At 34.3% G+C, this 70,379-nt stretch overlaps 8 protein-coding genes and 4 long non-coding RNA genes across 18 annotated transcripts in view; 7 read left to right on the top strand and 5 right to left on the bottom strand.

Moving 5' to 3' along the window:
* Positions 1-5,427, top strand: part of LOC133698243 (uncharacterized) — a 6,926-nt gene extending 1,499 nt beyond the window's left edge. For 2 of the 3 annotated variants that reach the window (XR_009843042.1, XR_009843044.1), the window contains 4 exons: positions 517-641; positions 1,015-1,124; positions 1,252-1,324; positions 4,872-5,427. This is a non-coding gene — a long non-coding RNA (uncharacterized LOC133698243). Of the gene's footprint in view, positions 1-206; positions 396-516; positions 642-1,014; positions 1,125-1,251; positions 1,325-4,871 lie in introns of those variants that run through there. The other variant, XR_009843043.1, reaches the window with a different exon arrangement.
* Positions 5,428-11,295: 5,868 nt separating this feature from the next.
* Positions 11,296-13,894, bottom strand: LOC133699190 (5'-adenylylsulfate reductase 3, chloroplastic-like). The gene is made up of 4 exons (XM_062122345.1): positions 13,718-13,894; positions 13,453-13,602; positions 13,220-13,349; positions 11,296-12,669 (listed from the first exon to the last, which is right to left on the bottom strand). The coding sequence occupies exons 1-4, from the start codon at positions 13,788-13,790 to the stop codon at positions 11,625-11,627; spliced, it is 1,398 nt and encodes a 465-aa protein (XP_061978329.1). The 5' UTR covers positions 13,791-13,894; the 3' UTR covers positions 11,296-11,624.
* A 7,649-nt stretch (positions 13,895-21,543) lies between these two features.
* Positions 21,544-22,946, top strand: LOC133698438 (uncharacterized). The gene is made up of 2 exons (XR_009843139.1): positions 21,544-22,023; positions 22,361-22,946. It is a non-coding gene; the product is annotated as an uncharacterized LOC133698438 (long non-coding RNA).
* On the bottom strand, positions 22,445-25,979 carry LOC133698439 (uncharacterized). Its single transcript, XR_009843140.1, has 3 exons — positions 25,667-25,979; positions 23,199-23,242; positions 22,445-23,062 (listed from the first exon to the last, which is right to left on the bottom strand). It is a non-coding gene; the product is annotated as an uncharacterized LOC133698439 (long non-coding RNA).
* Positions 25,980-31,785: 5,806 nt separating this feature from the next.
* Positions 31,786-33,503, top strand: LOC133698689 (AAA-ATPase ASD, mitochondrial-like). Its single transcript, XM_062121710.1, has one exon. The coding sequence runs from the start codon at positions 31,832-31,834 to the stop codon at positions 33,287-33,289; it is 1,458 nt and encodes a 485-aa protein (XP_061977694.1). The 5' UTR covers positions 31,786-31,831; the 3' UTR covers positions 33,290-33,503.
* Positions 33,504-34,493: 990 nt separating this feature from the next.
* On the top strand, positions 34,494-36,007 carry LOC133698718 (transcription termination factor MTERF8, chloroplastic-like). 2 transcript variants are annotated; one of them, XM_062121751.1, is made up of 2 exons: positions 34,494-34,673; positions 34,971-36,007. In XM_062121751.1, the coding sequence occupies exon 2, from the start codon at positions 35,171-35,173 to the stop codon at positions 35,909-35,911; it is 741 nt and encodes a 246-aa protein (XP_061977735.1). In that variant the 5' UTR covers positions 34,494-34,673; positions 34,971-35,170; the 3' UTR covers positions 35,912-36,007. The 2 variants fall into 2 exon arrangements, with proteins under 2 accessions (XP_061977735.1, XP_061977733.1); XM_062121749.1 differs by having other exon boundaries at positions 34,494-36,007.
* A 3,080-nt stretch (positions 36,008-39,087) lies between these two features.
* Positions 39,088-40,581, top strand: LOC133699066 (transcription termination factor MTERF8, chloroplastic-like). Its single transcript, XM_062122197.1, has one exon. The coding sequence runs from the start codon at positions 39,313-39,315 to the stop codon at positions 40,486-40,488; it is 1,176 nt and encodes a 391-aa protein (XP_061978181.1). The 5' UTR covers positions 39,088-39,312; the 3' UTR covers positions 40,489-40,581.
* An 882-nt stretch (positions 40,582-41,463) lies between these two features.
* LOC133699298 (uncharacterized) lies at positions 41,464-43,666 on the top strand. Its single transcript, XR_009843271.1, has 2 exons — positions 41,464-41,618; positions 43,393-43,666. It is a non-coding gene; the product is annotated as an uncharacterized LOC133699298 (long non-coding RNA).
* On the top strand, positions 41,530-42,876 carry LOC133699295 (transcription termination factor MTERF8, chloroplastic-like). The gene has a single exon (XM_062122500.1). It carries the CDS (start codon positions 41,675-41,677, stop codon positions 42,848-42,850), a length of 1,176 nt encoding a protein of 391 aa, XP_061978484.1. The 5' UTR covers positions 41,530-41,674; the 3' UTR covers positions 42,851-42,876.
* LOC133699296 (lactoylglutathione lyase GLX1-like) lies at positions 43,636-47,183 on the bottom strand. 3 transcript variants are annotated; one of them, XM_062122501.1, is made up of 9 exons: positions 47,046-47,183; positions 46,807-46,937; positions 46,400-46,524; positions 45,954-46,018; positions 45,663-45,875; positions 45,160-45,207; positions 44,944-45,051; positions 44,705-44,857; positions 43,636-43,870 (listed from the first exon to the last, which is right to left on the bottom strand). In XM_062122501.1, the coding sequence occupies exons 2-9, from the start codon at positions 46,926-46,928 to the stop codon at positions 43,820-43,822; spliced, it is 885 nt and encodes a 294-aa protein (XP_061978485.1). In that variant the 5' UTR covers positions 46,929-46,937; positions 47,046-47,183; the 3' UTR covers positions 43,636-43,819. The 3 variants fall into 3 exon arrangements, with proteins under 3 accessions (XP_061978485.1, XP_061978487.1, XP_061978486.1); XM_062122503.1 differs by having other exon boundaries at positions 46,807-46,930; positions 47,046-47,146; XM_062122502.1 differs by lacking the exon at positions 47,046-47,183 and having other exon boundaries at positions 46,807-47,039.
* A 4,567-nt stretch (positions 47,184-51,750) lies between these two features.
* Positions 51,751-54,380, bottom strand: LOC133699768 (pentatricopeptide repeat-containing protein At3g53700, chloroplastic). The gene has a single exon (XM_062123210.1). It carries the CDS (start codon positions 54,289-54,291, stop codon positions 52,018-52,020), a length of 2,274 nt encoding a protein of 757 aa, XP_061979194.1. The 5' UTR covers positions 54,292-54,380; the 3' UTR covers positions 51,751-52,017.
* A 608-nt stretch (positions 54,381-54,988) lies between these two features.
* On the bottom strand, positions 54,989-60,755 carry LOC133698542 (arogenate dehydratase/prephenate dehydratase 1, chloroplastic-like). 2 transcript variants are annotated; one of them, XM_062121495.1, is made up of 11 exons: positions 60,044-60,752; positions 58,857-58,924; positions 58,686-58,778; positions 58,390-58,590; positions 57,437-57,517; positions 57,249-57,344; positions 56,362-56,439; positions 56,169-56,258; positions 56,022-56,089; positions 55,626-55,707; positions 54,989-55,395 (listed from the first exon to the last, which is right to left on the bottom strand). In XM_062121495.1, the coding sequence occupies exons 1-11, from the start codon at positions 60,321-60,323 to the stop codon at positions 55,339-55,341; spliced, it is 1,194 nt and encodes a 397-aa protein (XP_061977479.1). In that variant the 5' UTR covers positions 60,324-60,752; the 3' UTR covers positions 54,989-55,338. The 2 variants fall into 2 exon arrangements, with proteins under 2 accessions (XP_061977479.1, XP_061977480.1); XM_062121496.1 differs by lacking the exon at positions 57,437-57,517 and having other exon boundaries at positions 60,044-60,755.
* Positions 60,756-70,379: the final 9,624 nt, after the last annotated feature.

Genomic DNA, 70,379 nt, shown 5'->3' with positions numbered 1-70,379 from the left:
TAAAACGTTATTAATTTTATTTTAAAATATTTTTAAAATTTAAAACTAAACAGGACCTAAGGGTTAGGCCTATCCCCTCCATAAAGCGCGGGTTTGAAAAAGTGTGGTCGGCTTTTTGTGTTCTTCTACAGTGAAATCAACGTAGGCCCATCTACTAACATTTTTCGTTGTTGGCTTCCAATTGATAGATTTAGAAAACGGTACCAGTTTTCTCTTCTCTCAGCAAAGGCTGTTTAATATTTTCTCTCTCTAAAGAGATACGAAGAAATAAGAAAGAAAAAGAAGAGATGCTTTTTTAGACAGCTATTTCTGTTTTAAATCTATTGTTTATTAGATGTTCTGTTCAAATCTTCTCTATTTCCCAGGTTTAAAGTTATGGTGGTTATTTGATTTATGTAATTATCCTTTTGATTTTTTTTATTTGGTTTTCTGGTTTGGTAGATCTGTAACAGATCGGTTCTCTCTATTTTCCCGTCGCTGTGTGGTTATCTTTGTTTGTTGTTTTATACATGGCAGGAACTCCCACCTACAAAAGAGGACTTGAACGTGCTAGAATGAAGAAAAAAGAAGAAGAGCTGCTATGTATCAGTTTATTTTATGTGCTGTTAAGAAAACTCTCTACTTTCAAGGTCGAAGTTATGGTATGCACGGCTATTCGGTTTATTTAATTTGTTTATAGGATTTTGGTTATCTTGTTTGCTTGAATCTGTAATCTGCCATGCCAGTGTCAAAGGTCTAGGTCCCTTTGTGACACCAGTTATTGAATAGTTCTGTTTTTGTTCTAGAGAGGCATTGGAAATTCAACTTTGGCTCGTTTCTCCAAAAAAAATACAGCCCTTTCGGGTGTCTGTTCAGATAATTTGTTAGATATATGTGGATTGTGATCTCCAATCTCCTTAATGTCTTTCAGCTTTTGAATTGGCACATGCATAAATTTCATAAATTTGACGAAGATAAAAGTTTTGACTAATGGAGTCTCTTTGTTCTCTTGAATTTTTTGGGATGCTGGAGAAGACAATTGATGATGGCTAAAGATACTATGAGGGTGGAAACTCTGTGCTATAATGTGTCCTTGTGCCAGGAAATCACCTTTCCCTATCCATTGCCAGATCTAAAGATGCAAGGTAATCGGTGGATTTTGTTTTTCCAAATTCATTTATCTGGTGAAAATTGCAAACTTAAAATCCTTTATCTGTTTATTGTTCTTTTCAAATTCATTTCTATTCATATCTTTTTTGTTCTTTTATGCAGAATTTATTTGAAAAAAAAAAGTAGCAGGTTAAAATGAGATTCTCATCACAAATTATGATCTCTCCTTTATCAGGTAAAACCTTGATTTTTTTTTTGTGTGCTTTGATATAAATCATTATGTCCTCAAATTCACTTTATTTAAATTGATTTATCAAATTTGTGTTCTAATTTAATGATGAAATTTATCATTATGTGCTCTAATTTTTAATACAAGAATGCATAGTAGTTAAGACACCTTACGGTTGAAAAAAGAATAGCATGCTAAAGCCAACTCTAATTAATGGACTGTTGGTGCTTCCTTAAACCTTGTGTTTTTTTTTTTGTTTGCAAAAGGGCCAATGTTATGGCATAGAGGGAGTAGAATTTTCAAATGTTAAGGTTTGCTTTTTTAAGCTCAAGTGGCTGGAAAGGAACATGCTTTTAACATGTTAAAGTGATCTGACACCATCATATCCTTTGTGCCAATCTGATTTATCATGAGATTACTAATCTGCAACTTATGTTAGGAACCCTGAATTTTGAAAACAAATACCCCTCATCTTTGTTTTCTTTCATTTTTTTGTAAGCTCTTTCTTTTTAGCCCGTTTGTTTTTGCATTTCAAAAATGCTTTTAAAAAAATTTGAATTTTTAAAATTTTTTTCTTTGCTTCAAATTAATTTTGTTTTTGGTGTTTTCAGATTGTTTTGATGTACTGTTGTTAAAAATGATTTTTTTTTTTAAAGAACATTTTGATACATTCCAAAATAAAAAGCACTTTAAAAAACAACCGATACCACAATATCAAATGGGTTCATCTATAGTTTCATCAATTTTGTTGTGGTCTAAATTTTAGTGAAGCTCGAATTGCAATTGAGATCAAAGGCACGACTATGACTATATCTATTCTTCTATGCAAGAAAAGAGGAAGTTAATAATATCTATGACAAGATATTATTTCTCCCCTTTGTATCATTTCTTGATACCCTATTTTGTAAGACAATACCACCTTTTTCTTGGTTTATCGAATTCATCTATTATTATATTTTGATATTCAATTTCAAGTATACTTACATTTTCTTAATGACTTGATAGACAATACTCTCCATATTATCTTTGGAATTCGAACCTGAATTCTATTTACGATTCATTATTTCTATCCCATAGGCCTTTAATTTCTTATTTTAGCATATTAGAGCATATTAGCATATCGGTTTACACCTAGCTATTCTTATTATTTTATAATTTTCTTATTCATAGACGAGTTCTGCATGTTTTCACATCTAGGATTTACATATACAACATATATTACTGTCAAGAGGAGATTTCTTATTATTTAGATATTTTGATTCAAAAAAGTTAAGGATTAGAAACCTGAAAAACAAGGATTGGGTTGCGCCATACATATGAAGGAGTATAAAATAATGATGTATTTGGTGAATCAAATACCATGGTCTAATAATGAAATTCTGATTAGTTGATAGATAGTTTTCTCACTCATAGTCCTCAACAAATCTTCAATAATTGTTCTTCTGTCCAGTAAGCCTTTTCCAAATTATTTCAACTTTATTAAACACTCCTTTTATGTGTTTTGTTTCTCACTTTCTTTCCACTAAACAATAATTCCTTGGTAGAAATTGTATGATAGCATGGCAATGCAATTAAGGTATCATCTGAAATCCGGATTAGAAGTTTGGTCTGCCTCTCTTAATCTTGAATTTTTTTATTTTTTGTCATATTTTTTACTGTCTATTCTTAAATTTCAATATTCATACTTCTTTATTCATTACCTACTATTATATGAATAACATTTAAATTTTAGCATAGCTAAATGAGTGGTGCACAGAAGCCCAACACAAGTCATTACAAAGTCAAGCACTCAATTGATTTAGAGAAATACCATAGCAGATTAAAACCCTAAACAATCTCTGATTTATAAAATAAGAAAAAAAAAACATAAAAAAGCTTGCTCACAAAACTCCAGCTGCTAAGAGATCTTGTGAGACAACCTCATTGCTGCATCTCAAGAACCTTACAAGTAAGTTTTTTGCTTTTGAATTTCTATTTTGAGTCCTGAAGCTCAATTGCTAAGTGAATTTGTTTGTTATTCATGGGTTCATGTCTGTAGTCTTTTCTGGTTAGGAATTGTTGAGATTTCTTGTATAGATACATGTGACAATGGTAGATCTTAGTCTCTGTCCCATAAATGAAGCTATGGTTTAAGAAATTGGGGGTTTTGTGGTTTAGAGCTCAAAAGAATCTAGAGTTAAGTTCAGTAGCTGAATTATCCAGAGATAGGAGAGCAGAGAAGGATTAATACAATCAAGTATTTGATGGAATGTGTAAGGTAGGTGAAGTGTTTGAAGAAAAGACTGAGAGAAGGAAAGATGAGACATAGAAAAGAAGCATTATTAAAGATATAGAATAATTACAAAGAATTCAGAAAGAAATCATAATGAATATAAAGAAGAAGCATTTTATCTTTGCTTCCTATTTACACTAACACAAGTTTACCCACGTGAACTGTTTACCCCGGATTATAACTGCTACCCAAACAAACTACGAACCCTCTTAACAAGCACATTATATTATAGTTACAAGAACTGCAATAACACATGTATCACTCCGATGCAACCCCTTCCTGCCTTGCTATGGATCCTTGCTCAATGTTATCCTCCATTCCTGACTCGACACCTGTCATATGAATCTTAGCATCTCCTGCAACCATTTCCTTCCCTGTCATTTATCCTAGTCCAGTGTTATCCTTAGTTCTTGATTCAGCACCTGTCATATAAATCTTAGCATCTCCTGCAACCATTTCCTTCCTTGTCATTGATTCTGGTTCAGTGTTATCCTCCATTCCTGACTCAGCACCTGTCATATGAACCTTAGCATCTCCTCCTTGGAGCTGGAAATTCTTGTGACAAAACACTGCATATCTGGTGGCTGTCTTCTTAGAATTACAAGGCACGTTTGCAATGTGTCTGGGCCCCTCTTTCAACATCATGATTCATAATATCTGCAAAGTTATGTTCAAGGATGAAATATTCACTAGCATCCAAATAGGTTGCAATTTGGTCCAGAATTCTTCGCCTGACTTACAAACGTTAAAAATTATATCCTTAAACAACCCATTACCTAGAGGCGCTTTCACAAACCCATCTCTTCTCTGCGTGTGTTGTGATCAATGAGTTTTGGCAAGCCACAGCTCCTCTCTTCAACCCTTGCTGCTGGTACATAGATCTCTAGTAAGATTATTTTGATCTTTTACTTGAAACATTAATGCCCAAGTTTTACGTTTGGGTAGATGCGAATGTGAGTTTGACAGTACAATGGCATGGTAGATGCTTCATGTATGCTCTGCAACTACATCAAGTTGCAGTGGCATATGGGATAAAACCAGAATAAGTGGCTTTCATTCTTTGAATCGACTAAGTTGGTTTATGGTCTTTTGTTTGGCATGGATCATGTGGCATGCATGGTGAAGGGTTCCAACCCCGCCCCTCCCTTCCCTTCCCCCTCAAAACAAACACTGCAAGTAGTTGCAGCATTTGTTTTCATGCTGATCACTCTTTTAGTTTAACTTTATACATTTATTAATTGTTTCTGTGGTCTAAAGCAGTTTTTGTTTTTAATTTGATAGGGGAATGGACAGACATGGTTGGTTTTTCTCGGCTATTGGAGCACTGGCTGCCATTATCCAATTGAAATCTGAATCTCTCTCCCCGTCTAGTACACACGATGCTATCATAACCATGTCCGTTGTTGCTGTGCTCGTCCATATTGTAAGTAGTGCATGGGAAGTTAAACTTGCAGCTGGTCACTTCCAATCAATTGCTGCTGGCGCCAGTCTTCTGGCTGGAGCTCTCGCCATTGCTCTGCTACTCATAATCCCTGTCCCAAGAATTTGGTGGTTACTTCTTTCCGCGTGGGTGGTGTTATTTATATGGGTAGCATATACTTTACGCGAGGAATTGTTACAATTGCGTGAATCCCTTTGCAATGCAGTTCGCCAGGCCAAGGAGCCAAATGCTGAATCCAGTGAGTTGCCAGTGTAACCTTACATATCAAAGACTGATTGGGGACCCTATCAAAATATTATGTTGCAAATACTATTATCCATGCATCATTGAAAATGATGATGTTAAATTCCAAAAAGCCTATTTTAAGGATGAAGAAGCACCTGAGTTCCTTCACAACTACAGCGTCAACATTGAAAATGATGTTCTTGTTACTATTTCTGATCTTCACCGTCCCAACCAGAGTTAATAAACTATCGGTCTGCAGGGAAAAAAAATATGTTTTAGCGATTTGCTGGTTGATCCATGATCTAGAAGACCTGATACGACCTGTTAAAGTCTAATAGAGATTTGTTTTTTTTTTTTAATATGTTTTTTTTTAGCTATATATATATATATATTTCTTATAAATAAAATATTTTTCTAGTATTTAAAAAAAATTATTTTTTTTAATATGAGATAAATATTTTTTTTGGTTTAAATACTTTAATTTAAAAAAATAAAATATAATCTTTGTAATGTAGGATAATTTTTTTAAAATAATATTTGAAATTTTATTATTTATAATATGTATAGTTTATATTTATATGAATTTTTTTTATATGAAATATTGAAAATTTAAATATTTTTCTTAATTTTTTTTTAATTAATACTTATATCAACCCATGTTCGGTCAACTCTAGAGTTGGTAACTATACTCTCATCTATGTCCAGCTACCTTAAAAAAAATATATAGTTTATTATAAGGTTTGTTGTTTAAAATGTAGTTTATTATATGTTAAAATAAATAATGTAGTTTATTATATGTTGTTGACTTCCCCTTCCATTATTTATCCATTTTTAATGGATGGTAATTTCTTCTTCTGCCTTAATTAATCAATATTTATCAACATATTTGGAATAATTTATTTAATAGGAAAATCAGGTTAAAAAAGCTAGCATATTTTTTTAACTAAGAGGGCAACACGTAAAAAGGTCCCGCGTTTCCCCTTTATATTTTTGTTTTTCATTTTTTTTAATATTTTGATTGAAACGCATTAGAAAAAAAATACTTTGCCATTTTATTTAAGTTATTATTGAATTGTGTCATTGCTATTAAATAATTTTATGAGTTTTTGCTAACAATTATATAACTGATAATATTTATTTTATGAGATTTTTTTATATATTTCTATCGTGAATTGATAAGAATGTTAATTTGTTTTTTAAAAAATATGTACCTAATATGCCAAAAAATAAATATCATGAATATTTAAAGAAAATAAAGTTTTTTCTTAAAACCTGAATAAATTTATAGCATGATTTTATTATATTTATTAAAAAAACATTTCCTCGTTCAAATATTTAAACACTATTTTGATTTCTTTAAAACCTGTTGTTATTTTTATTTAAAGATAGTGTTTAAATTTAAAAATGATGTTTTTGTTAAAACAATAAAGAAATGTATTATTAAAAAAGTATATTTCTCCTCAATAATTTTATGTATTTAGGGGCATGACATAAGTCATCAGTTAGGCTTGTTAAACCGTTTTAATTCAAGTTAAACTAGAAATCACCGATTAAATACTCTTTTTATAAATAATATGACATCAATGTTGTCTGTAGTCTCTTTCTGGTGTAGAATTATTAAGATTTCTTGTATAGATACATGTGAAAAGTGTAAGAACTTGGTTTCTGTCCCATAAATGAAGTCATGGTTTAAGAAACTGGGGGCTTTAGGGAGAAGAGCTCAAAAGAATCAAGAGTTAATTAATCAGTGATGAATTCATGGGTATTTGGGTAATATTTAGAATAAGAAGATATAGATGATGGGATTTCTGGTACAGGGATAGGGATGAAGTTTCTTAGTTGAACTGTGCAGAGATAGGAGAGGAGAGAAGGAATTAGGGCAATCAACCAGAGCCATTCTTATCGTTCTTTACATTTTTTAAGCGGTGAGTGTGATAAATTGTCGGTAAACAATTCTATAGGTATCCCTCTCAAATTCTTTCGGATGGGAAGCTTCCCTGGATAGACAATTTGCAATACAATATGGAAATCAAGTTTTTGATAGGGATGCAGCCCCTTCCTGCCTTGCTATGGATCCTTTTCCAATGTTATCCTCCATTCCTGACTTGGCACCTGTCATATGAATCTTAGAATCTCCTGCAACCCCGTCCTTGTCACTGATCCTAGGCCAGTGTTTCCTCTGTTCCTGACTCAGTACCTGTCATTTGCATCTTAGCATCTCCCTCCCCCTCCTTTACTGGAACTGGCAATGCTTCTGACAAAACACTATATATCTGGCTACTGGCTACTGGCTTCTGGCTTCTTAGAATAAGAAGGCACTTCTGCAATGTGTCTAGGCTCAACAACATAATGCATAATATCTGCAGATCAACAACATAACGCATAATATCTGAAGATTTATGTTTCTAGGCACTTCTGTTTGGAATGTAAGGGAAAATTGATTTCAATTCTTCAATTTAGCCAATGCTCGTGTTTGGGAACAACTTTTGCTTGTAGAATTCGTTGGTAGCAAAACTATGCAGAAATCAGGTCTTGAAATGGCATCCAAATGGCTGCAATTTGGTCAAGAATTCTCTGTTTCAAACGTTAAGAATTTTATCCTTAAACAATCCGTTACCTATAGGCTCTTTCACAAACCCATCTCTTTTCTGCTTCTTGTGTCGTGATCAATGGGTTTCAGCAAGCCACAGCTCCTTGCCTCAACCTTGCTGCTGGTAGATGGATCTCTAGTATGATTTTTTGATCTTTTGATTGAAACAATAATGCCCTGGTTTTACATTTGCGATGGTAGATGTGCATATGAGTTTGCCAGTACTATAACATGGTAGATGCTTCATGCATGCTCTGCAACTGCATGAAGTTTAAAACCAGAATAAGCGGCTTTCATTTTTTCAATCAACTAAGTCGGTTTATGGGCTTTTGTTTGGCATGGATCATGTGGCATGTATGGTTGAGGGCAGCCCCGCCCCTCCCTTCTCTTTCCCTGCCCTTCCCCTTCAAAATAAACACTGCAAGTAGTTCGGCATTTGTTTTCATGCTGATCACTCTTTTAGTAATTCAACTTCCTAGATTTATTGCTTGTTTCTGGAGTCTAAAGCAGTTTCATTCTCTAACTTCATTAGGGAATGGACAGGCATGCGAGTTTCTTCTCTCTCGTTGGAGTGCTGTTTAACTCCTATCCAATTTAGATATGGAACTCTCTCTCCATTTAGTACAGACAATCCTATCATAACCGTGCTCTTTGTTGCCGTGCTCATCCATGTTGTAGGGAGTGCATGCGAAGCAAAACTTGAAGCTGCTCACTTCAAATCAATTGCTGCCCGCTCCAGTTTTCTGGCCAGAATTCTCGCCCTTGTTCTACTAATCACAATCCTTTACCCGAAGATTGGGTGCCTGCTTTTTTTCTCATGGGTCTTGTTGTTTCTATGGGTAGCATATACTTTGGGTGAGGAATTGTTACAACTGTATGAATCGCTATACAATGCAGCTGTGCAAGTACTCGGGGGTCTTTACAATGCAGTTCTGCAAGCATATGCGAGTTTATACACTGCATTTATCGAAGCAGATGCAGGTCATGGCATGACAGATGCGGAGCCAAAAGGGTCTCCTGTATAACCTGACCCAGCCATTGATTCTCATCTACGTATATGTTCATGTATTGTTGCTTGGTGTAATAAAAATTCCAAACTGGTATCCATGTATAGTTGCTTGGTGTGTAATTGAAATTTCAAAGACTATTTTGACCAAGCGTGATCGCAACTTGGTTTTAACATTAATTATCGTTAATATATTCTTTGAATACTTGCTTGAAGGGAAAAAAAAATGCCTCCGTCATGAATGAAGAAGTTCCTGAGTTCCTTCACAACCACAGCTTCTGCATCGAAAATGGTGGTTCTTGTTACCCTTCTTCATCATCTCGCCCGTCTCTTGCCACCTTCGACAATAAAAACGGTGTAGTTCATCATGTGTTGTTGGCTTTCCATTATTTATCAATTTTGATTGGATGGTTATATCTTTTCCCGCCTTAATTAATCATACAATATTTGGAGTAATTTACTTTACCAAGTTAAAATAAATTATTTTAAATAAATCAAATTTTATCATTACATAAAACATTGAAATTGCTTCTTGCCTTGATAAAAGTTTTAAAAGTGTTAATTTAATTAATATCATAAAATATAATTTATAGTTTTTTTTAAACAGCAATTAAAAAAGAGTAAAAAATCGATGAGTGATCAGCACGATCTTAAAGCAAGGAGGAAGACTGTTTTTGAATAATGAAATCCAAAGTGGACAAAAAGGTGAGACAATTTGGCTGGGGAAGGAGTAAAAGCAACAAATAAAAAAAGAAAAAGAAAAAGAAAACTGTGAGTGGATCTAGCACGATAAGAAGGAAGAAGACTAATTTAAACAATCAAAACCAATATGAAGACTATGGTTCGCCAGTGGCTGTTGGTGACGGCGCTGGAGATGGAGGCTTCGGGTTGCTGTCAAGTCTGATCTATGGTATTTTTGGACGGGTTGTGTTGGTGGTTGGTCGGTTTTGTGTTGTCGGCATGGAGGGAAGAGGATGTTGAGTGACTGTTATAGGAGAGAGACCACCGTTGGTGGTGTGAGAGGCGGGATGTCCGCCGCGTGCTCTGAGTGGGGGGAGCTGAAATTCACTTCAAGAAATAATTGATAATTAAAATTAAAATGAAAACAAAAAACCTAAAAGGTATCATTGTTTCCTTTGAACGGGTTAAACTGGTTGGTTTCGTCTAGGTTGATCTAAGAAGTTAGGGATTCAATATTTTTACAACGACATGATTTTTATTTATTTATTTTAAATAAAATTAGGGATTAAATCAATGCACTTAAGGCATAGTTTGTTTCTCGGTGGGAAGATGTTTTTAAGAATTTTTTATTTTTTTTATCAATTTCTAAGATAAGTTAATTTTTTTATATTTTTAAATTATTTTAATAACTGATATTAAAAATATATTTTTTAAAAAATATTATTCCAACATATTTTTAAATATAACATTTAAAACCTCTGACGCCATCTCCAGCCACATATTTGAGCGAACAGAAACTTGGATCGAGAGCAAGTTGATGAATATTTCGACTGCATTCGAGAGTTCATTTTTGCGTCACATTTTGTGCAAAATCAAATTCGAGAGATCAGGCAACAAAATATCTCCATTCTGTGATGGTTGTGGCTAATCACTCATTTTCTGTCACGAGCATCTTCGTCCAAGATTCAACATTACCATACCTCGACAACGTTCGGTTTTCAGACATTAAAGCAAAAGCAGCAAATCTCTGAAAACCCACCATTACTTCTCCAAAAACACTCACCATCACCGAAAATAAATATCCCATGGCTTTAAAAATGCAATTAGGTCATTGAGATTCGGATTTCATGACAAAATATCCGTTAATAGGAAATTTACTGTAACCATCACCGCAAGGATTAGGGGTTAGTTAACTTGAGAATCCTCTAGAATGGGGGGTGTAAGCAAGTTATGTGTTCTTAGCTCTGCTAGAAATCGCACCTGTGCTCTCTTAATCGTGACCTCTTAGAAACTATCGAGGGACCATCACCACTTGAATTACAAGCTCATTAGTTCTAATTTTGTGCTTAATTTTCATTGAAATTAATCATCAAACATCGAATTTGGCCATTTTAACTGTTTTTAACGTGTGCTCCTTGAGCTAATAATTTATACTTCATGAACATTTCCAAAAGAATGGAAGAGAGAGCGACCAACTTTGTCATAAATCTATAAACTCAAGAATCCAAATCACCACAACACAAAGACCTCTATCGCTGAAAAACCACTAGGGTGTAAGCAAGTTAATGTGTTCTTAGACTCTAAAAAATTCATCTGGTCTGTATAGGATAAAACTGCATAAAACTGTCTAAGAAACCCCCCAAAGGAGAATAAAAAAAAAATACGTCTGAGCTAATTCGAAGTCCTTACGCTCGTGAATCCAATCCCTTTAAAGTGAAACATTAAACCAAATGATGATGTTCAAAAATACAATGATCCAATGTGATTCAAGTCTTGACTCATGGTGAGAGATCAGGACATTCATTGATAAATGCAAACAACAATGGTACTCATTATCATTGCACTAATTTATTGGCGGCTTTCTACCTAAACAATTTTTACTACAAAAAACAACCATCAAAATTCTGGCTCGAGAAATACAAATTATAAGGAGAAGATGATTAAGAGAAGACACTATACCAACACTATACAAATAGACCAAAGATACATTTGTGTGCGCCAGTGCTGGGAGCAAACAATTAAGAAATGCTGAAAATTGAGGCTCCGTGCCTCAACCATTCCCACTCACCACTGAAACTGAAGTCGAGGGTTTTACCGGAGAGCATTCACAAAAGTCATCAATGAATCCACGTCCCTTTTCTCAGAGGGGTACTTGATTGGGCGAGATGAGTGTTTAGGGAAGAAAAGGATCGTTGGAAAACTTCCTAGCTGTAATTCTTGCTTTGAGAATTCCTTCTGATCGCCATCTGCCCTGAATTTTCCCACCTTTACTCCACTCCCTGCTAGCTTATCGGCCAATTCAACATAGGATGCTTCCATACCTTGGCAAAATTGGCACCATGGGGCGTAGAGCACCACAAGCCATGGTTCCTTTCGGTTCTCTAATTTTAATAAGTTCTCGATTCCGGGCCTGCTCAAATTGACCAAATTCTCGGAGTTGAAAATATCAGCAACAGTGGCGGCCCCATTTGCATGGGCAGCCCCGTTTCCATTGCCATTAAGTTGGGCTGCATCACCCTGTTTCAGATTTCCTTTATGAAGACCACATTCCTTAGCTGTGGCATCCTCCCACCACCACCTTCCTTCTCTCTCATGTTGGCCAGGAAGAACTGGCCTTGTGCAAGGCTCGCAGCCAATAGAGATGTATCCCTTTGAATGCAATGAGTTCACAGGCACATCCATGGTTCGAAGGAACTTCCATACATCTTGTCCCTCAACATTTGCCATTGGATTCCATTTGATCAGGCTTCCAGCCCCACCATCCAATCCCTCAAAAACCGGGTCCACCTGAACAACTGGAATTTCAGACCTCGTCCCTGGAGATTGATCCTTCCTTTGGCCAGTGATCCAGGCCCGAAGCCCCTTCAGAGCCCGCCTCAAGGGTCTCACCTTCCTGACACGGCAGCACTCCTGATGCCCATCCTCGTAGAAGGAGAATAAACCCTTGTTCCTTACTAATGCTTGAACTTCAACAGCATCTGGAAACATGTACTCAATTCGAATGCCATAGTGCTTCTCAACTTGGTCAAAGAAATGGTATGTTTCTGGGTTCAATCTCCCTGTGTCCAGGCTGAACACCCTGAACGGTCGCCCAGTCAACTTTGCATACTCAATCAAAGCAACATCTTCGGCACCACTGCATTACAATAAAAACTAGTTAACAACAAGGAAGTATTTCAAAACTTCATTCTTGACAACAAAGTCAAGATCTAATTAAGCACTTAGCAACCATTAAATTTCAAAGCAAAATCCAGAGGACATTTACAGATTCACGAGTTTGCATTATCTCAAATATGTTTTTAAGTGTATAGTCAATGGATCTATAATTGATAATCAAAACAATGCACACTGACAGAGACATACTAAACATCAGCTCAAATTACTGATTAGTTTACATAACTTCTGTTGATGAACCCTCCAAGACAAATCAACCTCTTTCACATCAGAGTTAAATAATAGCAACTAAAATATGTGGTTTCAATCTAATGGAAAATTTGAAAATTTACCCCCTCAGGTGAACCAATAAGACAATAACAAAGATCCACCACACAAAAGGAATATTCTACTGCAATAATTGTACATCCACAATTATCATATTCAACAAGTTGTAATTTTAAAAATCAAAACCAAACAAATCCAACATTTATATAATTCTACAAACATTAAATTTTCACAAAATTAGGTACCTGAAAGCAATAGCAATGTCATCCCCAAATTTCTCAAGTGCCTTATCCATAATTTCCAAAGGAGAACCATTTGCAAGCTCCTTAGCTAACTTCTCATAATCTTCCTCCACCTCTACTTTCTCTGCAATCTCTGCAAATCCCATAAAAAAACACAAAACCCCATTAGTCACACCCTCAAAACAACATCAACAGGTCAGCTTTCGAGCACCCAGATAAAAAAAACAAAAACCCACCTGGAGCAGCGATAGTTGCAGCGAGAGGAACAACAGAACCATTCCTTTTAGGCTCAGCATTTAAAGGCTTTACAGCACAGCGTCTTTGTGAAGAAACATTAACAAATTTTGTCGGCCGATCTAAGAGCTTAAAAGAACCAAACTGGGGTGCTGAAAACATCAAAAAAAGAAACAAATCAAACTCATTTCTTAAAATCAACAAAAAACAAAACCCCATAAAAAAATTTCACAAAAAAAGCTAAAAAAAGGTAAAAACTTCCACTACCTTTAAGTTCTTGACTAGAACGTGAAAACCCAGAAGCAGAAATCGAAGAAGAAGAACTAACACTCAATGCCATAGAGAAATTTATCGAAAAAGATCAAGTCTTTCTGAATTACAAGTGAAAATTTCTAAGCTTTACTTCTCTTTCCGTGAGGAGTCTGTAGGACAGATGTGTTAGAGCCGAGGGGCATTAAATAATGACCGAAGAAATTGCGAGTTCTAAGGTTCATTGAACCTGGACGTGATTTGGGTTATGTTTGGATTCTGACATGGCAAGTTTTGATTGGGTCGACGTTTGTCTTTGTTGCTCATTGCTTATGTCATGCGGTGGGCTTCAAAAGAGACGTGGTAAGAAAGGAGGTTGTTATAAAATTTCATGGTGATTTCCTTCTCTCTATTTTATCGTAGCAAAAATAGATTTATGATAACTACAAATGGATTTCCAATCTATTTACTGATTAAATTAATTTATGTTTTAATGTTCAAAACTTGTTAGTTTATCACTAATTTAACAAGATTTTAGTTTTATCACATCTATTTTTTAAGAATTTGAAACTATATTATATTTTAAAAAATGATTAAAAGAGTTAAAAATTTACAGATTATTTTAAGAATATTGAAGCATGACAACTCGTGCATCGAAATTGATGGTTCATATTAGTAAGAACATATAAGAATAGGGACAATTAAACCTGCTGCAGGATGTTGGAATTAGGGGGTAAGTTTGTATAATTTTTTTATTTGGAGGAGCCATTTCATAGAACTTAATTGAAATTATAAGCAACACGAGAAGGGATTTCAATTTTGTCTCCTTAAATTTGGGAGCCAAGGCCACCCCTTAAACTCATCTTGAATGTTCTTGTTTATATATAAGTGTATAGTTCTATGTTTGTACATTGTTTAATGCTTTTTTCCTTATCGAAGAGGTAAAATTAATGCTAATCTAAAACACTGATTTTCTTGTCAATGTTTCTGATATATGTATGTTGTGGTGTTAGATTATAGTAAAGGAAGCTAGTAGGAGACTAACATGTTAAGCAAGAGAAAGGGTGAGGATATATAAGGTAACAGAAATTTGAAGTTTTGGGATTGATTCTTTATGATTATATAGATTGGGGATTATTTTGTTGCTGCCCTCATTTTTTTTTTTGGCATGGAATGAATTGGTGGGGTCCATGGGATAGTTTGCAGGGTTGAAATTGAGTGATGGGGACGGGTAATGTGAAAGGGGAGGAGGGGGGGGGGGGGGGGGGGGTGTGGGAAGTGGTGGCTTGGACGATTGAAGAGTCGTAGGCCTCTCTTCAGAATCGGTGTCTTGTGGAGTTGTTTTTGTGTAGCAATATATATAACAGATAATTGAGTATTATGTGTGACACCCGAAGATTTGAAACTATTAATGTGTGAACACGAAGATTTAACTTTTGCTTCTTCTTCTTCTTTTTTATGTTATTGACGGACGATAGTTTGCTTGTATTAAAGAAAATGATGGGAATACAGGATCTAGGGAATAATACTATTTAATGATACCTTGCTAAGATGGTAAATACATTGCAGAGATTATTGATATATACTGTGATTTAAACTATATATATATTTGACGTGTCAAGATGTATAAGTAGATTTCAAAACAATTTTTTTTTTTGTTTCGAACCCAATTTAAGGGCTAAAAAACCATCAAAAATCAAAAAATAAAAGATTCACAATGAGCCTGAGTTTATTTTGAATTTTTGTCGAGCTCAGCATGACAATTCTAGCCTAACCCTCAAAGCTTGAGTTTTTAGACCCCATACGAGTATCTCAAGATTTTTATTGACTTAATATATTTTATTTTTAATATTATTTCCTTTATATCTATGTATAATTTTTTTTTATATTCTACCATATTTCTATCTTATTAATATATTTAAGTGAAATATAACTCATAACTAACAATATTAATTTATAAGGATAAAATTACTCTCTAGCTTTTCTGTTCAAGTAAAAGGATAAGATTCATGGACCCAAGTCTAAGTCCATTTTAGGTTTTTATCAGGCTTAACATGGCGACCCAAGCCCAACCCTCTAAGCTTGATTTTTTAGATCCCAGGTAGATATCTCAAGAATTTTATAGACCCAATATATTTTATTTTGAATCCTACTTTCCTTACATCTATACAAAAATCTTTTATGTTTTACTACATCTCCATCTTATTAATACATTCGAGTGGAATAAAATTTATGACTAACAATATTAATTTATAAGGATGAAATTACTCTTCAGCCTCTTCATTCAAGTAAAAAGACAAGATTTATAGGTTATAAATACCTCAAGAATCATCTAAGTAAAATGTTTATAATCTTTTCATTCTCTACATGTTTTTATATCATCTCTCTCTAAAATATCATTATTCTTTTTTTATATAAATATACTTACTTTAGCATCTGAGAATCCTCATATTTATCAAAGAAAACCTTTTACAGGTATTTGGCTTCTCACATCAAGCTACCACCCATCCTAGTTAAGGAAAATATATCAGATTGCAAGAACTAAATGAATAACCTATTATTCAACCATATAAACTTTGTTTTTAAGCATCTTAGAATTTTGAAACTCATAAGTTTGTTTTTGCTTCTGACCCTCTTTTATGAACAAAGTGTTTGCTTAGTAATATGATATATGTTGCAATTGAAAATATAATATAATAATATTATTTTAGATTTTTTTCTAGTTTTCAACATGAATACATCAAAATTATCATAAAATACTTAAAAAGTATTAATTTAATATTTTTTTCAAGTATAAAATAGTTTAAAAATTAATTTCATAAACAAGTTGAAAAACAAAAACAAATATTCCCATCAAGCAGGCTGAGAAGCAAAATCTGGATTTAATTGAAATGTGTTTGGTGGTGTGGCTATCTGTGTAATACATACCTTGGGCTTTGAAATAATGATGTCAAAGTGGCCAGATTTTGTTTTCCTAGAGGAAATATTTTGCCAAAATATAACCCTATCATGGCTCTCTTTGTTAGTTTTAATCCCTTCAATTCACTCTCCTAATCATAATTAATGACAGCAATTAAGCTTCAATAGTGGCATCCTTTTCCATTTCTAGACTCTTCACCCATTCATTACAGTGCCCTAATTACACTATGGAACGTTTTTTTCATGCAAAAACCAGTGGATACCTTCCATTTTACCTTGAAGGGTCAAATCAACCTATTGAAGCCACCGTCGATCCACTAACATGTGATTGTGCAAGAAGAAAATGAGAGCAAGAAGGAAGAAAGAAATTCCAAGATATATACGTACAATATGGTGGGTAGGTCCATTTTATTGTAGCTAGCGATGGACCATTCAAGGGACCTTTTTTATTTATAATTAATATTAACCACACAAAAGATAACACAATTGCCAAATCGTGGTCACCACAGCCACAATTATGATTATTTACAAGTTTTTTATAGCATTTCTCGAGGATGCTTGTGACTTTCCAGCTTGTATGTATTTGGCAAATTGTACAAGGAAATCTGTCCATTACGCTATTTGCTAGAGGATAGTTTGCCATCAATTTCTTTGATAATTCAATCACATTTCTCTCAAATAATTAAACAAATAAATATTGCCATGAGTTTAAATTGTGAATCCAAACATCAAAGAAATTTATTCTAATACCAAAAACATGTCTTAAAAATAGTTTGAGGAAAAAAATTTAATCTGGTTGATATATAAATTAATTTTAAAATATCCTTTTCATACAAAATTATTAAGATATATAATTCGTTTTTTGACACTAAGAAAGTAAATGTATATTTCGTATGAATATAAAGCATGGAATTTCTTGCATCTAGGAATCATCGAAACAAAATTTTAAAATTGAAATTTTGAAGTCAAACATTAAAGAAACTCACTCTAATACAAATAATATGTCTTAAAAATGGTTTGAAAGAAAGATTTAATCCGATTAATTAACATATAAATTAATCTTAAATTAAATAATACATATATATATTTCGTATGTTGACACTAAGAAAGTCAATATACATTTCGTATGAATACATTGCATGGAACAAATTTTCTTGCATTTAGGAATCATCCTTGGTCTAAAGATGAAACACAAGATTTTACAATTGAAACTCGATTTTAAACCTTGCCGATTGGACTCTTTCAAGGGACACAATCAATACTATTAACGAGGGGCGGATGTAATTAGGAAAGAGATTCGTCCTAATTGAAAGACTATACATAAATAGGACCACAGTCAATGATGAACAACGTAAGCTATGATGACCAAGTGCAAAGAGCATTTGCATTTAATTTGCCGTCTCAGATTTGGGGTTTTAATGGAAAAGTAATCCTTGTTGTTGATAGGATACAAATAAAATAGATTAATTAAGGATTAGATAATTAAGCCTCTGGACCCTTTAGCATAATACATTCAACATTTTGTATGATGCCTTTGAATTTTCTAGTCCAACTTGAGGTTTTCCACATTTCTTAAATTTGTCGATTATGCAAAGCAGCCGCCTTGTGGAAGTGGGGTGTGCTGGACCTGCTGACGGGCATGAGACTGCACTTTCCCTGCTCCTTCCACTGGCATTTCAATGGTGTATTTAACAGCTTAGATCAGTTAGAGAAGTAGTCTTGAAGAAGTTTTTCCGGTGAAGATTTCCTTCATCAGTAGTAGCATACACCAAATACAGCCTAGGAAAAAGTAGTTAAGGTTTAGCCAGCTAAGAACATTCTTGCTATGGCAGACTGGCAGTGGTGTAGTTTTGTAGATTGCACAGAAAAATGCAGGCAGATTTAGTGACTGTAAACTTCAGAAAGAATGTGAGTTAAACCTTAATGGATCGCCACCACGATAGCCCCATTACTTAGTGGAAACCCTATGGTCGTAGAGTGTACTTGTTGCCATCAGATTTTTTCTCGAGCAAGGTATCCTTCTGTCAAGATAAAACCTTATCCACCAAGCTCCATTCCCAAGTAGGATAATCTTTGATTGCCGCAATAGCCAAAGCCTTAACATTGCCATGACATGCCGATAGCACCGATAGCATCATCCGCAGAAAGCCCTGACACACCCCCAATCAATAAACAGTTGAAAACCACACAAAATTTTGTGGAATTTATAGGAGCAATCAATGAATGTGGATAGGTCAGGATTGAAGGGATCGTAAGCAAAAATATGCTCTCCGTTGTAGCAAAACAACTTCCCATTGTAGGCAACAATAGAGTATGCCATCTATACCTTGAACCTCCAAGAACTGGTCTATACCATTGTTGAGTTTCTGACCAATATGTTCTCAAAACTATTTGCAGAGATTCTACTCTATCAAATTGGACTACCCTAGACCGATAACTGGAATTGATAGTGCATTCTCCCTTGTCATCTTGGGAATAATAAGGTTCAGAAACAGATCCCACATCTGGACTATATTGTCTTCATCAGGTTCAAGCAAAGGGAGAGCAACCCATTGCGCAAGAAATGGATTACACATATAATAACAACACTGAGGTATTCCAAATTCAGTCCAATAACTGATGAAAATGGAAATGGGTTTTGCTTGTACTGATGATTGAGATGGTGGGTTGTAAAGCGACAAGCAAAAGGAGTGGAAATTAGAGAGGACCAATTCTTGCAGGCAGATTTGGAGGTGGTTGGTTAACCTTTGAAGAATCTCTTCAATTAAGAGGTCATTCAGAGGGCAATTGGATGGATATGATGAAGGGGTCTGCCTCTTATTTCTCTGGTACACAAGAGACTGGTCTGTGCTTGGCTTCTCAAAATCACCAGGCGTAGCTGAACTCTCCTTCAGTACTCTTTGCGTTTGCATTTAGAGATGAGGCAAAACACTCTCTACTGGTTACTATTATAAGTACACGTCAGTTAGTTTTTGTATTTTAAAAATATTTTTAAAAACTTTTTAATTTTTTAATTTTAAATTAATTTTTTTTATTTTTAGATTATTTTACTATGATAATATTAAAAATAATTTTTTTAATTAAATATTTTTTATTTTAATATATTTTTAAATAACAAATATTAAAAAAAAACTACTGTTACAAACCCAAATACCCCGTAATCATAAACAAAGAAGCATAGCTGTTGGATTTTAAATTTAATAAAAAATACATAAATCAAAGTGAAAGCCGGTTGACTTTTGTGAAGGTGCAGGTTTTATACGGAAGGATTTGGAATGAAGTTATTGAGGCATAGGGATGTACACTACAGTCTACATCATTTAGAAGTTTTATTGATGTAATTTTTTTGGTCAGCGTGAGATTAATACTATTTTGCTGAAACTTTTACAGACTAATTCACGAAAAAAATATATCTATTGATATACCGTTTGTCAATAATTTTAATATTTGTCGCTAATTTTATCAATAAAAAAACTAATAGTTTTACAAACAAAAAATACACGCTAAAAAAAATTCTCACTAGAAATATACTTGCAAAAATATTATGTTGGTATATTTCCATAAGTAATAGTGGCATATAAAGTAATTTTTTTTAAATTCTCTAGAATATACCAACAGATGGATTCCATCTGCATAACTATCGATAAATCACCTATAGAATATTGTTGTCCGTGATGGTGGTATAGGTAGTAAATTTTTCCTAACTCTCTGGAAAATACTGACGGATAGATTTTGTTTGTAAATCCATCCGTGGTAATTAAAAAATATTTTAAAAAATAAAATTGTATAGAATAATTAATATAAAGTTGTATGGATAAAAAAATAAAATAATTAATTAAATAAAATTATATAAAATTGAAATATGTCAAAATAAAATTGAATAATATATTAAAATTTCATATTAATAAAATTCAAATATTCATTACAATTTTATTTGTACAAATAAAAATTAAACTAGAATAATGATGACACTGGAGAAGAAGGAGGAAGAGAAAGCTGATCGTTCTAGGAATCGTACAACTAAAAAGAAAACTCACATGTACCACTCGTCTGTAATCTCATGTCTATAACTATTTAGTGGAGTCATTTATAATCTATCAACAATCGCTGAACCGTGTATTATTGCAAGACCACAACCTCATGAAATTGGATGTTTAATACTGATTAAAAGCTCCTAATAGTTGCAAGACCACAACCTCATGAAATTGGATGTTTAATACTGATTAAAAGCTACTAATAGTTGAGATATTACTGGTCGTTCGCAAGTTGAAAATGTTGAAAATTGAGCTGAAAAGTGAGGAGAAGCTTTGAAGAACGTGTAATCCCTAAATATACTCTCAATAAAAAGGACTGTTCCTAGAGATTATGTCCACAGCTTATGATAATACCTTCAACAGCAAATGAAACTATTATGCATGCGAAGCTCTCGAAATTGAATCCTTCTTTACAAACCCTAACTCAACATCAAGATGTCATTTCATAATTTTTACTCTCGGCAATTTCTAGTCATTTCATGATTTTTACACATTCGCTTATTGTTTTTGTTAACAAATTGTTCTTAAAAAAAAGAGAGAAAAAGGAAGAGAATGAAAGATTAATCAAATAAAATTTCTTTAGTGATTAAAGTGTAATTTGAAAAAAATATAAGGATTGATTCAGTCTAAAAAATAATAATTGCAAGAGAACAAGAGGAAAGAACAAAGTAGGGAGAAGGAAAACTCTTTAGAAAGATATGGAAGATATGATGACACTCAAGAAAATTAAAAATAAAATAAAGGAACTCTCCAAGAACATCAGGAAAGTCTCGAAAAATAAAAGGGGTGAGAATGCCATAAAATATAAATAGGCTCATACTACACTCCAAAAACAAAAAGACAGAACATTCCCCCACACAAAAAATAAAACACTCTCCCTTGTCTTTACCTGCGAACACGCGCGCACACACGCGCGCTAAAAAGTAAAAACACTCTTTCAACTTTAAACAAAAAAGTAAGGCCAAAACCCGTGACCTCTAGAGTAGAGCAAAATAAGTAACCCATTCAAAGACCAGCCACCATCCCCCGCGTCTCTCTCACAGCTCCTCCAAGAACAGTGTGAGTAGCAGCAGAAGCTTCTTGTTCAGTCACACCAGCATCGGACGACAGCAGCAACAGCGTAACCCCTGCCACCGTGACCTCCTAGCACCAGTTGCGGCAGCATCTCCTCTCTGCATCATGTGCTTTCCTCATCGACGACAATCGTTGATTCCTTCACCGCCAACGCAACACCTGAAACCAGCAGCAACTATCCTCTTCCATGGTCGATGACAAATGCAGCTCCACCAAACACTCAGATAGATTCCACTAGTGCCTGCAGCAAGAAATTGACTCTTGGAAGGATGAGATCCCATTAGAGTCACTTCCTGTGTAAGCTTTTTAAAATTCGCCAGATTTGAAATCGTAATAGAAGGCTTGGTACGAATTAGGCAGCAATAATATTAAAGGATGAAAAAAATAAAAAAGCATTGATTGAAAAAAAACCAATAAAAAAAATAACTCAAAACAAGTACTATTCTAATAAATAATGCTTATAGCTACAGTAAAACTCAATTTCTTTTAGTTTTTTTTTTTTGTTAATTAATGTTAATGTTAATTGGCTTTTGTTTTTTAATGTGTTTGAATTATCATTCTTGTTGGTACACGAAGTACTTCACATTTATGGATCTTCTTAGTCATTAACTTTTGCTATTTGTGAGAGATACAGATGCATGAAGCTTCATAATTCTGATGTTTGAGATTCACAGCACAAGCCAGTAGCTGCATCCTTGTAGAGCAGATACTTCAAGGATTAATGAATCAAATGGCACCATTCAAATTTTGGTGGTATAGTGATCATTCTTCACCATTTCTCTCTTACAAATCTATCACTAGTGGATCTAAAAGTGCTGCAAATCCACGAGATTACTCCTTCACAGTCTATTGCCTCATAAATACATGTGGGTTTCCATTAAATCTGCGTCTTCAGCTTCTAGATATCTCCGCTGGAATGGCTTGAAAAACCTGACTGTCGTTAACCTGTTCACGTCCCATGGTTTCTCCTGAGATGCTTCAGGTCAAGGTCATGCAAGTGTTATTTAACAACCCTCGTATCTTGAACAGAAGCTTGGAAGAACATGTAATCCCTAAATATACATCCAATAAGAGGATTGTTCCTAGAGAGCATGTCCACAGCTTGTGATAATATCTTCAACAGCTTCTGAAACTATTAAACATGCGAAGCTCTTGCAATCAAATCCTTCCTAACAAACCCTTTCTGAACTTACAATGTCTCAACATCTTTCTTGCATCAAGATTTGGATCTCAGTATTCAAAAGTACTGGCTTTCGTACGATGAACATTCCTCTTTGTCTTAAGTTAAGAAGAATCTTAAGCCATGGAAACTTTCCAAAACCACACGAATCTCTACCTGAGAAAAAGATGTGTTTTGAATACTCTGCTAGTTAAAAACGAACTGTAGAAGGGAAAAGATCTAAAATACGCAATGCCTGATTGACCTCCATTCCTTTGCAGTTACCAAGAAAACAAGGAGGGTCAGCATATACCTGACTTGGATTGGATCATCTCTCAGAGTGCAAAAACATCCCTCCTGAGTAACAATAAGACAGTATAAGTAGTCAAATTTCATATAAGGCGAGACGAGTGCAGTGATCATGTGGTATGACAGATGGCTGTAAAAACATCATTAAGGACAAGGTTCAAGGTTTGATAAAGAAAAAACAGATGATATAGAAACAAAATTGCTAACAGACCAGGTAACAGTGCGCTATGCCACAATTACAGAATTCTTGGAGAAAACAAATAGATATGTAGAGTAGTGGTGATTTAAAATGTTGAAGAGTTTACAACTGATTAAAGATTCAGTTTCTTCTCATAAAATCTCAATATCAGGGTAGATTCAGAATTGTGATCTATAAACATCTTCCGGAACTCATCGCTGGGTGTATTGAAGAATGCAAGGCTTCTGAAATTCTTCTCAACCAAACCTTTTCTCCATGCCATTCGATGCAATTGATGGGTTTTTGGCAAGATAAAACGCCTCCCAGCCCAATTTGTGGACAAAAAGATCCATCAGTGCCATGATCTTCTCTTCAGATAGAGCCATAAACCATGGAAACTTTACAAATGATGCAAGAATTTCCTCTTCGGACAAACCCCACCTACTATACACAGCAAGATTCTTTTCCCATGTGGATCTGCTCGTGGACCTCCCCACATGATTGCAGAAACAAATTGACTCTTGGAAGGATGAAATCCCATCACAGTCACTTCCTCTATAAGCTGTTTAAAATTCTCCAGATTTGAAAACATAATAGAAGGCTGGGTACGAATTAGCTGAGCAATATTCTTTCAAAGGACTCCATTGTCTCGTAAAACATCAACAATACATGCCATGTTTTCAACATTCCTATTTAGAATACGAGGGGAACGCTTGATTGCTATGATGACCACGACATCAGATTGGAGCAAGTTTTCAAGGAAATCAAAAGCAGGGACTATCTGGTCTTCTAAGCTACGCTTCAAAATCCATGGGTAGGATGATATGATTTTGACATGGTTAGGGCTTGAAAAACCTTTAGATTGGAAAAATTCAAGCTTGGGCAAGTGTTTTGTGAGCTGTAGACAAAAGCACCAAAAGCAGATTCATCACGAGCTTCAAGGTTTGATTGAGTAAAAACAGATGATATAGAAACTAAATTGCAATGCACAATGCCTAATTTATGGAAATCCAAAGAACACAAGAAGAAAACAATATGAAAAAAATGTATAGTGATAGTGATTTAAAAAGTGGAAGAGTTTACAACTGATGAAAGATTCAGTTTTTCCTCGTAAAATTTCAATATCTGGGTAGAGTCAGCATGGTGATCTATAAACATCTGCCGGAACTTATCTTCAGGTGTATTGAAGAATGCAAGGCTTCTGAAACTCTTCTCAACCAAGCCTTTAGAAACTAAAAATTGCAATACCAAAGCCCTTGGAATTAGCCTTTTCTCAAGGCTATATGATGAAAAAGTTGGATTTTTGGCAATATAGGAAGACTCCCAGCCCAGTTTGTTGACAAATAGATCCATAACTGCCATGATCTTCTCTTCAGATAGGGACATAAACCATGGAAACTTTACAAATGCTTCAAGAATTTCTTCCTCAGACAACCCCCACTTTCTATGCACATCAAGCTTCTTCTCCCACGTGGATCTGGTCACGGATGTCTGCACCCTGATTGCCACAACAAAATGACTCTTGGAAGGATGAAATCCCATTAGAGTCACTTCCTCTATAAGCTTTTTTAAATTCTCCATATTTGAAACCATAATAGAAGGCCGGGAACGAATTAGCAGAGCAATATTCTTTTCAGGGACTCCAACGTCTAGTTAAACATCGACAATACGTGCCATGTTTTCAACAGTAACATTTAGAATACGAGGGAAACGCTTGATTGCTTTGATGGCCACGGCATCAGATTGGAGCGAGTTTTCAAGGAAATCAAAAGCAGGAACTAACTGGTTTTCTAAGCTGTACTTAAAAACCCATGGGTAGGATGGTATGATTTTGATAACATCAGGGCTTGAAAAACCTTTAGATTGGAAAAACTCAAGCTTGGGCAAAAGTGTTGTGTTAGGTTTAGACAAAAGCACCGCTGGCCGTCTCCTCACAAGGTTCAAGATATGGGACTTTGAGAAGCCATAGTTCTTAAAAACGGCAAGAACAGAATCAGGCTTATCTGGGGTTTCAAAATGGACCTGTTTAGAAACTTCTAAAGCAGATTTTAGAGAGAACCCACATTTGTTCATAAGGTATGAGACTGTAAAGGAATGTTCTTTTATATTATCATCCGTATTCACTGATGAGATGTATCTGAGACATGATAGTATTGAAGGGTTTTCAAGAAAATAATGAACTGATGAAGCTCTACCAGAAGACCCTATCACTATGCTTTTGCAGAGTAATCTAAACATTGGAAATTGAAACGTGAGAAAGTAGTTGTAGCAGTAGTGAATAAAATGCTACTCACCATTCCATTGAAGCAACTCTGAAACCCTAACAGTGGAGTAGAGCAGAGCAGAGAGGATGGAGACTGGAATAAACCTGACCAAGAACAAGTTTGGGTCTATTTTTTTCATTTCTTCTAAAGTTTCTGGACTAGAAGCCCTATTGAAAAGATTGTATTGATAGCCTGGCCTTTGCAACATTCAGGTTATTGGGCTTTAGAAAAGATCAATGTTGCTTAGGCAATTTTTAATTTGTAACTGGTTGGGGCTATCAATATGATGATCACAAGGATAACTGGGCTGGTGGGGGCTATCACTACGATTATCACAAGAATAGCTTAAGCTTGTTGCTGCAAAGCTTGTTCCTAAAATTCCGATGTCATTAAAGAGCTAATCTCATATACTCAGGTTGATGATTAGTGCTTATCATATATTGCATGCTAAGTAAATTACATTCACACATTTTTGACATGGATGCAGAGCATGATATCATTTTTGCTCATGATTGTCAATGGCCACGACACGACTTTGATCCTCGTGCGCTCACAGGGTGGTGTTTTGGATAGGCCCCCATGACATGGAAAAAAAAAAAATGATGACTACAGATCACATAGCCAAGTAACTAGGATTAACTGTTTTAGGAGCTAAATAACTAATCTACCAGAGTAAATGTAAAAGGTTGGTTACGATGGAGGAAAAATAAACTCAATCAACGGTAACATCTAGTTTAAGCAAACTACAAGCACACATTAATCATGAGAAGAATCTCTAGTTATATTGTACATAGATAAAAAAAAAAAAAAAAAAAAGGTGAAGTAAAATAAATAAACAAGAAAATAAAAATTCATAAGAACCCCTCCCTTGAAAAGATGGTGGTGGCCTTTGGACTCATAACGCACATAATAAATTAAACATATGAGTACATAAACAAATAAGATTTCTATTATTGACGCAAAATGATTGAATTATTTATTTTTAGCACCTTGCGTAAGGTGAAACACTAAACTTGATGGAATCAGATACAAATTACACTCAGAATATTACCATCCTTGCCAACCGTCCCTCGGTGGTTTTCATTGTGTGTGTGACTCTGTGTATCATGCAACACTCCATTACATAAAATTAAGGTAAAGGAAAATACGCATATGAAAAATATGTTTTCAAGCAATAATGAATTGTCAAATGATGAATCATTAGAAAACATAAGTTTTAAATGGATCAGTTAAAAACATACCGCTCACGGATAAATTGATCAAAGAAAAACAAGTCTTTTGAATTATTTAATTAAAACAAACAACTTATAGGTGAAGCAATTATACATAAAATTTTAAAAATAATCGGTAAAAAAAAATTATTTATGATTGAATCGATCAAGAAACACAAATTTTAAAATTAACTCGTTGAAATAAACTGCTCATGGATAAACTAGTTAAACACAATATTTTTTAAAGGATTAGTCAGCTACCAACCACTTAGGAGTGAACTAATTCAAAAGTATAAATTTTAAAATCAACTAATTGAAATGAATTACTCGACTAGTTATACAAAACATTTTGAAAAGGATCAGTCAAATACAAACCACTTATAAATGAACCAATCCAAAAGCACAAGTTTTAAAATTAACTAGTCAAAACAAATCGCTCATGGATGAATAAAAAAAACATAATATTTTGAAAATGATCGATAAGATATGAACTACTCATGGGTGAAACTAATAAAGAAAACATACATTTTAAAATAGTTCAACAATCCTTAAAATTCATTTAATATCAATAATAAAGACATAAAAATAGTCAAGCAATTGATATTTATCGAGTTATCTCATATAAGAGATGACATGTCTCTTATCTATGTTTTTTTTAAGGTGTGTTTGGGAGAGAGTTGACTTATGTTTTAAGTGCTTTTAAAAAGTGTTTTTTCTTGAAAAAATATTAAATTGATTTTTTTTAGTATTTTTTGATAGTTTTAATATACTAATATCAGAAATAAAAAAAATAAAAATTAATTTAATATATTTTCAAGCAAAAAATCACTGTTTTAAAACCCGAACCGGCCCGACGGGTCGACCCGGGACCCGGCCGACCCGGGCCTGGGACCGGTCCGGGTGGAGGTAAAAACTCACTTGGGAGTTGGCCCGGTCGACCCGGCGGGTCGACCCGGGACCCGGTCCACCCGGTCAAACCCGGATGAGATCCAATCTATTTTTTTATATATTAGCAACTATTAAACCGCGTCGTTTTTACCTTTTAAAGGGTTAGAACGTTGGAAAAGTACGAAGCAGAATTAAAGACAGATGAAAACCTAATTAATGAAAGACAAAATCAATTTGAATTAACAAAACAAAAGCTGAGAAGCAGAGGAGTAGAGGAGTAGAAGACGTCTGGACTCTTGATCACTGTTGTTTCTCTGCAAAAAAAAGGTTTGAATCTTCTTCTTTCACTCTCTGTTTTTTTTACCTGAGTGATAATTATTGAAATAAAGTCATTGATCCTCTCCGACCAGCGGCCCAATTCGACGAATTAGTTGCATCTCAGTGGCTGGTCATCACCTAATGTAAGGAGAATTAGAACAGAGAAATTTGATCATGGAAGCACGTAGATGGAGAACAGGGGGTCAAAATGGGCGACTAATCAAGGGCTCAAAAGCTTCCGCTTCTCAGGTTTTATTCTCCATCACAATCACGAGAGCCTGGTTTCAACAAGAGGGTCCCAACTTCTGGTCCACCCCATGAGCTCTGCCAACCAAGCAAGTACAGCTGCACGTGATTCACCATAGGCTCCTTGCCATGAGCACATAAGCAACAAATGAAAATGCCCCTTCCACCTCTCTCTGAATATATTTGATTACAGTTGCCATAACTTTTTCTTCATCAGTGAACGACGATGGCAATCGATAATGACAACAAAGAAACTGCAGGAAAATGATGGTATTAACTTGTTAAGCTTATTGGTTAGAGAATCTATATGATTTTTCCAAAAAAAAATTGGGTTGACCCGGGTCAACCCATCTGACCCGTTACCCGGTCACTTGACCGGGTTGGGTTTCAAAACTATAACAAAAATTACTTTTAAAAAGCACTCAGCACCACAATATCAAATACACTCTAAAAACTTTTGTGTTCCATGGACCTAGTTTTAACTTCACAAAGTATCACTGTATAAACTAATTCAAAGGTTTTTATACAATATTTTTTTTGTTTGAATTTCCATCAATTAAAATTTATTTAAGATTAATTTTTATTCATTCAGAAATGATTTTAGACATATTAAACATTTATGTTGATGTCGGATAACGATTCTCAGCAAAATCTTAGCCTAACTTGTGAAAAGATCTCATTTAAATGTGTCCATTAATCATATTTTGTATCAATTTTTCTTACAAGTAGTCCATCATCACCCCAGTAATTCATGACAAGTGCAGATGCGTTTTGCTTGCGTTGATTATTGAGATCGTGGGTTATCAAGCAGCGAACAAAGATAGGCAGAAGAAATGAAAGAGAACCAGTTTTGGCAAACATGTTTGCACATAGGCAGATTCGGAGGTGGGTAGCCCTTGAAGAATTTCGATCACGAGAGCTTGGAGATCATCAGGACAGAAACTGGACAGTTCTGATAAAGATGATGATGGTGTTTCTATCTTTGTTATTTAATTTGTTGGAGCGGCATGATGATGGTTAATTTTATTAAAAAAATACATTAATTTTATTAATATTAAATCAATACAAAGAAACTTACTCTTTTGACTTTGTTACATAAATAGAACAAAACTTTCATAGTTTTAGTGAATCATTGCTTATCATTCTCATAGACAAAAAAATATATATATATATAGTGTTTGCTTTTCACTCCCTGGCAAACTTCTAATGCCTAATTGCCTATTTATACTGCTAGTCATGGAAGCAATGACGCTCCTCATTACACCATCAGGAAAAAAAAACAATTCCTCTTGCTATCTTCGGAATATAATAAGGAAGATATCAGCACTACTACTAATCAGAGTTCTTGCAAAATCGATGCGTTAAACCTGCCTTCATTCCTCTTTGATCGATGACATCGGCCCTATTACATCATGGTCGTTTCCGTTTCCAATTTGGATTCAGAGTCTTGGTGTCCTTAAAATTCAGGAAAAACTAAAAAAAGACTTGCTGGGGTGAATCGAACTTTATGCATAAGCTTTCTTTATGATTGTTTTGGCAGCAACATCAAAGTTGAAGCAATATTAATAAAGTATTGCCACATGGCAACTGGGGTTAGCCAATTCTTTGTCTTGGCCTATGCCTATTGGCCTTTTCATTTCCAATGAGGTTCCCGTATAATTATACAATTTATTCTTTGATATACAGAGGTCAAAAGAGTAGGCTGGAGCCACTCACCCAGCATCTTCCTTGAAGAGTGATGTTTCCGTAGTCAATGTCGCTTATGTGTGGCATCGTGACCCTTATATTTCTGAATTAGAATAGTCAGAATGATGTAGATGGAAAAGACAGGGAACTTTTCTTTTATCAATAGAAAAAAAAAATTATTATTTTATATTTTCATTATTATAAATTTTAACTAACTTTAGAGTTGGAGTAAGAGAATTGATTGCGTAACCAAAAGTTATTAATACCCTTAATATGTTTTACCTGAGGTAAACCGTATTGTTTATTTGTTTGATATAAACTAAGAAAATATTGTGTTTTCTAATTGTTAGTATGGTTAAGGTTAAAGAAAAATACACCCCAATAAAAAGGTTCTTATATTATGTTCAAAATCTAACCGTTCTAATATCAATATAAAAATAAAACTAAACTATTTTTTTATTTAATATCAGAAATATGTCTTACGTATAAGTTTATAATTTCATATATTTAAAAAAATTGTTTTGGTATTTTTGAAATGCATGCCAAAATTCTTTGGAATTTTACAAACTTGTTGTAAAATTCATTGCAAAAGTATTTCAAATTTTTAAAATAAATGCTCAAATTATTATTTTTTATAATTGATTTTTAAAACTTCTCAAAAGTAGTTTTTCAACAAAAATGATTTTTAAGGTCAATTTAGGTTTTAATTAGAAGAAATTAAAGTTTGAGGGTCAAATTGCACTTTTTAGGAGTCAATTTGATCAAATCAGTGGCTTAATTGCATAAATATTAAAGTTTGATAGGCAATTAGAAACTTGACTGAAGAAATTCAAAACCAAGTATCAAACTAGAAAAGACGCATGAATATGAGACTGAAATTGACCAAATCAAGAGTCACTTTGAAGTAATTGGAAGTTTGTTACTAAATTAAGAGTCAAAATACACAAATTCAAAATCAAAACAAAATAAATAATCAACTTAAAGGTTGATATTTGAGCCTGGTGGGTGTTAAACTGCATGCAACTAATAAGTTATTATTTCACTCAATGTTCATGAAATATATTAATTAAGTATACAACTAATGTAATTTTGGTTTGTTTATATGACTTTAATTTAATAAAACTAATTGCATTTATAAACTTGTTTTGATTAAATAAATATGTAGAATAATAATATTTTTTAATTTGATAATTAGATAATATTTATATAATCACAGTACATGTTACACGAATTAAATTCAATGTTTTTGGATAAAAAAATAAAAAACCATGATAAATTATTTTGGATTAAGAGTCTTAGTCGACTTAAAATTCAGTAAAAACTAAAAAAAGACTTGCTGGGGTGAATCAAACAACATGCATCGATCAAAGTTAAAGTAGTGTTAATTTCGTATTTTCCAAACTGTAACTGGGGTTAACCAATTCTTTGTCCTGGCCTATTGGCCCTTTCATTTCCATTAAGAATCCCATATAATTATCCAATTTATTCTTTGATATACAGAGGTCAAAAGTGGAGGCTGGATCGAGCCAACCACCCTGCGTCTTCCATGGAGAGTGATGTTACAACTTGGCTTTATGATGATTAAATAAGTAAAGTGTCGAAGGACAAATATATATTATGTTGGTAGAAAGACAAATAAAGATACTCCCACAAATCCTAACGATAAGTTCCATGAATTACTGAGGCGGGCAATATTTATCGTGTCGGCTAACTTGATCGTCAAGTCTTCGGGTCCTCAGTAAAAAAAATTTGATAAGAAAAAAAAAAAAACCTCACTAGCCTATAAATATGGCACTACTTTCAATATTGTGATCGAAGCCAAGACACCAGGTTGATACCTAGAAAAATGTGGACTGAGCTAAGCGCCACCATATCTAGTCTAGCGGTTGTTTTCTTCATGTTTGAAAAATATTTTAACTATTTTCCTTATACAATTCGTGGGTATGCTGAAAGAAATTTTCGGAAGGTGGTTAATTTTGTGAACCCTTATGTCACAATTTCTTTCCATGAATTCACAAGTGAACGCCTCAAGCGTAGCGATGCCTTCTTCGCCATTCAAAACTATCTCAGCACCAGCTCTACCGAGAATGCTAAGAGACTCAAGGCTGATGTTGTCAAAGACAGCCAATCTGTAGTCCTCAGCATGGAGGATTATGAAGAAGTTACCGATGTTTTCGACGGGGTCAAGGTCTGGTGGGCATCAGGCAAAATTCCCCCCCAATCAAAATCCATTTCTTGGTTTCCTGGCTCTGAAGAAAAGAGGTATTACAAGCTCACTTTCCATAAACACTATCGGGAAATCATCACCAAGTCTTATGTAGAACATGTTCTGAAAAAAGGAAAGGAAATTGCAGTGAAGAACAGACAGAGGATGCTGTACACAAACAATCCTAGCAAGGACTGGCACGGGTGGAAGTCTACCAAGTGGGGCAATATAGTGTTTGAGCATCCTTCTACATTCGATACTTTGGCAATGGACACAGAGAAGAAAGAAGAGATCAAGAAGGACCTAATCAAGTTCAGCAAAGGGAAAGACTATTACGCAAAAATCGGGAAGGCCTGGAAGCGTGGTTATCTCCTTTTTGGGCCTCCCGGAACTGGAAAATCATCTATGATTGCTGCTATGGCTAATTTATTGGATTATGATGTTTATGATTTGGAGTTGACAACTATAAAGGACAACAGCGAGCTGCGGAAGCTACTCATTGAAACAAAAGGAAAGTCTATTATTGTGATTGAGGATATTGATTGCTCGCTTGATCTTACAGGTCAGAGAAAGAAAAGGAAGGAGAAAGATAATGATGAAGGAGATAAAGAGAAGGATCCGATTTCCAAGATGAAAAGGGAGGCAGAAGAAGAAAGCGGAAGCGGCAGTAAGGTCACTTTATCAGGGCTTTTGAACGTTATTGATGGAATTTGGTCGGCTTGTGGTGGAGAAAGGATTATTGTATTCACTACCAATTACGTGGACAAACTCGATCCTGCTTTGATTAGGAGGGGGAGGATGGATAAGCATATAGAAATGTCATATTGCTGCTTTGAAGCATTCAAGGTGCTAGCCAGGAATTATTTGGATATTGAATCGCATGAATTATTTGGGAAAATCGAAGAGTTGTTTGTTGAGACAAAGATGTCCCCAGCTGATGTTGCTGATAATTTGATGCCGAAGTCTGACGAACAAGATGAGGAGACTTGTTTGAAGAGATTGGTTGAAGCTCTTGAAGCTTCAAAGGAGGAAGCCAGAAAGAAATCAGAAGAAGAAGCAATGCTGAAGACCAAGGATGGAGGAGTCACTGAAGGTTAGGACAGCGTTGTTGCCATTAAAGGGTATTTTATGGTGTTTTCTGTCAATTAGTATTGTATGGTATGGTTTCGTAGTCCAGGAGATTTGTTCCAGTAAATATGAATGTCATGTCTTTCTCTTGTAAATCTGTAGACTGTACATAAGAAGTGGAATTGGGTGTGTATTATTAATTACATATATAGAATGATATTGCAATAAACTCATCTAGTTACCAGAGTGGTCTCCTTTGGCTGCATGCTTGTTTCTTGTACCTTATATTTCTAATCTTTTCAGCTCCTTGTCAATGCTCATGCACTGATCATTTGTGGCTATAGTTTTCTTTACTTGTTTTGCACTGATCAGATTGTGATGATTTCTTTGTTGTTATATATCAAGTTTATGCAGAGTTCAGTGTATAAATTAGAAACTGATGAAATTATTTAAGGAAAACCTCAAAAATACCCTTCAACTGTACAAGTTTTTCTCCATGTTATCCCTAAATAGTTTTTGAAATTCCCATTTTTTTTTTTAAAGCTTGACAGAAAACTTATTGTTTTCTGTTAAATGATTCTAACAAAAGTTTTTAATTGAGGAATATGGTGAAACTGATATAAGAAATTGTTTGGGTGTAAAACTGATATTAATTATCTCAATAGTTTGGTGATATTAATTATCTCATGAAAGCATAAAGTGGAAAGCATATAGTTTGGTGTTATTAAAATTCTGAGAGATCATTGAAAATTTAGCCAGGTTGACAGAAACGTTTCTATTTCCTTCAACCATACAAAATTTAGCAAGCAAATACTCTGCTTGCATTGCTTTAAATTTCAATACTTATTTTATCTGATACAATTTCATAATGGGAGGGAGTGGAGCAATTTAGCAATGGCTTCTCTGCTTAGGTACCAAAATGCAAACTATAAAGACCAAAATGCAAAAATTGAAAACTTTTAGGTACCAAGTTGAGATTTTGAAAAAACTCGAGCATCAAATTGAACTTTTCTTTGCATCTAAGCACTGAAATATGAGAAAAAAATAAAGTTTAGAATCTTAATATATAAAAATAAAAAAAATAGAAATAAAAAAAAATAGTTGCATGGTAACAGTGCAATCCAATTGGTGAACAGTAACACCCACCTCTAATAATAATTTTAAGTAGTGAAATTAAAATCGAATCAACACTAAAGCCCAATAACGTGAAAGTAAGATGTGAAGGCCACTGTCAGTACAAACAACTCAATAGGGCTTATAGTCCACAAAACGTTAAAAGCAAACAAAGAAGTCCAAAACTGATACCCAAACTTGTTCTTGGTGACGATTCCTCCATTCTCCGCTGCTCTGTTCCACCCTACTGTTAGGGATTGAGAGTTGCATGAATTGAATGATCTTCAAAAACGTTGCAGAGGTAAGTAGCATTTTATCTTCTAATAGTACTTTCACAAATTTCAATTCCCAATGTTTAGATTTCTCAGCAAAACCTTAGTGTTAGGCTGTTCAAATAGTGTTAATTTATCAGTTCATAAAGATCTTCACTCTTTTCTTGAAAACCCTTCAATATTATCATGTCTCAGACACATTTCATCAGTGAATACAGATGATATAAAAGAACATTCCTTTACGGTCTCATACCTTATGAACAAATGCGGGTTTTCTCTAAAATCTGCTTTAGAAGTTTCTAAACGAGTTCATTTTGAAACCCCAGATAAGCCCGATACTGTTCTTGCCGTTTTCAAGAACTATGGCTTCTCAAAATCCCATATTTTGAACCTTGTGACGAGACGGCCAACGGTGCTTTTGTCTAAACCGAACACAACACTTTTGCCCAAGCTTGAGTTTTTCCAATCTAAAGGTTTTTCAAGCCCTGACCATGTCAAAATCATATCATCCTACCCAAGGATTTTGATGTGTAGCTTAGAAAACCAGTTAGTCCCTGCTTTTGATTTCCTTGAAAACTTGCTCCAATCTGATGCCTCGGTCATCAAAGCAATCAAGCGTTATCCTGGTATTCTATATATTAATGTTGAAAACATGGCACGTGTTGTCGATGTTTTACGAGACAATGGAGTCCCTAAAAAGAATATTGCTCTGCTAATCCGTTCCAAGCCTTCTATTATGATTTCAAATCTGGAGAATTTTAAAAAGCTTATACAGAAAGTGGCTCTAATGGGATTTCGCCCTTCAAAGAGTCAATTTGTTTGCGCAATCATGGTGCTGATGTCCTTGAGCAGATCCACTTGGGAAAAGAAGTTTGCTGTGTATAGGAGGTGGGGTTTGTCTGAAGAAGAAATTCTTACAGCATTTGTAAAATTTCCAATGTTTATGCGCATTTCTGTAGAGAAGATCGCTGGATCAATGGATCTTTTTGTCAACAAATTAGGTTGGGAGTCTTCCTATATTGCCAAAAATCCAACCTTTTCATCATATAGCCTGGAGCAAAGGCTAATTCCAAGGGCTTTGGTATTGCAATTTTTAGTTTCTAAAGGCTTGTTTGAGAAGAGTTTCAGGAGCCTTGCATTCTTCAATACACCTGAAGATAAGTTCCGGCAGATGTTTATTGATCACCATGCTGAATCTACCCAGATATTGAGATTTTATGAGGAAAAACTTAATCTTTCATCAGTTGTAAACTCTTCTGCATTTTAAATCACAGTCACTCTACATTTTGTATTGTTTTCTTATTTTGTTCTTTGTTTCAGGATTTCCATAAATTTGGCATTTCATATTGCAATTTTGTTTCTATATCATTTGTGTTTCCCTCAATCAAACCCTGAAACTTGTCCTTGCTGATGTTTTTACAGCCGTCTGCCCTAATAGGATAGATGCACTTTTCTTGCCTCGTACAAAATTTGATCACGTGTACCATCTTATTGTTGCTTGTTAACGATGATTTTACACGATAAGACCTCATTTTCTTGGTGATTGCTTTCATGAAACAGAGAGGCTCGGACTTCATTCTGATTTGAGACTGCATGGAAGTGGAGGTCACTCATGCTTCGCATATTAGATCTTCCTTCCTACGGATTGTTTATACTAGTCGAAGCATTCAAAACATAAAAATTTGTTTAACTTAGAGATTATAGGAGGATTTGGAAAGTTTCCATGGCTTAAGATACTTCAGTAACCTTCATCCTATGAGTGCCGGATTTGATTTCTGATGCAAAGATGTTAAGCCATTGTCAGTTTCAAGGATTCATCCCACCTGACATTAATTAAGGGTTGTGCTAAGACCTGCTTGTGTCTCAACAAGGTTAGAAGCTTTGCAAAGCCAACCTCAGCAAAGGACATTAGTCATCCCAAAAAATGGATGCATAAACTCCTACCTTGTGTTTCAGCACTTCATGACCTATGCACCTAAAAAGCTAGACGTTTTCCTATCCCTCAAGCTGAATAGGACCTATCTAATTGAATATAATTACAAATACAAATAGGTGTCAAAGTTCATTATATTTGGATCATTGAAATAAAAAAGGTTATCGGGCACCTGCAGCACAGCAGGATGTTAGAGTGAGAGTTGTTATTTAATTATTTGGTCCAGAATCATTAAAAGATTTGATTTTATCATAATTTTCAAGGTAAGACTGATTATGATTAAAAAAATATTAGCACTCTAGATGTATTATATCTAATATAAAATATATTATTTGGTCTAAATATGGTTTAAAGATTACATTAGATTGTACCTTATCATGGATGTAGTCTTATACCTATTTTTTTTTTTTTGTATAAAATCACGTATATACAAATATAGTCAAAAATCAAACTTTAAAACTTACGGTATGAAATTAATCCATGTAAGATCACAATTAATCTATATAAGATCACATATATACAGATGAGTTAATTAAACAATAAATCTATCTTAATTATTTCTCTTTCAAATCTCATAAATAAATAATTAGCAAAACACTAATTGATAATCATATATTTCAGCTAGTTCTAACCAGCAAATTAAAATAAGACTAAATCTATTAGATCATACATTTAAATAAAAAGATTTTGACTTCAAATCTTACAAACAAAGAATAAATAAATAATTAACAAAATATTAATCAATAATCACATATTTCGGCTAACCCTAAACCCTAAACCAAATTAATGAAGTTTAAAGCTAAAAAAAATCAAACTCTAAATCAGACATATTATAAGAAAATGTATCACTCAAATTTCTTTTATCATATAAAGATTGATTTACCAATTTATAAATTAAAATCGAAAGAAAGAGAGAGTATATATTATTGTTATTCTTCTTGGAACATATTTAAATTGAATTTATTTATTTTAAAAACATCTTTATATTAAACATTTTTTTTTTTAAAAAAAAGGTCTAGGCTCACCCATAACTAATGACTACCCCAAAAAAACCCCAATTCAATTTAAAAACATCAAAATATACTGTTCAATCGAATCAATCCGAACCTAAATTGTCTAATGCAAGAAAGCTCAAGAATATAGGATAGGATGCGCTAAATCAGAGCCCAGCTCATTTCAACATAGAGAACTACTTGATTCACCCGAGCCTTCGTCGTCGTCGATCTCCCTCTCTAGCTGGCCGTTAGATATAGGACCCCTATCAATGAACAAATGAGATTGAGATCTTCCTGTGGGTTGTTCAATGCGCCATCATCCCATCGGGATTGTTGTCGGACCATCATCAGCCGCGGTTCGTGAGGCGCACACGCCAAGTGAATAGTACAATGCACTACCAAGAGCATTTTAGTAATTTCATGCTTTGACGGGATGCATTTCGATAATTTCATAGTTTGACTATGGGCATTTCAGTGATTTTCAAATTTGATTTTATTTATTTATATTTTATTTATACTTGTAATTTAAAACAATTATGCTGATACTATGGATTTTTAATTAAATAAAATATTTGCAGCGCACCAAAGCATGCCACATCCTAGGGGTTTGAGACACAAGAATTTTGAGGGGAAAATAAGGATTGTCAATGTCCTCTAAACTGAGAGGAAGAGATTGTGATTTGATTTTTTTAGTATTATCTTGGATGAACGATGATCCCAATGTTTGTTTGCTGAGTTGATATTTGAATGATTGGTCCACCATTAATTTGCATGATTGATAATTTGATTTATTGATGTCATGCATGATTACCTTATTATTTATTAATCAATTATGTATGATACTTTTTAAAAAAACTATTTTTTCAAGTAAATCTTGAATTTTGCATTATGAATATGAATGTATAATATTAACAATATGAGAATATTCAATGAATGAATATTGATTGACACTAATTATACGAGTTAATTCTTAATACGAGATAACTTAATAAATATTGATTGCTTAACTATTTTTATGTTTTCAATATTGATATTAGATGAATTTCAAAGATTATTGATCTCTTTTAAAATTTATATTTTTTGATTGGTTCAATTATGAATGGTTTATTTTTATCAATTTTTTCAAAATATTATATTTAATTAGTCCACTCATGAGTGATTTGTTTTTACAAGTTAATTTCAAAACTTGTATTTATAAACTAATTCACTTATAAATCATTCATATTTAACCGATTCTTTTTAAAATATTATATTTAATTGATCTATCCATAAATAATGTGTTTGGACCATTTGAGTTATAGCCCCGACCAGTTTAATTATCCTGTGATAATCATAGTGATAGCCCCAGCGAGTCCAGTTATCCTTGTGATGATCACACTGATAGCCCCAACCACTGACAAAATAAAAAGTGCCTAAGCAGCTTTGATCTTTTCTAATTATTGGGCTTATAATTTTCTAATTTCTTCATGATTCATGAAGATCAAAGCCCAATAACCTGAAGGCTGTAAAGGCCAGGCTATCAACACAAACTTTTGAATAGGGCTTCTTGTCTCGAAACGTTAGAAGAAGTGCAAAAATAGACCCAAACTTGTTCTTGGTCAGGGTTCGTCTATTCTCCTCCCCTATGCCCAATCTTCTCTGCTCTGCTCCACTGTTAGGGTTTAAGAGTTGCTTCAATGGAATGGTAAGTAGCATTTTATTCACTACTGCTACAGCGACTTTCTCACGTTTCAATTTCTAATGTTTAGATTACCCTGCAAAAGTATAGTGATAGGGTCTTCTGTTAGAGCTTCATCAGTTCATTCTTTTCTTGAAAACCCTTCAATATTATCATGTCTCAGATACATCTCATCAGTGAATACAGATGATGATATAAAAGAACATTCCTTTACAGTCTCATACCTTATGAACAAATGTGGGTTCTCTCTAAAATCTGCTTTAGAAGTTTCTAAACAGGTTCATTTTGAAACCCCAGATAAGCCTGATTCTGTTCTTGCCGTTTTCAAGAACTATGGTTTCTCAAAATCCCAAATTTTGAACCTTGTGAGGAGACGGCCACCGGTGCTTTTGTCTAGACCTAACACAACACTTTTGCCCAAGCTTGAGTTTTTCCAATCTAAAGGTTTTTCCAGCCATGATGTTATCAAAATCATATCATCCTACCCATGGGTTTTGATGTACAGCTTAGAAAACAAGTTAGTCCCTGCTTTTGATTTCCTTGAAAACTTGCTCCAATCTGATGCCGTGGTCATCATAGTAATCATGCGCTCCCCTCGTATTCTAAATAGTAATGTTGAAAACATGGCACGTATTGTTGATGTTTTACAAGACAATGGAGTCCCTAAAAAGAATATTGCTCTGCTAATTCGTTGCCAGCCTTCTATTATGATTTCAAATCTGTTGAATTTTAAAAAGCTTATAGAGGAAGTGACTCTAATGGGATTTCATCCTTCCAAGAGTCAATTTGTTTCTGCAATCACAGTGCTGAGGTCCATGAGCGGATCCACTTGGGAAAAGAAGCTTACCGTGTATAGGAGATGGGGTTTGTCTGAAGAAGAAATTCTTACAGCATTTGTAAAATTTCCAATGTTTATGCGCAAATCTGCAGAGAAGATCGCAGCATCAATGGATCTTTTTGTCAACAAATTAGGGTGGGAGTCGTCCTATCTTGCCAAAAATCCAACTTGCTCATCATATAGCCTTGAGAAAAGGCTAATTCCAAGGGCTTTGGTGTTGCAATTTTTAGTTTCTAAAGGCTTGGTTGAGAAGAGTTTCAGAAGCCTTGCATTCTTCAATACACCTGAAGATAAGTTCCGGCGGATATTTATAGACCATCATGCTGAGTCTACCCAGATATTGAAATTTTACAGGGAAAAACTGAATCATTCATCAGTTGTAAACTCTTCTACATTTTAAATCACAATCACTCCACATTTCGTATTGTTTTATTGTGTTCTTTGTTTCAGGATTTCCATAAATCAGGCATTTGATATTGCAATTTTGTTTCTATATCATTTGTGTTTTACTCAATCAAACCTTGAACCATGGCCTGACTGATGTTCTTACAGCCATCTGCCCTAATAGGATAGCTTCACTTTTCTTGCCTCGTAGAAAATTTGATTACCTGTACCATCTTATTGTTGCTTGTTAACGATGATTTTACACGATAAGAGATGATCTAATCCAATTCAGGTATATGCTTACCCTCATTTTCTTGGTGATTGCATTCATGAAACACAGAGGCTCGGACTTAATTCTGATATGAGAATGCATAGAAATGGAGGTCACTCATGCTTCGCATACTTGACCTTCCTTTCTACGGTTTGTTTATACACAACATAAAAATCTGTTTCACTTATACATTACTAGTACATTGCCCCGTGTTACGCGTTAAAAAAAATTAAAACACAACAAAAAAAATATTTAAAATAGATTTTAATGATAAATTGAATGATATTTTTATTAAATATTAAAATAAAAATATATTGGATTAACTTGAGACAACGGCATGGATAATTTGAAAAAAAACAAAATGGAAAGCTTAATATCTAATTAATTTAATATTAAAAAATAAAAATAATAAAAAATAGTACTTAATTAAAAAAAATTAAAATAAACTTCAATCATCGAAGTAAACTTATGTTGCAAGTTATGTAAGTCTTCGGATTTAATAAAAATTTTATACTAGAGATTATTTTTTATTTAATTATACTATAATAAAACGTGTGAACTTTTTTTTTTATGAAACATATTGTTCTAAAAGGAAAAAAAAATTCATAAGTTGCTTGGTTTTTCTAACTATTGGGCTTATTATTTTCTAATTTCGTTATGATTTATGAAGATTAAAGCCCAATATGGTGAAAGTTGTAAAGCGCAGATACATGCATTTGAATAGGGCTTGTAGTCCAGAAAAAGTTAGAAGAAGTACAAAAATGAGACCCAGACTTGTTCTTGGTTAGGTTTCCTCCATTTTAAAATTCCTACTCCCGTCTGCTCCGCTCCGCTGTCCTCCACTGTTAGGGTTAAAGAGTTGCTTCAATGGAATGGTAAGTGGCATTTTATTCACTACTACTACGACTACTTTCTCACTTTTCAATTTACAATGTTTAGATTACTCTGCAAAAGCATAGTGATAGGGTCTTCTGTTAGAGCTTCATCGGTTCATTATTTTCTTGAAAACCCTTCAATATTATCATGTCTCAGAAACATCTCATCTGTGAATACAGATGATAATATAAAAAAACATTCCTTTACAGTCTCATACCTTATGAACAAATGTGGGTTCTCTCTAAAATCTGCTTTAGAAGTTTCTAAACAGGTCCATTTTGAAACCCCATATAAGCCTGATTCTGTTCTTGCCGTTTTCAAGAACTATGGCTTCTCAAAGTCCCATATCTCGAACCTTGTGAGGAGACGGCCAGCGGTGCTTTTGTCTAAACCGAAAACAACGCTTTTGCCCAAGCTTGAGTTTTTCAAATCTAAAGGTTTTTCGAGCCCTGATGTTATCAAAATCATATCATCCTACCCATGGGTTTTTAAGTACAGCTTAGAAAACCAGTTAGTTCCTGCTTTTGATTTCCTTGAAAACTCGCTTCAATCTGATGCCGTCGCCATCAAAGCAATCAAGCGTTTCCCTCGTATTCTAAATGTTACTGTTGAAAACATGGCACGTGTTGTTGATGTTTTACGAGACAGTGGAGTCCCTGAAAAGAATATTGCTCTGCTAATTCGTTCCCGGCCTTCTATTATGGTTACAAATCTGGAGAATTTTAAAAAGCTTATAGAGGAAGTGACTCTAATGGGATTTCATCCTTGCAAGAGTCAGTTTATTGAAGCAATCAGGGTGCTGACGTCCATGAGCAGATCCACGTGGGAGAAGAAGCTTGATGTGCATAGAAAGTGGGGGTTGTCTGAGGATGAAATTCTTGAAGCATTTGTAAAGTGTCCATGGTTTATGTCCCTATCTGAAGAGAAGATCATGGCAGTTATGGATCTTTTTGTCAACAAACTGGGCTGGGAGTCTTCCTATATTGCCAAAAATCCAACCTTTTCATCATATAGCCTTGAGAAAAGGCTAATTCCAAGGGCTTTGGTATTGCAATTTTTAGTTTCTAAAGGCTTGGTTGAGAAGAGTTTCAGAAGCCTTGCGTTCTTCAATACACCCGAAGACAAGTTCCGGCATATGTTTATAGATCGCCATGGTGAATCTACCCGGATATTGAAATTTTACGAGGAAAAACTGAATCTTTCGTCAGTTGTAAACTCTTCCACTTTTTAAATCACAATCACTCCACATTTTTTTCATATTGTTTTCTTGTTGTGTTCTTTGGATTTCCATAAATTAGGCTTTGTGTATTGCAATTTAGTTTTTATATCATATGGTTTTTTACTCAATCAAACCTTGAACCTTGTGATGAGACTGCCTTCGGTGCTTTTGTCTAAACCTCACAAAACACCTTTGCCCATGCTTGAATTTTTCCAATCTAAAGGTTTTTCAAGCCCTGACCATGTCAAAATCATATCATCCAACCCATGGATTTTGAAGCGTAGCTTAGAGGACCAGATGGTCCCTGCTTTTGATTTCCTTGAAAACTTGCTCCAATCATTGTTACTCATGATGAATGATGTTTTTACACCATGAGAGATATCTAATCCAAGCTAGGTATGTGCTGACCGTCCTTGTTTTCTTGGTAACTGCATGCTGCATTGGAACGGCAGAGAAATGGAGGCCAATCCGGCATTGTGTATTTTAGATCTTTTCCCTTCTACAGTTTGTTTTTAACTAGAAGTAATATCCTAAACACAGCATATTTTTCTCAGGTAGAGATTCTTTTGGTGTTTGGGAGGTCTCCGTGGCTTAAGATCCTTCTAAACATAAGACAGATGAATGCTTACCGTACAGAGCCATTTTTGAATGCTGAGATCCAAATCTTGACGTGGAGACATTGTTAGTTCAAGGATTTTTGTTATGGAGGATTTAATGTCAAGAGCTTCGCATGGCTAATAGTACACAAGGGTAAAAAGAAAGCAGAGAAGGCAGGAGAAACTGAAAATAACCAAACAAGTCTCGAAAAACCACCACAAACATTTTATTCCAGTTGGAAGCCACAGGCAACAGCAGCCGTCGACACATACTGGGATAGCTACTGGCTGCTGTCATGGATATATACAAACACTGGGCATCATTATGCATACGCAGATGGCGAAGCTTAGATAGTAAAGGATCCAGTATCCTCTATTTATGCAATCACTCTTCCTTGTGGAGTTCTTTGAGGAAGTCCTCATTGTCAACCAGAACCTACAAATACAGTGTAAGAAAAAATAATAATAATGCAGATGCCACAACTAAAATCTGTGTATCCGAGGCAAATTCAGAACACCAGAAACTAGATTTAAAATTCCAATTAGGGAAGCTTGGCACGGCGCATCTACACTCAATCTTGTACCAATTTCTAAGTGTTTCTACCTCGAACAAACAAAGCTTTATCAACACATACAACTGCAAGATCTCACATGCCATTTGTAACTATCAGGCCAACGATATCTATTTTCCCACATACAGGGACAGCTGATTCATCTTATAAGACCCGTACAAGTCTAGCTATTAACTCAATATGCAAACAAATTCAACTAGGTTTTCCCACTTCCATTCACACCTGATTCTTCTTATACAACTCACAACTAATAAGGAAAACAAACTAATGGGCTACGAGCCCATTTGTTAATAAGGGGCAACCGCAGGTGCATCTGTAAAAATCAACTAAAAGATGCTTTTACTGAGGAGCATCCACAAACAGGCCCTACATGGTTTGAAAAAAGCTAAACAACAATAATAAAACAAGAAGAAATACTCCAAGAACATTGTCAGCCATTTGATCAGTGATCTGAATTTGGGACCCAATGGTGGGTTCTAATGGTTCCCGTGCATTCTTAAAGTTTCTTCTGCTTGATTTTTCATTTAGTACTCACATTGTTTGTGTGATTCGGATTTTGTCCTGGATTTTCCTAATTGTATGTAAAAATTTTGGTTTTAAAAGTTTCACTTGACAGTTTTTGCTACTATTCAATTGATAAGTTGGATAAAGAAACTTGGAATCTAGTTGGAATCTAGAATTGATTAAAGGAAACTTACAGATTTCCAGCCATCTGGATCTAGAAAAGAGGTGATTTTTGTGTTGATTCCAGGAATTGGTCCTGGTTGACGTGTTATCTTACCACCAAGCTCTTGCGTAACAAGGTTGACAACCTCAGCACTTTTGTACACATCATCAGTACTAATTGCAACCTGTAGGGAGTACCAGTCATCAATGTCTAAACTAGGGAATCGTTTAGGGGTTCGAGTATAGCTTGGAAAAATGAATTTTAACAAACCTGTGCATATGCATTTCCCTTGGTGTATTCAGTCACACCATAGTTGTAAGTCAATTCCAGAACAGTTGTCTCATATTCATCAGCATACCCCATCATGGCCAATGTGTACTGTAAATTGAATCAACAAGGTGAGGGAGCTCCAAATGCCTAATCCTTATCTCAAAGCATAAAGAGTACACCTACTATTTATGTATTAACTGAGAGACAGCATTATACCTTGTACTCAGGTCTATCAATCTTCCTCAATAGCTTCATCCCCAAGGCCTGCACGGAAGGAAAACCATGAAGCTTGAATCAAACGTGTTATTTAGTATGGTTGCTAAGTTCCCCAATGCCTGCAACATTGTAGCGTCAAAAATACATAGAACATAGACTTCACTGTGTTACTAAACAGATGGGAAGATCATAAATCTCTAATTACCCCCAGCATATCAACCCAAAAAAGGTATTTGGCTCAAGAGCAATACATTCATAGTCTTCATTTTTTCTGGTACCAAAACAAATTTGTAATGTGTAATTACTTTCTTTATTAACATCCTGAAGATGAGCTTGCACATAGTAATCTATTACACAGGCCAATCAATCACTAACCCAAATATAATGGATTCTTTACTTAGAAGCCGAAACATTCTTTCATTCTTTTTGCTCATAAATAATTGTTCTGCCCCATGCCACAAACATCCCAGAAAAAAAAAATCAAGTAAAATGACCAGTTATACCTTTTCATAGAACTTGATAGAGCGATCAAGATCTCCAACACGGAGCATTAATTGGCAGAGGGGCTCAGGAGTTGGACCTCTCTGGATGAGCTCAAAAGCATAGCCATCAGGATCCTTCACGAAAGCAATTACAGATGCTCCACCTTTGACCGGACCAGGTTCCCTAGTAACGTTACCACCAAGGGCACGGAGCTTTTCTACTAGCTTATAAACCTAAAAGACAATGAAACACAAGATTTATTCCAAGCACCAAGGAAAAATCTAATCCTAATAACATAATATCACACTTACATCCTCAGTTGCAATTGCAAAATGACCAAAACCTTCTCCAATATCATATGAAGTCACCCCATAATCTGTAAATCAACAACAAGCTAAATAAACTCCTAGAATCACGGAGGTGAAAGAATCAAAAGACTATATATGATTTTTAATGCCAGTCCTACTGATTCCTAACCCATTTGCTACTAAAGCAAGGCTCGAACATCACAAATAAATTAAAAAAAAAAGGGAACAAACAGAATCCATGCAACCAGTAAAAAAACCAAGGAATCCACTCCCACTCAACAATATAAAGAGATTCTGCAGCTTATCTCTTCTATTATTCATAATACCTACCATAAATCCACCATTTTCCCATCTAATTTACCATTCACCAACTAACCATCCATAAATAACTAATGAATTCAAAAAAAAAAAAAAGACTAAAGTAGGATCAGGTTTTAAGAGGGAAATACTGTAAGTTAATTCAACAACAAAATTAGACTCTTCAGGTCCAAACCCAAGAAATGCATTGGAGTATTTCTCTTCTGGTATATCCCTGTGCCTTAATAACTTCATTCCAAATCCTTCTGTATAAAACCTGCACCAACAAAAAGACAAAACTTACCAAAATTTCCAAAATCACAAAAAACAAAAAACAAAAATCCAAATCCAAATTATTTACATCGAATGCATACTTCTTCGTTCCATATCACACCATCAAGTACTTAAATCCACTAAAACAATTGCAGAAAATAACGAAACATAGCATAAGAAATCTAAATTTATATTATACACATTAATTCCACATAAATTTGCATATCAAGAGAAAATTAACTGCAAAACAAACAAAAAGTCGAATAAAAGTAAAAGATTTACTCACTTAATGGTGCGATCAAGATCACCAACACGATACACAGCATGAAGCAAACGACGCTTGTCTTTCTTCGGCCATTCCAGCAACTCTGCGTTTGGCGTCACTGCTTTCGCTGCCTCCTCAGCCATACCTTAATTCTCCATGACCACACAAATTAAGCAAACAATATCAAACGATAATCATTAAATTAATTAACTAATCACTCAATCGGAACCCTGATTTTTTAGATTAGAGAGAGACGTTACCAGAAAGTGGAGAGTGGAGAGTGGAGAGTAAGAGCTGAAATGACCGTCGCGTACAGTGCCTTGACAGGTATTTAAAAAGAATTATATTAGAGTGACGGGGCTGTTACGTTGTGAAGTTGTCGATGTTTTCCACGTGTTGGATTGTGTGGGTTTGGTGTGAGATATCGAGTCAGATGTATCTGTCGTTAGAGGAATAAGATGCATCGCTGTTAGCTTAGTGTTTGACCGGTCTGAGTAACGGACACAATGAGAGAAACGTGGCGCTCTGTTTGATTGTCAGTGAACTGGATAGTGTCACGTAACGTGGAAAGATTTTTTTGTTCTGGATTTTTGGATTTTTTTTATGATGGATTTTGGGGTTAATTTGAATTTAGTTTATAAAACCAAATAAAGAATTTCTAGCAATTTTTTATGCTAAGATTAAATATTTATTTTTTGATAACGCTATAGTAAATTATTTACATATAAAAAATAAATTTATTTTATATATTTATTTTTGTAAATCAAATGCTTTCATCTCTATTTCTATGGATCTGTATATTTTATCATGAACTTTAACCAAATTGACATTATTATTTTTATTTTTATTTTTTATTGCTTTAGAAGGCATTGCTAGACTTTTATGAGTGCTGAGTCAATTCCTGGTAAAAAGTTGTGGCTAATAGCCATGAGACCTTTTACCGATCCCTTGGTTGATAGTATTTGGAGCCATCCTAAAAATAAAGGCCATTTCCGGATTATTTTGGAACCTGGTGAGTTATTGCTTTCAACAATTCCATTATATTATTTTTAAAATATATTAAAATAATATTTTTTATTTTTAATATTATCATATCAAAACAATAAAACACTAAAAAAATATTAATTTAGATTTTTTTCAAAAAAAATATCAAAAATTTATACGGACATAATTTGACGGCAATAAAGTGATTTGCACTCAATGTGATAGCCTCCACATGATTTCATCCATCCACGTGTCTTGTGTTTATTAGCCCATCTCATGTTTAGTCTCAATTCTCAAATACATGCTTATCCATGAAGAACATTAAGGAGGAATTGATTGAATATTGTAAAATGGTCCCCATTGTTTAAATAATCAACATAGTTTTAAGTAGGCATCATAAAGTTTAAGTTAATTAATGGGGGGTTTTGATAATGTGAGAGGGTTTTTTTTAAGTGTTTTTTTATTTGTAAATATATAAAAATAATTTTTTTATATTAATATATCAAAACAATTTAAAAATATTTAAAAATAAAAAATATTTTTTTATAAAAAATAGGTTGAATTGCCGCTCCAAATACACTCAAAGTAGTAGCAAGATTTTTATGATGTTAGAAGTGGGGAAAGAAATAATTTATTAGGATTTATTTTAACCTTTCTTTCCTTTCGAAAGATGCTCTCCATCACAATTTTAAAAGCTATATTAAAGGCAAGTTTAATGGTACGATATATATATATATATATATATATATATATATATATATATATATATATCCTTTATATATATATATAAGGAAATTTTAATAGAAAATAGCTTAACTTTAGGGTGTTTTATGAAGTAAATATTGATTAATAAAATCGTAAAAATGATGAGTTTTAAAAGGTTTAGATAGGATCTAATTAATGGATCTTGAGTTTTATTTTGAGTAGCAATGATGATACTCTCGGATGGAGTCTTGCACCCAAATTCTTGGCATACCATCTCCCCTTTGTCTGTGCTTGAATTCTTCAAGGTCGAATTAATCAGGTTCCTATCTTGATGATGAGTGTTAAAAATAATCTCATCAAGCATGTTCTATCACGTATAATGCAAGCTTAATTATTTCTAAAGGTTACCTTGTAAAACCAAGGATTTCCACCACCTTAAAGCGTTGATGGGAGCACTTTTTAGGCTTGATCTGTTCTATTCTTGTTATGAAAGATCCATCAACATCTAACTGAAACAAGAAATTACAAACGCAGAGATACCTGCAAGATAAATCTCTGCTAAAAAGGAGCTGCCTCAATCAACGAGGTGATGCTGAGAAGTGTGCTTTCTACATTGCTTCAACGAGCTATCAACTTCAGTTGCTTGAGATTGGTCATCACCACGGGAACTTCAAGGACCTAATTCATCGTGTTCTCTTTGCGGAAAGAAATTAAAGTTAGTCTCTATATGATACAGATATCTTGAAAGTCTGCAAAAATTATGAACAATATAATCGCAATAATCTCCTCCTATCGACAGTTCAGCAAGTTGAGGATCATGCTTCAAAGGCATTCTGATAATCAGTCCACAATAGTTGAACGATACAAGATTCATGGCTGAAGTCTCAACTCTCTTGACTGAGCAGCAAATTCAAACCTTTTTTTTTATTCAAATTATGGATTAGCATGGTAATCTAATGACACTTTTAAAGGAATAATGGAAAATTCTACCATTCTCCTGTCCGTCTATAATCGTGAACCCAAGCCTCCAATCCTTACACCTAGAAAAACTCCCAACAGGAGGAATGAAAAGAATTTTGAAAGAGAAAATCAAGATCGTGTCTTCAGCACATTCCCTTAATTTATCTTGAACCTCCAGATTCATCTAGATCATACATACGTACGGTGATGAAAGCCGAATCATCTCTTCATTGCAGATCCGGCCAGTATCTGAATAGCTGAATCCATCGGATAGCAACCAAGAACACAAGTAACAATTACCACCTCCAGTAGAGGGGGAAACAGAAGAAATTTTCATGGAGTTCTTGTCTTTTGTATTTGACGTGGAAACTTCAGTTGAGTACTGCTACGAACTCCTTTGGGGCCATCACATATTCCTCGAAACAGATTTACTCTTGGTTAACAATCCCAAGTAGATTGATTATGTACCAAGGAAAGGAAGATACGCATGGCCAGGAAGACAAATTTAGATTCTACTTTATGCAAACAAATGTTGGAAAACAGATATGCTTTAAAAGCCTTTTCATAATATCTCAAAGGAACATCTTCATCTATAAATACTGGAAGCTGGACGTTGGCTGTCAACCTGACTTACAATGCCTTCCTAACAAGAACTCATAAAGAAGACAGCTTCATTCCCAAGGCCAGGAGAAAAACCAAGACGGAACTAGACTAGCTTAAAATTCATATAGTTTTCTATTATATTTCGCATGAGATATATTGGCGAGCTTATGGAATTTGAATAGAGTACAATAAGAAAAATGATTCATTCGTAAACTAGCAATCTTAACTGGTGTTCAAATGTTTTAGATAAGGGCTAATTATACTAAGAAAAAAAATAAAAATCACTGTAAAACAATATTCTACATAAATTAAGCCTTTTTGAGTTTGTTTTTAATAATAAAAGATAAATATTATACTTACATGCTAAGAAATTGTCCAGTATATTAATTAATGCTTGTTATTAAAGGTAAAAAATAAAGACAGTGATTCGAGACTCAGCAAGGCATCACAATCAAATCCTCACTTTTGAAATACACTACCACTCAAGGAGAGAAATCATACCAAGGGAAGTCTCAAATTCCTCTCTCTCGTTTTCTCTCTTCTCTAAGCCTTTTTCCCTACTGCTATTATTGATTATGCATTGTTGTATTGGATATGTTAGTGAGGAGTGAGAGAAAGAACATACGAGTTTGGTGGTGGTTTTGTGATGATTGCGTGAGCAAGGGCAGTTAGTGTGTGGTGGTTTGGTTCTTGACGGATCAGCATGAGTGATGGTGATTCTGTGATGATTGCGTGAGGAGTGATGGTGGTACTGTTGATAATGCATTATTGTATTGGATATGTCAATGAGATGTGAGCGAAAGGCCATACGGGTTTGGTGGTGGTTCTGTGATGATTGCATGAGCAAGGGCAACTACTGTGTGGTGGTTGTTCGATGGTTGGTTCGTGACGGATCGGCAAGGGTGATGGTGGCGTTGTGGATGGCTAGTAGAGAAGTGTTAGTTTGGTCCAGTTAGGTGTTGTGCTAGTGGTTATGGAGGCTCTCGATCGGAGTGGTTCGTGGTGGCAATTGGTGGTGTGCAGCGTGTGGAAGAGAGTTTTTATATATATATATATATAGGTTTTTGGTGGTCTGGTCTCTCTCTGTGTCTCTAGTGTATACTATCGAGGGCCTTGTGAGATTGAAAAATATTGAAAGACTTTATAGTTAAAAATTAATTTATTTTCCTTTCTTTAACCATGTAGGATCTCTTCAAATATCTTCATTAAAACTATATTTTTTCAATTTGAAGCATAATCCCTCTTTTATTTTATTTTTTTTAATCTTTGAAATATATATATTATTTGATTCCTATTATCTCATTTGATTTCCATGACTTTGGTGTTTATTTTGGTCTTTTCTTGCTTGTCTGTCATATCACTCCTTTTTGTTTTTATTTTATAAAAAAAACCTGCCACACCAAATAAAAAATCAAGATATAAAACCAAACTACATGTTAACAAGGCAGAGCGTGTTTGGCAGTGTGATTATAGGTGCTTTTCAAATAATTTTTGGTGCCAAAATACATATCAATAATATTTTTTTATTTTTTAAAAATTATTTTTAACATCATCACATCAAAACGATTCAAAACATACAGATCATATTAAATTTTAACAAAACAAAAAAAAATTCAAATTTTTTAAAAACACAGCCGCGTTCCCAAACATAGACTTAGAGCGTGTTTGGCAATATGGTTGCGAGTGCTTTTCAATTAACTTTTCGTGTCAAAATGCATGCTAATGATGTTTTTTTATTTTTTAAAAATTATTTTTGACATCAGCACATCAAAACGATCCAAAACATACAAACTATATTAAATTTTAGCAAAAAAAAAAAATTAAATTTTTTTAGAAACACAGCCGCAGCCGCATTCCCAAACGTTCGTTCATAAGCCACAGAAAGAAAACATCTACTGGATTCAAGGGAGCAAGTGCGGGATGTCGAAGCTTTTACTTTCTTCCTAACCATTTTGATGGGTGAGAGTACTAATCTCCTCTTCATCTGTAAGCTCTGTTGGGCTTTCTGCTATCCAGGATGCCTCCTAGGGTGGCCAAAGCATCTTGGTACTTCGAAATCTTGAGGAAACCCCTTATCATGGTTACTTCATTGTCTGAGAACTTTGCTTTCTCCATGACCATATCTATGAGCTTAATCAGGGTTCCCACCATAGCTAAAGAAAATAGTCCCTCGGCCAGCATATAGAAAGATGAGAATTCAGGTACATATCCTCTCTCTAGCATTTCCATAACGAAATCAACAGCTTCTCCGATTGGTCCTCCACCCTGGCACAGCCCACGGAAAACAATCTTATATGTGACAGCATCTGGAGCCTCAGCCTTCTCTATCATTTCTCTGAAAAGTCTCACGGCTTCTTTTGATCTCTTCCGTCTAAATAGTGCTTGAATTACTGGGTTATAGGCATGTGGGGTCAGATTTATGCCTTTCATTTGAATGGTTCTGAGGAGCTTAGTTGCAGCCTCAACTCTTCCTGCCTTGCACAGTCCTGCAATCAGGGTCCCGTATGTGACAATATCTGGTTCACACCCATCGGAAGCCATAGTTTGAACAATATCTGCTGCTTTTTTTATGTCCCCTGCCTTGCAGAAGTACGTAAGCAGAGAATTGTAGGTGAATTTGTCAGGCCTCAACCCTTCCATTATCATCTGGTCCATCAATTGAGAAGCCTCCTCCACCCTCTCGCTCTTACAAAGACCATCAATAAGGGTATTGTAGGTCACTGAATTTCTGGAAACCCCTTGGAGTTCCATCTGGTCAAAGATCTCCTCTGCTTCTGCAATCCTCTTGTTTTTGCAAAACCCATCAATCAAAGTATTATACGTTATAACATTTCTTGCACAGCCACTCACTTCCATTTCCTTAAGCAGATTCAGAGCTTCCTGAAGCTTCCCTCTAAAACAAAGGCTGTCAATCAACATATTGTAGGTAAACTCATCAGGATGGCACCCTTTAGTCTTCATCTCCTTGTACAATTCCATTGCAACGGTATGATTTCGACTCAAGCACAAACCTTGTATAAGAGAATTATATGTACAAACATCTGGTAAAATCCCCTTACCAGTCAAGACAAGAGCAAGTTTTGTAGCCTCTTCAACTTGGTTCTCCTTACATAAGGTACTAATAATTGTGTTATAAGTAACCGTATTCGGCGAACAATCCCTCTCAATCATCTGGTTGAGAACTTCCACGGCCTCATCAACCTCACCCAACTTACACAAACCTGAAATCAAAGAATTATACGTGTATATATCCGGATCAAACCCTTCCCTGAGCATCATATCCATAACCTCTAAAGCATGCTTAACATGACCTGTCTTACTCAACCCATTAACCAACATATTAAAGGTATACTTATCCGGAAAAAATCCCTCCCTCAACGACATCTCTTCTATAAACCTCAACGCCTCCTCAATCCTTCCCTCTTTGCAAAACCCATTAACCAAAACATTAACAGTCACATTAGTCACAACACATCCAGCTTCCACCATTTGCTCTTTCACTCTCATCGCACCATCTAAATTCCCTTCCTCAATAAACCCTTGCATTATAGTAGTAAACGTTTTCTCGTCCGGCAACAAACCAAAATCTTCCATCTCCTCCATCAACAAAATGGCTGGCCTAATTTGATGAGCTCTACACAAAGCTTTAATTAAAATATTAAAAGTCGAAACATCAGGCTTAATTCCTCTACTAACCATATTAGAATGCGCAATTTCAACTAACTTCAACTTATTTCCATCAACAAGAACATTCAACAAGAAATTATAAAAATGGGTATTCGCCACTACCCCAAATTCAACTTCCATCGCATCAACAAACTGAAGAATCTCATTATATAATCCAAAACTGGCATAACTTTCAATAAAAACAAGTAAAGAGTCATTATCAATGACAGACAAAGAAATCTTCATTTCTTTCAAGATGTCTTTCATTGCATCAAATTCACCTGCTTTACCAAGTTTATGAAGAACTTCCTTGAAGATGGATGAACTGGGCTTGAAATTTGGCTGCTTTGAGGCCCAGTAAAACAGGTGAATCACGGCGGAGGAGTCTTCTTCGCGGCGAAGGGAGTGGAGGAGTTGGGTTGGAGTGAAATTGGGAGATAGACGGGTTGCTGAGTTGGTGGTCGTGGTGAGCGGCTCATGGTTAGTGGTAGCAAAAGAAAGAGTGGAATTGGAGGTGGGTTTGTGAGAGGCGAGGTGGTGGTGGAAGGGAAACCAAGTGTGGTACTTGAGAGTGGAAGTGAAAGCCATGGTGGGTTCAGTTCTTCGGCTGAGTTGGAATTTTTAAGACACATCCAATGAGATAGATAGAGATGTTGGCTGGGTTTGGGGCTTTTCAGGCTAAGCAAGTAATTTTGTTTTTTAAGGCATCATTTTCAGGGTTATTATCTAGCCCTGAAAAAAAAATCATTTACATATAAGTAAAAAAATTCATTTTTTTAATCAAAATAAAATTGTCTTGAAATGTTTTATTTAAAAAATAAATATATTAACTCATGTAAATGATTTGTATAAACCTAATCAGTTCTGATGTATGAAAAATAGTTCTGATATAAAAGATCCTTATAGAAATAAATAAGAAGGAAAGGAAAGGCTTTGAGCAGCTCAAAATCATGGCAAAATGCTCTTGTAGTGGAATGGATTTGTTTATATTGCTTAAGAACTTGGATTGATCATCAGTCTTTATGCTTCAACATTTGCCAAAAAAACATAATATCCAGGTTTTGTTCATTCAGGAGTGATATGTTAAAACTGTGTTTTGCTCTAATCATAGTTTAAACATATTTAATTAATCAATACACACCACAATTAGTTTTGTATAATCTTAAATCTACTGAAAAAATTGCAATTTTAACTTCTTTTTTTTAAAATCTATTTTTTCAACTACAACCGCAAATATTATCAAAGCGACACACACACACACTACACTTACTAGAGGGAGCATGGCTAAAACTATCAATGCTTTAAAGACCATGTTATTAAATCTTGGAGGTCCAAAAATATTGGAGGAGGGGTGAAAGGGATACACATCTCATGCACTAATTGTTTAAAGAAACCGTGTGAATGCAGAGTCTATTTAGGCTTCCAATGGTTACAACTTACACCTTGAAACCCCAATTTTGGGGGAGTGAAAAGAATTATGAAAGAGAATTGAAAATGGAGGAGAGATCATGCCAACGAGAACGTTTCCAGGACACCCCATGGATCTCTTCTCCAACTCTAGATTTATCTGAATCATGCATATGTACAGCAACAAAAACTCAATCATAATCTCTCTGTTTCAGGTTGGATGACCATCTAAACAGCTGAATCTGTTGCATAGCAGCCAAGAACACGAAGAAAGCTAGCAAATTCCTGGATGAAGATAAACAAGATTCAAAATAAATTCAGTTTCAGTTTACAAGTTCTGGCATATGGTTTTTAGGATATGCGAAACACCAAAATAGGCAGCACATCAGAGAGGAGATTCAAAAAGCAGAATAATATGAAGTAGAAGCCAGGAGAAGAAACATATAATCAGGGTTTCGCTTCTTCAATAAGGATGAGTTTTCTCGGATGTGTCAGGAAATTTTAGACTCACTGACCTGCAAATGTGCCAAAGCGTGCTGAGCCCGAGGTTCTGCCATGGAAGCTTCAAAGTCAATGTAGAAAAGGTAATCGAAGTACCTGTTGCCAGAAATACATCATTACTGTTACACATCCTCCAAAAATCAAGAAATATCTTCATCTGAAACTACAGAGGGTAGCATGGACCATTTAGTTGCAGAGAAGTTGAGGAACAAATGAGACTCCACTCGTCAAGAAGTAGGTTCAGTCGTCAAGAAGTAGGTTCAGTTAAGTGTAAGTCTTTTGCATGCAAAACTTTGGATGCAAAGGTAAATGGAGACGAACAGTGTCTTTTAAGCACCAATTTGAGCAAGGGAATGTCTCAAGCCTCAATAATAAAAAGATTAAAAAATAAAAATAGGGTTAACACTTACCTGGCACTTCCCTTGTTAGAATCATCAACAACCCTTAATGGACGCTTTCTTTGTGGGCGACTCTCTATCTGGAAGGTGGTCAAAGAGAGAGAGAACAATTGGTATTTGGATACAACTAAAAAAAATGATCTCAACTAAAAAAATTACCTTTGTCAAGTTAATGTCCCTCGAAGCAAACACCGCTAGTGCTTTGAACAGCATGCCAGGACCTTCTTCGAGAGTGAAAACAATGCTTGTCTAAGATGGGGAAACGTCATGACTCGGTAACAAATGTTTATAGCAAAATTTCTGTTGATATGTCAACGGAAAGTACACAGCACTGGGAGACAGATAGTAGTACCTTATGGGGCCTGTCAGTTCCAGGAATTATAGGTTCTCTTGCAAGTATCAAAAAGCGGGTAATATTATCATCATCATCCTGACATGTGTAAGTGAAGAAAATTAGACTACATTTCGATTTTGCAAAACTGAAAATCAAAACAACAAAAGTATGGGCATTCAAGACAATCTTGTACATGCTAACATATTTATAGGCACAATCAATCGGAACTCCTCTGAGACTAGATCCCAAACACATCAGTCATATTTGCACAGCATATTTGGTGGCTTTAGAAGCATAAACCAGAGTGCATGTATTGAATCTCAAAGCATGTTTTCCAACATTGTAAAATTAATCATTAGGATTTTCTGAGAATGTCAATGAGTGAGCATCTTTAGTGGTTGTGGCTTAACAAACATGTTGACTAGCACATATTTCCAATTGGCATTCTCCACAAGAGAGATCTTTTCAGCTAATTCCACATCCAGCAGCAACCCCATTAACATGTACAAGAGCACATAAGTGACAAGATTAGAATCTAATCAGATGTTGCCTCAGATAGCTTGAACATGTAGGTCCTAGCAAATTTAGCATGATACCAAGCAACCTGGGATAGAATCCCACACTCATACTAGGGAGGGGGGGCTAGCCAAAATGCCAATGGACCAACTGGTACAAAAGAGCAACAATAACATCTTTTACTTTGCTTTGCAGATTATCGCATCTGTGGAGACAAGATTACATATGTTTTGCTGTTATTGTCAATAAATGACCAAGCAGGTCAGGTTAATAAATCAGCACTCAGTAGATGCATGTGATAACAATTTAAGTTTTCAGTGCGAGGAATGTATTTAATTTGAAAATTCATGTGATAAACAGTCATGGGAAACTTAAAGGAGAAGTCTTGCCTGGATTTTTTCCAATAGAATGTTAAGGCCATAGATGTCTGCTGCACGATCACTAGCGATCACACCAGAATCTCTTTCACCACTTGCCGCAACCATCTGTCCCCGAACATTTTTACATTTAGTACATAGACAGTCTATAGCATGATTCAAGCTTGGTCAAAACAAGATTGAAAAGATCTGAAAATTACCAGAGCAGCACCTGCAGTATCATCAGTACTAACTCTGACAACACCTAATTTGGTCAATATCATGTCACATTGTTCAAGTGCCTACAAGTTAGAATATTTTTTAATAGAGCATCATATAACTCATATGAAGTTTAGAGATAACATGCTTGAAATGTCGGAAGCAAAAGTTTGGAAAGTAATTAGATCACGCTGTCCGGACCCTACTTTGGCTGGATTAGCACTAGTTAATAGGTGTTGTACGAGTTTAGATACAATCACCTTAATGGAATCAGTTTCAAAGTTTTCACTAATAAATGAAATTTCACAAGCACTTTGACCACATATTGATGGATCTCATGGTGTACATCAGTAAATGTTTTCTAAAACAAACCAAAGTTACCAAAAAACACTCATTGGAGGGCATCTCCCAATCTAAATCAAACTACCAATAAATTCCAGCATACAAATTTTGGCTTTTGAAATCATTTAGTATCACTTAGTTTATCAATAAAAGAAAAACAGTGATCCCAACAATTATTAGTTAAACTAGTAAAGGGAAAAAAATGGTAATGACATAAAATTTGCAGAAAAATCAAAATTTTATTTGTAATCTGATGCACTCCTCAAGGCAAATCATGTTATTGCATTCCATAGAGCAAACATTCTGAAGAAGATTACCACGACTTACTGTCTCATACAAGCAGCACACACCATTTTCAGAAAATTAATCAGGAAACTGGGTGTTTAGCTCCCTCATCTAACTTTCATATGGGATCTATTAGTAAAAACAATATGCTGACCCCATTAAAATGTAAGAGAGGGGAGTAGTATTCAGAGTTCGCACGGTCTTGTGTTAGATAATTTTTTCCATTCCAGTAGTCATTCCATACCACAATCTTCAGTGTTTTGTGACTTTGAAACAACAACAAAAAAAAATTATAACAGATTAAAATGCAAGAAATAAAACAACTAACCTGGGGGTGGCTCAAAACACGTTTCAATTCCTCCTTCTGTACACCAGGCAATCCCAAAAGGCAATGGTTAACTATCATCTGCACCTCCCCTACTATATGCAGCCTATGGCGAAGGAGTAAATCATAATTGCGGTGGATGCTGCCACCCACTGAACTCTCAATGGGGAGGACTGCTTTATCCACTAGCCAGAGTTCAACTGCCTGTTCAATTGAGTAGAGAAGAATATCGGTGACAAGCTGACAATCATTTGTAGATTAGTTCAGCAAGAAAAGCGATACATAGGAATTATTTGAACCTTGAAAGCAGCTTCAAACTCTTCACATGGGACAGTTTCACACTTTGGATATGCTTTGAGCGCAGCAGCCTCACCGTAGGCACCTGGCATCCCCTAAAATGGGCACCAAAGCCAGCTTAAGAATAGCATAAAAGACATGGATATTTGAGTGAAGAATATTTAAGTTCTTACCTGATATGCAACCCGTACTTTTGCACCATTTCGAGGAGAAGGAAAAAGATCTGTAGCAGATAACGGTTCTGCAACACATAGTAAAAATGCAAAACAGATCAATCAACAATTGTTATAGTTCAGGAAATCACCACCAGCTTAATAAATTTTCTTTGTCATTATTGTACTGGCACAGTGGATTATTATTGCTTGGTCGACCTTAATAGGGAACATGGTAATTATCCGCCATGTGGTTGAAGCTTACAAATCAGAACAAGATCTATCACAAACCTCTGAAAGATCTAACATACCCAGAGTACTGGACAAACTGATACAAATATGGAAACCATTGATTTCACATTAATGATCGATAAAAAATAATATTAGGCTACTATAAAGATAGATCATCAGACCAATTATGCATGCAGAACATGACAATTAACCCAAGAAATGCTCAAATGCATGCACTTGACGAGCATCCCTAGCACGGTTAGCGCCTTCTATAGAAGTTAAAAATTCTCAGTAAAAACTTCTTCCAATATAAACCTAGAAATGCCTGAATGCATGTACACTACAAGCATCCAACTTTATCGCATCTTATATGGCATTTCAAAATTCTGAATAAAGCTTCATATATGGCATTTCAAAATTCTCAACAAAATCTTCTTCTAATATAAGCCTAGAAATGCCTGAATGCCTGCACTCTACGCGCAGCCAACACCATCAGCATCTTATATAGCATTTCAAGATTCTAAATAAATCTTCTTACCATAAATTGGTCAAACACACAAAATCATCGTAATAGCTTCAAATCATTAGTTATCCTCCAAATATATTTAGAAACACACCATTGATTCCATCAGCTAAAAAAGATAAATTCATCTATAATCTCATCTATAGCCACAATAGCATTTGCTAAAAACTACAGAACAAAACAGAAAATCAATCTGCGTTGCCAGCCAATTGATTATGTTTTGGTTTTCAGGTTCAAACCAAATTGATTCTTAAACTACAGACACATATTAATTAGTAATCCACCAGGGAAGCAGGGTCTTAGTTTATACTAAAGCAGGCCGTTTTGCAATCCAAGTGCACAAAAAGCTAACAAACATAAAACATAAAACATCAGTTCACTATATAACAATCCAATAGGAATAAAAACGGCTTAACTATAAAGAAAAATAGTGATTGAACATGCAATAACTCACTAGGAAGAAGGTTCAAATCCTTGTGAAACCCCCTGGACTGAGTGTTCTGAACCTGATCAATTGCCTCAGAAGTCTCCACCCGAGGAATTAAAGGCTTCTCATCTTCGACAGGAGTGATAGCTCTTTGAGCCAAAACACTCAAACAATAACATTCCCATCTAGGGAGCCTCTCAAGATCCCAATTGCACCTCAAATCCACACATCTCCTTAACCCCAAATCTGACACACCTACATTAGAATGAGGCCTCAAAGGGCTAACCCATATGTGAGAAGCAGCCATTAAAAAGTGAAAAGGACTGCAAATTTCACAATGCAAATGCAAACCAAAAAAAACCAAACAAAACAAAACACCCCCTCCAACAAGGTTATTAAGAGAACATAAGAGAAGGGTTGTTGGTGATGGGGTTGTTGGAGGTGTGTTTTGGTGGAAATCTATCTCCTACAACATTGTCAATGAAACTCAACTCTATGGACCCCACTAACCCAAGAAACAATACAAGCAAAACCTATAATTCAATGGTCTTTAAAACCAAAAAAGACGTAATCTTTTTCACTTGTTTTTGTCTTATAAATATATTATGACACAGAATTGGTCTCTTTAAGGGATAGTTAGTGAGGTAGGTGAGCCAGAAAGCTGGCTACACGGTTTCTCAGATTCTATAGAGACAAACAAATAATTTAAAAAAAGGCACTAAACGAGACAGCTTTGAATGAGAATTTTTGAGTTGAAAGTGTTTACCTGGCTCTCTCTACCTTCAGTTATATTTGTGTACTGTGATGTGCATTTACAAAGACTTAACCTTGTACAGGTATTAACAAGGAAGATGAAGAGAGAGAGGTCGTTTTATCTTGTGGGGTAGGCCTTATTTTTGTCCCTATAGATTCATCAATGTTTCACTTTTCTCCCTATATTTTAAATATTACCTTTGTAGTTTTCAAGAGATCAATATTACCCCTAATCATTAAATAGCTTTTTTATTGAATTTGGTTTTTGAGTTTTCTTAATATTTTTTTGTTTTTGAAATATCGGATTTGAGAGGAAAGAATGAGAGAAAACAAGATAAACTAATAGAATAACATGAAGAAACGTGAGTAGTTGATAGTTTGTTTAAGGGTTTTAATTAAAACTTTCGAGATTATAGGGTTGAAATTGGAAAAAATAAAACTATTATTGTAGAAGTGGAATATTGATAAGAGTATATATATATATATATATATATATATATATATATATATATATATAAAACATAGATTACCTTCTTTTCCTTCAGTATTTACAATCATTTCAAGTATTGTAGATATTTTAAGCCGTAATAATTAAATTTTTTTATAATTATAAGTCAAAGTTATTAAATACAGTCAAACTCATCTCATGACCGCTTCATAATAAAAATGATTTGCGAGGTGTAGTCCTAATTAGCCCTGTAGCAGATAGGTAAAGCTAGACTTGTGAGGTGCTGTAGCTTGTGTCTTGGTATTTGCTATTTAGAGCAGGTTTGGAAACATGGTTTAACTTGTATATTTAAAAAATTTAAATTTTTTTTTAAAATTTAATATAATTTATATGTTTTGAATTGTTTTAATGTATTAATATTAAAAATAATTTTTAAAAATTAAAAAAATATTATTAATATATATTTTAACACGAAAAATTATTTAAAAAGTACATATAACTACATTGCCAAACAAACTATCTATATATAAATTTATTTGAAAAGTGATTTTCTAAAAGTATTTCAGTACATTTAACTTTACTTGAAAACATATCTTATTGATTGATTCATCCATATCACTGTGGAAATGGGACAAATTGTTTTCTTTTTCTTAAAAAAAATAATTTATTTTCATCATAGAGACTTCGTATAATAAAATTATCATGATTCTGTCAGATGGGATATCATGTTATTATTGACAGTTAAAATAGGAGATTACATCTCAAGTTAATTTTATATATATAATAAAGTTACCAACCACAGACATTTTGTCAAAGTTCAAAAGTTTTTCTTTTCTTTTTGTCAATCTGATGTTAAACTCTTGACCCGAGGAAAGTCCACTCAATTTGGCAAAAGTAAATTTTTTTTTTTAAAAAAAGAGTGAATATGCAAAATATATATATATATATATGTATATATATATGATTGATGAATTTTCTCCTTCTAGATGGCATATAAGGTGAAGCTTCAACACATGAAGATTATGGGATTGTTGTCACTGTTAATCCTCACTTGGCGGCAGGGCTACAAAGCCTGCAATAATCAGACATTTCTGCAAACCTAAATGGCGAGGTTTGACTTCATGGAGAACAATCTCCTAAGTATGATGGGAAGGCAAGACGACAAATGGATGACAGGGTAAACAAGGACGTTACTCATCTTCTTTACTCTCCACTGAGTTGGCTTCTTCTCCATTGAAACCCTACTGCACTCACTGGATTGGTGGAATGTTTGGAAAGTTGGTGAAAGATGGCCAGTCGACAATAACCAGTCAGCTACCTATAACAGAGTCGATAAAATAAATAAATTATAACTATAATAGAGTGTTGGGAATGCGATTTCAAAAAATAATATGTGCTGTCTTAATTAAAATAAATAAATCTTAGTAATTGGTTTTCGATTATTCAAGAATTTATAGTATTTTAATCATCATGGTTCTTATCTGTAATCTAATACTAACATACAAATATGTAATATCATGTAAAAATCCTCCTTCAACACCCACAAGTCAATGCTGATTATAATGTTTATAATGAGTCCTTTGTATGGTTATATTGATTGAAAATTGTGAATTATCAATTTACTTACTTAGATATAATTCGAGTTCAACCAAATTATTTTTTATTTGATTTTATAACTTAGTTTAGCCATATTTTCAGATCAATATATCAAGCTAATTCGAGTTTAATAATTATGGTTATACCAAGTTCTTTATATTAATTGAAAATTATAAATTATGTTTAAATGTATATATATATGGGTTTTTTTCTTCTTTTTTTTTTATATAATTAATGGGTTTTCTTGGAAAGATTTTGATGCATCTTTATCTTTCTATTTAAATGAAAATTAATTATGAGGGGGGCATAAAGTCAGCAAAAGGAGCATATATATGAAGTGATCACGACCCGCATGTCATGATGGGATTTTTTTTTAGTTTAACTTAGGTGTTTAGATCAGTCTGCGCGTACCTCGATTAATTTTACGAGCCTTGAAATTAACAACCATATAAGTCTCCAGTGACCATCATATGAGCAATCACAGGACTCGAACCTGAGACTACAAAGAAAGTAAACATTTTAATTCCAAGTTCTTATTACTGGATTACTACCTAGATAGATGATGATGGATTCTTTTTTTATATATAATCTGGGGTGTTCGCGTCAGTTTACGCGCACAACGACTAATCCCCAGACTCACTGAACACCTTGCAAGCCCAATAGCTAGGTAAGATACCGCGAGAATAACAGGTATGTATGCTGAGACTTGAACCTAAGATATATAGACAGGAAACCTATCAAAATTGTTGGGCTAGAAGTCTCGGTGCAATGATTATGGATTCTTTGATTTCATTGATGGAGGTATCATCTCTCTTATTCAATGGTACCAAATGGTTCACATGTGAATAAAAATCAGTTCTGTCGCAAGTGTCCAATCGAAAGCAACTAAAACCAGTTTTGACATGATCATCAATAAGGGAGAGCCGCTTCGAAGTTGTAGAATGCTACATTTGCAACTACTCTTATTAAAGTTTATATAACAAGCTGATCAACTGACGTCTTTTTCTTTTTTAGGATTTATCCTAATTTAGGGTTTAAATTAAATATAATAAAAGTTTATTTAAATAGTTTTGATGCACGTCGATTAAAGTCCAATTTGATTTTAATTTTTGTTTTAATCTGATGTTGTTTTTAATGACAAGACTTAGCTTTGCTTGTAATATAATCTATGGTGGTGACAAAATTATAGTAAGTCAATTAGATTACTTTAATTATATCGAACCCTATAGCATTTTTAAATCATTGGATCATTTACTGGTTTACAGGAAAAGGCTAAAACTAATCTTGGCAGCAACAATTAGGTTTGAATGAGGAAGAAAATCTCACCCTGATTTTTCAGATCACATATTCAAGTCTTATTATTTATTTTAAAAATATAAAAAATATTTATTCATGAAAATATTTTAAACTTGATCTAAATATCTATATGGTGATGATTTTTTCAATACGAATGAGAGGTAGATACAAAATGAAGATAAAAGAGGTTTTAGAAGTTTAAATTTGCCCTTCCTTTCTTTCTAGACATGTGCCTTTATATGTTTTTGAAACTTGTCCATCAATCTATAATATTTACTATTTTATGATTGTTTTGATTTAATTTTTATTACAATAATTTCCTTTACACGCACTCCAATAATATTTTTCAAGCTTAATGACTTTCATATTTGTCTTCTTTATCTATAAATTCTAAATTTGCTATCTTTTACAGTATTAAATTAAAATGTAATACTTTTTAACATTTATAATATATGTATATTCATATTATTTTTTATTATTATTATTAATATGAATGATCAGTTAGTTTTTATATACCTCGACTATTTTATTTTTAATGCACGAACTCGTATGCATGTAATTTCATGTACATGTAATATAGCTAATTAAAACTCAAATCTTGATCTACAATATATGAGATATTCTATGACTGCGAAAATTATAGTCAGCCATCTAGATAATTCCTTTGATTGTATATATCAAATACTGCATCATTTTTTACCCTATCTGCCAATCATCCCACAACATGATTCGTCTACTGGTCTATCCACAGGAGAATCTGTGGGAGGATATATATATATATATATATATATATATCGAAGTATAAAAATAATGAATGGCCTTGTCACAGCTTTTCTTACCAACCCAGATGTTAATCGTAGTTGAATATCGATCCCCAAGCTAATTTTATTATCTAGGATGTTGCAGCAAGTGCTACACCTAACCAAATCCAAATCTTGCTTTCTTGAGGAGGTAGGTGTTGAAAAGCTTATGGTAAAAAGAAAAAAAGAAGTAGAAAACAATTTCTCCAGGGAAAGTGATGATAGGAGGACTTCTTGCTAAGACGAAGTAAGAACGTCGTAGAGAATGATGATATATTACAAGCTAGCTTGTCAACGTAGATTTCCGAAGATGAAACTACTGACGCCCTTTAATTACCAGTTACATTCATTGCATTGTGGGCTTCATCAAGGGATGTTTTGCACCTAAATCTCTCTTCAGCTTAGGTAATTAATTGTCTCTTATTACTTAATCGTGACTTCTCTTGTTCTGTGCATGGCCGTGTGTGATTGTGGAGGCCGAAAGTACTCTCGTATTGGTTAAGTAATGTGCATGTTGTTTATACAAATTAATTTGCATGTGTTGATAACATCATCAATTAATCATGGTTTTGTTGAGTTTGTTCTCCATGATGAATTGAGTCTTTTTTACCATCAATTCATCATAGTAAAAACAATCTTTAAGCTGCTGTAATAATCCACTAACCTATTCTCGGATTTTAACTAGGTTTTAAATTAAATTGATTTGGTTAAAATCCAATCAAAACATGATTTGATTTTAAAAAAATAAAAAAATATCGTTTTAATTTTGTAATTATAAAAAAATCTTAAAAAAATACTATTTTAAATTGATCCGAATCAACCCATGTTAACTCTTAAATCAAGTCATGAATCAAGTTGGATTTAATAACATTAGTTTGTTGATGTTAGAGAATAATATAAATCATATCCTGGGACCTCACCTAACAGCTTAAGCTTTTGGGTTGAGATGGTTCTTTGACATGGTATCAGAGCCTTGATGACCAAGTGGTCACGAGTTTGAATCTCACCATCCTCATTTATTTGATAAAAATTAAGCACAAGGTAAAGTGGGCATGTGCAAGTTTCAAGTCCAAAGGGCTTTCACTTGAGGGGGTGTGTTAGAGAATAATATAAATCATATCCTGGGACCTCACCTAATAGCTTAAGCTTTTGGGTTGAGATGGTTCTTTGACAGTTGACAACATTGATCAACCCTATATTTAACATGTGTTAATTTGGTGTTGTGATAGTTTTTGAAATTATAATTTAAAAATATATCTTAAAAAGTTATAAATTGTAGTTTTTTCTTAACTAAAATTTAAAAAAAGAGTTTTCAACTGGATGATGCAAAAATATAATATATATTAATTAATTAAATATTTTTAAAACTATAATTATGATAGTGCATAGTTTCAACCATATAATTATGATAGTACATAGTTTCAACTTTCAACCACATCGCAATATGCTCTGAACCGACCCTTAATAGCACGAGACAGTGAAGGCCAAAAGTCCCACGCAACTACAGAAACTGTGTGTTGTTCACAAGAGTTATGCCAAAATTTTACACTTTTTCTTCGAGAAGTGTATTTTCTTTAGTTTGACTTTATGAATACAAGAGTGGTAATAATATATCTTAACATCTCTCTGATAAAAGACTAAAGAGAGAATTGTGAAGATTTAAAGAAGTAAAAAAAAAATCACCAATCAAATTGAATTGTATAAAATTAACTTGGATGTATAAACTATAAGTATCTCATTTATCTACATGGTTTGTTGCGTTTCAACTTAAAAACTATTTTTTTTTGTAGTTTTTCTATTTGAAATATAATTTTGCTTGCGTAAACAAACAGGTTCTAAATCAATTACTATACGACAAGAAATTTTAGTCTTACCCTTATAAGAAACATAAAATTTCCTACTAAAAGCATTACCCAACAGCTTAAATTCTACAGATAATTACATGTTAAATGAATATTGGTTTTATGTGCCCTAGCTAGAATGCGCCTGATCATAAGTGAGGAAAATCTGCTTAGATAAGGGAATTGGAGGACCCTTTTTAGTCTTGCTCTTCTCCATGGTTCAATCTGCTTTCTGCACTTCCTTCTCCTTCAAATGCAATCCTGCTAGAAGCCGAGAAGCAACTAAAGAAACCAGATAACAAAGCCATTGATAAGCTGCTAGATATCAAGCTCTCAAACTTTGTATAGATTGAACTCTTTATTGTGGGTGATATATATATAACTCTTTATTGTGGGTGATATATATATAGCAATTCTTCATTTATATACATGCTAGAATTCTTGGCATGTGAGTGTCCCAATTTATGGGGCAGTTGCTAGATATTTTTCGAGGAGAAGGGATTAGATAAAATTATTATTAAATTTGATCTAATTATATAGTTAGATTTTAGATCTAGCTTGACTTGTGTTAAAAAACTATATAAAAATTAACTCAGTTAAACCTAATCAAAACCTGGCTTTACTTTTCAAAAATAAAATAAAAAACTCTTAAAATTGTCGCACCCGACATCGCGACGGCCCTAAAAATAATTTCTAATTTAAGGAAAAAGAACAGATTTCTAGCATCTTGTTTTTTTAGGGAAAAAAATGTTTTGTTTGGGGAGTCGCCACCTAGTATTATGGTCACTAGGAACCCTAACTGATCAACAGAGATTCTATAGTTCGGGACTGATTACGTAAAAGGAAAGATATTATCACCCCTTAAACGTTCTGCCTAAGGCAAACTGCATTGCTTTTTTTTTCTTCAAATGCTAAATTTTTTATTGGTTCACGTTTTGATGATTTATTCACAATATTCCTGACTCTGGCGTCAGTGAATATTTGACTACGGATAATTCCAACTCTGGCGTTGGTAACTATTACGTGGCCATAAAAATAAATTTGGATTAATATATTTTTTATTCATGACCCTAATGCTAGTGAATAAGCAAATAAATTAAATTCATTTTATTACTATTACGTGGCCACACATTTTTTATTTTATGTAAAATAAAAAAACAAATAAAAAACAAATAAATCAAAATAAATAAAATTAAATCAGTGTTTTTTATTCATGACTCTGGCGTTAGTGAATAAATAAATCAATTTATTTTTCATACATGCACATATATTTTTTATTGATAAATAAAATAAAATATAATGAATAAGAATAATATAAACTTAAACCAATATTTTACTCCCGACTCTGGCGTTGGTGAATAAACCGGTAAATTTATATTATTTTTATTCATGTTTAAACATTATTTTTTTATTTTTTCCTTTTTTTCTTTTTAAATTTTTTTATTATTTTTAGGGCTGGACTAAGCCCAGCAGGCCCAGCCCAGTCACTGGCCCAAGCCAGTGACCCAGTTGGGCCACAGTACGCATGAACTAGTTTCATGCGTGCATGGCGTTGTGCCAAGGTAATTAATTACCTTGGCACAGTGCCTAATGCACTGAACTTCCAAAACAAAAAACGAATGAAAACAGAGGAAGCTTACCTTGTTGCAGTTTGCTTCGCCGGAGTGCTAGCGTATCAGGCGGCGATCAATGGCGGCGTTTCGTCAATAATAAGCTAGAATCCCTCCTCCAACCTCTGCCTTTCTGCCCTCTGCTTCCTCTGTCTTTGTCTGAAAAATTGTCCCCGTGCTCTGTTTTTTTAAATTCTCCCAACTCTCTCTCGGTTCGTTTTTGTTTTCGTAGCTTTAGGCCGGTGTTGGTGAGGGGAAGCTCGTTTTCAGTATGGGGTTCCAAAAGTACTCAAAAAAATGCAGCTGGTCTCTTTGTGTTTCGGGTTTCTTTCTTCTCTATCTCCTCTGTTTTTTTTTTTATCACTCTATCCAACCTCCTGCTCTTCGGTGCTGCTCGGTTTATATAGGGCTCGGCGGGTTGATAACGGGCGGCAGGCTGAGGGTCGACCACCATTAAGGCGCCCGTTACTGAAACCAACGGACGATCATTACTGCTGCAACGTTCGGCGTCCTTTACTGTAGAAAACGGTCACTGGGTTAAAGGCGAAGAAGATGAACAGCGTCTTCAAAACGATGTCGTTTGGCCATTTGTCCTTTTGATCCATGCAGTTTTGAAAGTCTTGCAATTAAACCCATGGTTTAAACTGTAATTGCCCCCCTGCATTTGCGCGCCTTTTTTAATGTAGTCCTTGGATTTTAATTTCGCAATTTAGACCCCCAATTAAACCCCAAACTTTGCTATTTCTTCAATTAAGTCCTTGATTTCACTAATTTAATTAAATCCAAAGTCCAATTAAGTCTAAAACTTATCAATTCTCCAATTAAGCCCCTGATTGGATTAATTAAATTAATTACAAGCTTAATTAAGTGTCAAAACTTATTAATTCTCCAATTAAACCCTTGATTGGATGAATTAAATTAATTTCAAGCTTAATTAAGTCTAAAAATTTATCAATTCTCCAATTAAACCCTTGATTGGATTAATTAAATTAATTCCAAGCTCAATTAAGTCTCAAAACTTATCAATTATCTAATTAAACCCTTAATTGGATTAAGTAAATTAAATCTAAGCTTAATTAGATTAAACCCCAAAACTTCTAATCATGTTGCCCTTAACCCAAATTCATTCTTCATTTATCTCATTTTACTTGTTTTTTTTTTATCATTATTATTTTTTTTTATCATCATCATCATTTTTTCTTTTTCAGTAAATAAAATAATAATAATAATAATAATTAAAATAAGATGGTAAAAAATTGGGTTATGACAAAAATAACATTGTTTTGGATCGATCCAAGTTAATTAGCTCAATTCGTGACCCGTTCTTAAATCAGGCCTGGTTTTATCATTAATTATTTCCTTAAATCCCATGTGTTAAATTACATGTTGGGTTAAGAGGTGACAAGGAAAGAAGCATTTCATATTTAGCGGTGTATAGCTATGGTCCATTCGAGTGTGGTCGAAAATTCATTTTCACATAATTTCCATGAGGATCAACATACTCTGCATGAAAAATTGACAATATTAACTCATTGTGTCAAGAATTTCGTTTCCATGGTTCTGGATTGATCTCTACAAGGGCCAGAAATACCTGTTGTCTTTGTGCTCATAACAAGGCCCATTTCTTATGTTCAATGTTGGGACTCCAAATATATTTTTGGACCTAAAAAAACACCCGTAGGCTCTAAAAAATAATTAAAGGGCTTAATCTGAGGCCTTGAGAAAACATATAAAATTTCTTGTGTTCATTATGCACGTCAAAGATAAGTGGGGTTATTAAAGATATTGTTGTGTATCAACACAATTCTGACTCTAGCAATTGAATAACAATTTTTTCAATATTAGAAAAAAATTAATTCTTTATATAAAAAATATGTAAAAATCTAGCCAAATTGAACCTCAAAGATTATAAATTTGTGAGTGTTATTTTTTTTGAATAAATATTTCTGGAGGATTTTGGTTTCATTTAGTTTTTTTTTTCTTAAACTGTCCCTCCCTCCAATCAAGTTTTGAATTCTC

Source organism: Populus nigra, chromosome 7, assembly GCF_951802175.1.
Source record: "Populus nigra chromosome 7, ddPopNigr1.1, whole genome shotgun sequence".
Classification (NCBI taxonomy): domain Eukaryota; kingdom Viridiplantae; phylum Streptophyta; class Magnoliopsida; order Malpighiales; family Salicaceae; genus Populus; species Populus nigra.
Note: the sequence above shows the minus strand (reverse complement) of the source record. Positions and strands in the feature narration are given on the sequence as shown.

Bases quoted from the DNA above. Each gene is read 5' to 3' on its own strand.
- LOC133699190 (XM_062122345.1), bottom strand. From the start codon at position 13,790: ATGGCATTGAGTGTTAGTTCTTCTTCTTCGATTTCTGCTTCTGGGTTT. The intron at 13,350-13,452 runs GTGGGTTTTTGT...TGGGATTTGCAG, and splicing joins TGCAACTATCGCTGCTCCAG to AGATTGCAGAGAAAGTAGAG. The intron at 12,670-13,219 runs GTACCTAATTTT...ATTGTAATGCAG, and splicing joins GACATTGCTATTGCTTTCAG to TGGTGCCGAAGATGTTGCTT.
- LOC133698689 (XM_062121710.1), top strand. From the start codon at position 31,832: ATGTGGACTGAGCTAAGCGCCACCATATCTAGTCTAGCGGTTGTTTTC.
- LOC133698718 (XM_062121749.1), top strand. From the start codon at position 34,724: ATGTTTAGATTTCTCAGCAAAACCTTAGTGTTAGGCTGTTCAAATAGT.
- LOC133699066 (XM_062122197.1), top strand. From the start codon at position 39,313: ATGTTTAGATTACCCTGCAAAAGTATAGTGATAGGGTCTTCTGTTAGA.
- LOC133699295 (XM_062122500.1), top strand. From the start codon at position 41,675: ATGTTTAGATTACTCTGCAAAAGCATAGTGATAGGGTCTTCTGTTAGA.
- LOC133699296 (XM_062122501.1), bottom strand. From the start codon at position 46,928: ATGGCTGAGGAGGCAGCGAAAGCAGTGACGCCAAACGCAGAGTTGCTG. The intron at 46,525-46,806 runs GTGAGTAAATCT...TTGTTGGTGCAG, and splicing joins GATCTTGATCGCACCATTAA to GTTTTATACAGAAGGATTTG. The intron at 44,858-44,943 runs GTTTGTTAAAAT...TACTCCCTACAG, and splicing joins AGGGAAATGCATATGCACAG to GTTGCAATTAGTACTGATGA.
- LOC133699768 (XM_062123210.1), bottom strand. From the start codon at position 54,291: ATGGCTTTCACTTCCACTCTCAAGTACCACACTTGGTTTCCCTTCCAC.
- LOC133698542 (XM_062121495.1), bottom strand. From the start codon at position 60,323: ATGGCTGCTTCTCACATATGGGTTAGCCCTTTGAGGCCTCATTCTAAT. The intron at 57,345-57,436 runs GTAATTTTCAGA...GTTCGGGGACAG, and splicing joins ATACTGCAGGTGCTGCTCTG to ATGGTTGCGGCAAGTGGTGA. The intron at 55,708-56,021 runs GTAAGTGTTAAC...TTCTGGCAACAG, and splicing joins TCTAACAAGGGAAGTGCCAG to GTACTTCGATTACCTTTTCT.